The sequence below is a fragment of the Brachyhypopomus gauderio genome, chromosome 4 (assembly GCF_052324685.1).
Source record: "Brachyhypopomus gauderio isolate BG-103 chromosome 4, BGAUD_0.2, whole genome shotgun sequence".
Classification (NCBI taxonomy): domain Eukaryota; kingdom Metazoa; phylum Chordata; class Actinopteri; order Gymnotiformes; family Hypopomidae; genus Brachyhypopomus; species Brachyhypopomus gauderio.
In genome coordinates, this window is record NC_135214.1 from 8,588,071 (window position 1) to 8,645,930 (window position 57,860).

The 57,860-nt window shown below is 41.3% G+C and overlaps 1 protein-coding gene and 1 long non-coding RNA gene across 2 annotated transcripts; one reads left to right on the top strand and one right to left on the bottom strand.

Annotated features, from left to right (window-relative positions):
- The first annotated feature begins 11,494 nt into the window (after nt 1-11,494).
- nlgn4xb (neuroligin 4 X-linked b) lies at nt 11,495-33,133 on the top strand. Its single transcript, XM_077001997.1, has 6 exons — nt 11,495-11,793; nt 14,662-15,379; nt 24,155-24,307; nt 27,926-28,111; nt 28,295-29,084; nt 29,291-33,133. Exons 2-6 carry the CDS (start codon nt 14,917-14,919, stop codon nt 30,147-30,149), a joined length of 2,451 nt encoding a protein of 816 aa, XP_076858112.1. The 5' UTR covers nt 11,495-11,793; nt 14,662-14,916; the 3' UTR covers nt 30,150-33,133.
- Nucleotides 33,134-49,181: 16,048 nt separating this feature from the next.
- LOC143511589 (uncharacterized) lies at nt 49,182-52,554 on the bottom strand. Its single transcript, XR_013130178.1, has 3 exons — nt 52,477-52,554; nt 50,732-50,813; nt 49,182-49,369 (listed from the first exon to the last, which is right to left on the bottom strand). It is a non-coding gene; the product is annotated as an uncharacterized LOC143511589 (long non-coding RNA).
- Nucleotides 52,555-57,860: the final 5,306 nt, after the last annotated feature.

Here is a 57,860-nt window from a genome sequence, read left to right on the forward strand (position 1 = left end):
TCTGTGGGCGACTAAACTTTTGTCTTGCCAAAATCTGACCTTTCTGTGTTCATTAAATGATCAATATTTCTAGAGTAAAGCTAATTAATTTTCGTAAATTAAATCTCATTTGGGAGGGTTTCAGCTTTCATATGTGTCATTTCTAAAACCAATCGATGAATTTAAAGTCAGGTTATAAGCTTTTGTTTCCACAACATGGATAAGCGACAGAACTTATGTCAGGGACTGTACATCGTTGCTCACTTCAATTAACAGCTGGGTCACTGTGAGTGCTTGGTATAACCTCAGAAAGTATGCATGGGTTTATTTTAGACCTCAAAATACCACGTATTCCTACCGGCACCAGTCGACAGCCAGCCTTCATTCATCATGCCACTTTGATGCCAGTCTTGTTCGCTGCTATTATCATTTATACTCACTATAGGATTAGCTTCTTCGACCAAAGTAGCATGATACATACATTTTGGCCAGTTCTTTGCTTACATTTCAGACCTAGCTTTCATCTAATTTTAGTAGATGTAAGACACGCCAGTATATTCCATAAGGCATCATTGTAGCTTTTGGGTTGGTTAACACTGGATAAATGGCCTGGGGGTATTTTCTGTTTGTCACAATATAGCCCCGGACCCCTCCCTTCGGGTATGTGTATATACGTAGTCTGTGTCCATATATGTTCTTCCTGTGTGCATGGCTGTCTTGTGTATGTGTTCACTCATCTCGTCAGTCTAATGTGTTACTCGCAGTGTATGTTAGGTGTTTAGTATAAATTGTGTGATTTAGTCCCAGGCTCGTCTTTGTGAGTCCTTACATGTTGTCGGACATATGACTGAGAGCTACATAATCTGTCTTAATAAACCGTGTTTATGTGTACACTCTGCATCCTGCATTAAGTTCAGTTGGATTGTCTTTCTTCTGATTCAGTTAATAGCTTGATTAACTCTCTGAATCTAAATCAAGTGTTCGACCTTATGCATTCTAATGTTAAATTGTTGATATCTATTAATCAATCAAATCTGCATTTGTTCATTAAAGCAATTATTGTTGCAAATATAGAATAGAATAGCATTTATTTGTCATTGCACAACAAGGTATAATGAGATTAGTACCATCGGGGCCACGGTGTAAAGCACCATGATCTCAGGGGTGGCCACAGAGTCATAAACGCGCTGCCGTTCTCAGAGATTGGGGGCAGAAACATTTGGAGGAGACAAAAAAATATGATCACAGATTATTCTCCCAACAGGACAACTCTGTGAACACGCAAAAAAAACCTCATAGCACACAAGCATTGACAACACAGACAATCAAGCAGTGAGAGGCATGTTCATCTAGATTGGGGGGGGGGGGGGGTATATTTCAACCAATGGTATTGGGTCACTTTGAAGACTCTGAGCTTCACCTTCGGTAATGAGACTGACATATAATTTCAGTTATAAAAATACACATTTCCCTGAAATTTCAGTGTGGTGCCTCTTTATAATAATTCATAATTAATAAATATATTGCTAAAGCTGCTTTGTGGCAACATATGTTGTAAATTCACTTTTACCACTTATCGTGTATGCAGATATGTCCTGTATACAGGTCATATTGTACACATTGTATAGAGGTTAGAGGCAGGAGTGTGAGTAATGTTGTGTGGCTTTGTGAGGGAATGGCAAGAGAAGAGTGTGCTGGTTTGGAACTGATATACCTCTTCAAAGCTCTTACTAAACCACTTGCACTTCACTATAAGATCAGGCCTTTACAGCATGAAGCCTGAAACATTTCACATTGATTTCACAAACTGAACAGGCTATGATGTACAGATAAGTGCACTGAAGGCAAAGTGCTTTGTGATTGGATTTTTAAAGATCCATCACATGATCCATCACATCTGCAGAAGCCAATGGAATATCAGAAAAATCAAGCCAAATTAACATACTGCTGTGTTACTGCTAAACTACACCAAGCTTAATCCTCACTTGCTTCTGAAGTTTTGGAAAAACTGGTTCATTCAAACTGTTATGAGGTGCTGTATGATTTAACTGGAGATGAGATATTAGATCCTACCTGCACGTCCTCCATAAATTCTGCTCATGTGCTCTCTTAGTTCATCTTAAAACAGAATGACGGTTTTTCTCTATACATGAAAATCTGCACAAGGGGAGCTTTCGAACTATGTGCCATCCCTCCAATCAGGAAAAATGCCCCAGGGAACCATTGTTTGGGAAATGCTGATACAGTGATTCATGAGACCTGACTCTGAATGACACCTGTGCTGTGTACTGGACCATCTCTTTACTCTTCATGCTTTGGGCAGTTAGGGAACACTTATTCAGATGCACCACAAGCTCAGGAATTTCCATATAATGGACTTTCAAAGGTTTCACATATAAACATATATGTATAACTATTACTTGGTTGTATTTAAGCATATGGTATTATAAATAATTTAATCATACAATGTGCATCATGATACTGGAATTTTGATATGATATAATACAATGTCTGTTATACAAACAAATCTTACTAAGGTAAATGTTGCCAAATTATTATCATTGTTGTTGTTAATTACGTCAATAATAATAATAATAATAATAATAGAAAATACATTAATATATAATAAATAACAAACCGATTATATACACACAAAGTACAGATATAAAATAATTAACTAAAGCTTTAAAAAAGTTGAATACATCTGTTACAAGTAAACAATATAAACATCCATAAATATAAATACATCCATTACTATATCAATTCATGTATTGGTTAGGTTTTCACTGTATGTTCTCAGGTCTATATTTTGTACATATCCCTAGCTGTTTCACTGCATGAAAAGATGTTCTAGTGTGTGATGTATTCCATAACAATGGTAATGTTACACATATTTCACAATCTCCCTGTTTCTCTGCAGCTCTAGTTTTCAATGATGGAGTGCTGTGTCGTGCACCTACTATTTCTCTTGTAATAAATATTGTGTGGTATTGGCCTCTCTATTTTTGTTGCACAAACACTAATAAGAGGTATTGTGTCATATATCATATTTTGTACTGTTACTAATTGTTGCAAAATAGAAATTGTCATTGAAATTATTGCCTGATTCATGTAAACCCAGTGTTTACCATTGTGTGATTACCCAATTGCAAGTAAAAGCATTGATTATTGACATTGGAATAATTGGAATGGATTGAAAATTACAGAATACTTTAAACATCTTGAAATTTGTTTCACTGCCAAAAGTTTCAGACTTTGTTGTACATTCCTGTCTTAAAAGTGTTTGAATATCAAAGATAAGATTTAAAAATGAGATTTAAAAAAGAAAACTTTCACAGCATAGGAGTTTTTGGTATTGTGATTTATGGACACATTTCTAAAAATGTGCAAGACTTAAATCATCAAACAGTATCTGAAAACCCCCAAATATCAGAACAATAACTACTGGTTGGCCAACTAATAGCACACAATAAAACAGCTTTTAACTTTTAACTTGGTACAAAACTAACAAATATTTGGCAGTGGTTATTCAGTGAGAAACAGCTCAGCACTGTAAATGACTAAATGTAGTTGTCACGTTGAGGACCCCGGCCCCTCCCTTTTGGGCGTGTGTTTACGTAGTCTACGTGCATCGTCTGCGTCTGTGGATATTTCGTGGTGATAGCTATGTCATGTGATAATCCGTCTCACCTGTGAATCGTCTCGTAATCACCTGGGGTTAATGTGGTTTGTCTATTTAATGTGCGCTCGCGCAGTGTCCTGTGCTCGTCGTTGTCTATAGTCTGCACGATTGTGTGCCTGTGTTTGTTTTCTGTGCGCCATTGCGCTATACTTTACAAATAAAACGTGTCGTTTGGACCGGAGACCTGGACTCGTGTCTCGTCCTTGCTCCAGCACCCCAGCGTCACAGAACGACGAGCCGACCAGAGACACCCATCATGCCGGGCTACAAAAGCAAGCCCAAGAAGGGCAAGAAGCCTAACAAGCGGCATCCCCGCTCTTCGTCTTCTTCCCCACGCCGCGGGGTTTCGCCGACACTGGCGCAGCTCAGGGAAGACCCGGAGTGCGCGTACCTGCTGTGCGCAGCTCGGGAGACCTCCATACCCGAGCTGGCAGCAGAGTATCGCCAGACGGCTGCACGGGTGTGGCGGGAGAGACATCCCTCGCCTGCCCGTGAGCTTTCGCCGATACGGGTCAGCGTCCCCGAGCTCTATGGCGAAACAGGGACGTCATCAGAGGGCGAGCTCGGGGAGGACCCTCCCTGCAGTGAGGAGGAGGGAACACCCCCGCACCGCGACGCCGCGCCAACGCCAGGACAGCTGGAACGAGACCCGCAGTGCGCCGCCCTGCTAAAGATGGCTCGGGAGACCTCCAGCCCCGAATGGGCGGTGGTGTTCCGCCAGGAAGCAGTGAGGGGCTGGCTGGACAGACACGTGTCTCCTCCCCACGCCCTCTCGTCTCAGAGGGTAGACACCTGCACCGTCAGCGCTACCGCGTCAACCCCGGAGGAGGAGTTCGGTGAGGGGGATTCCCCTGGCGAGGGGGAGGAGCAGGAAGAGGTGGAAGCCGCCTACCCTCCGTCGGTCGACGACGCGTCCACCGTGGACTACGGTGGAGAGGGAGCGGACTACCCCCCCTCGCTCGACGACGTGTCCACCGTGGACTACGGTGGAGAGGGAGTGGACTACCCCCCCTTGCTCGACGACGCGTCCACCGTGGACTACGGTGGAGAGGGAGTGGACTACCCCCCCTCGCTCGACGACGCGTCCACCGTGGACTACGGTGGAGAGGGAGCGGACTACCCCCCGTCGCTCGACGACGCTTCCACCGTAGACTACGGGGAGGAGGAGGAGTCCGAGGAAGAGGACTATCTCCCTCCGCCCGTAGGTCCCTCTTCCGTCATAGAGGGCGGGGAGGAGGACGACCGTCCTCTGTCCGTGTACTCAGGCGCCTCTGAGTACACGGACAGCGAACTGTGCTCGGAGGAGGAGGACGGTCCACCCTCCTCTGAGTGTTCTGCGGGGACTGTAAAGGGGAGATGGACCCCGTCCGCGGATCGCTCAGGAGGAGAGAGCATGGACTGCTCCCGGGATGGCAGCCCGGAGCAGCCCATGGAATGGAGCCGTGGCAGCGAGACGGAGGATATGGAGGTGGACATCCCAGAGGGCCAGCCGAGGGGAGAGTCCGTCCGCCGCGCTGCAAGGGGCGCGTACGACCGCCGCGCGGCTCCGGGCGCGTCAGCCCGCCGCGCCGCACCGGGCGCGTCAGCCCGCCGCGCCGCACCGGGCGCGTCAACCCGCCGCGCCGCACCGGGCGCGTCAGCCCGCCGCGCCGCACCTGGCGCGTCAACCCGCCGCGCCGCACCGGGCGCGTCAGCACGCCGCGCCGCACCGGGCGCGTCAGCCCGCCGCGCCGCACCTGGCGCGTCAGCCCGCCGCGCCGCACCTGGCGCGTCAGCCCGCCGCGCCGCACCGGGATCGTCAGCCCGCCGCGCTGCACCCGGTGGAGGGAACGCAGCGAAAGCAGGAGGAGGACTGCCCACTGCAGCACCAGCAGCGCCGGATCTCTCTCCTCTGCTCGCGCTCCTCCTGGCGCGAAGCCTGGTGCCTGTTTCCTGTTTGTCAGTCCCAATGTTTGTGAGTGTTCCCGTCTGTGTATCAAATCCCCTTTTCCCGTTTGTTCCTCTGTGTGTGAGCGTGCCTGTTTGTGTGTTTGTGAACGTGCCGTTGAATGTGTTTAACGTCTTTTCCCCCGTCTTCCCAGGGAGGGTGTGCTAGGCGATTCGTGATGGACGCTTCACCAAGGGCGGTCACCTCCCAGACGCAGGACTGAGCGCGTCGGATCCGCCCATCGTCGTGGGTTCGGGGCACTCGGTCCTGTTGGCACCCCGGGACGGGTAGTGCCCTTGGAGGGGGCGTCTGTCACGTTGAGGACCCCGGCCCCTCCCTTTTGGGCGTGTGTTTACGTAGTCTACGTGCATCGTCTGCGTCTGTGGATATTTCGTGGTGATAGCTATGTCATGTGATAATCCGTCTCACCTGTGAATCGTCTCGTAATCACCTGGGGTTAATGTGGTTTGTCTATTTAATGTGCGCTCGCGCAGTGTCCTGTGCTCGTCGTTGTCTATAGTCTGCACGATTGTGTGCCTGTGTTTGTTTTCTGTGCGCCATTGCGCTATACTTTACAAATAAAACGTGTCGTTTGGACCGGAGACCTGGACTCGTGTCTCGTCCTTGCTCCAGCACCCCAGCGTCACAGTAGTTTAACAGGAGAGACAGTTTTGGTGGTGTTGAGGTTTTCAGGAAAGCCTCCATGGCATTCAGGAACAGTTATTGATCCCTGGATTAATGAGTAAAGCTGGAGATAAAGCTGGTCAGGCTCATCCAAATAGCAGACATGCAGGAACTCTCTTTCAGGGTTGAGAATCAGAAATGACAAGAGAGGTCGTTGTACAGTTTGGCAGAGAAAGGAAACAGTAATTAACCTTTGTGTGGAATGTATTTGACAATTTTATACAATATATTTTATTGAGTACAACAGAGGCTGTGGAATCAACTAGCTATAAAAGCTCAGCTGTAAGGGAAGAGCGAGAACAAACACGACTTTCCCCGAGACATCAGTGCCCCTTTGTTCCACCGTCAACAAACCTGTGAATGCATGACAGCAGCGGGACAAAAGCACCAACATCTCTGTTTATGTTAGTTCTCAATGTCCATGAACCCCATGATCTGCACAATTTACTTAATCTGAAAATTAACTTTGAAAAGCTTGACCAAACAAATACATTTTCAAGATAGACTTAAAAAACATAGATTTTGTCACAGTCCAGTCAGACCAACAGTTATTCCACAACTGGGGTCTTCTTCTTCTTCTTTGAGCAATTCCCTTTTAGGGGTCGCCACAGCGGATCAAACTCCTCCATCTGGCCTATTTTTGATTTGCAAAATTTGATTTGGTGCAGTTTTTACACCGGATGCCTTTCCTCTGTATCTCCACACATATCTCCACCTCGCAACCCTCCCTATTTATCCGGGCTTGGGACCGGCACTAAAATACACTGGTGTATGCACCCTAGTGGCTAGGTTCATTCCACAACTGGGGTATTTGTATAAAAATGATCATCCCCCTGTTTTCATCATTCTAAGTACTAATAGATAACCTAAACATTAAGATCTAAGATCCAGGCCATGTAGAGTTTTGTATCAGAATTTATCAGAATCAGAATTTTATCAATATAGAATTTGACAAATAGTCAGTACAGATAGTTTGTTGATAATATCGGGCTAATGTCCTCAAACTTTTTATTGAGTTAAAAAGTTTAACCTTGAGTTAATAAAAGCATGAACTTGTTTTTCAGCTATGTAAATAGTGACATGACACATGAGAGTTATTCAAGTTTGAAGGTGTGAACACTGAAGGGGTAACAATGTTAAGAAGTAGATAGTAAGATAAGTATTGTCACATGCTACCACCAGTCCACTATTCAGGGGTAACTGTTGTAGCATGACAGAGATAGCCTCCTTCCCTGCTCTTTTAAACTTGTTATCTTCTCTATCAAAGATGTATAAATTGCTGTTAGTAAGGAGCATACTTATATACAAGGTAGGTTCACTATGTTGCAATTAGTTGAATTAGAATATATCACTTACTTATTTACCTGTGTTTGGATGTGGGTGAAAAGAGAAATATAAATATGGTCTTTTAATGAACTGACTGAATCAAGTGTCAGACCCATATCTGCAATCCCCACCTATTAATGAGATGAGAACTGGAGTCATCAAAGAGATGGAAAGAATTCCTTCTGTGGAAAGTTGGACCAGAAAAGGGAAATTCAAAGACTGCTCTCCATTTCCCTAATGGTTAAAAAAGCATTAATGGATAAAGATATCCATGGACTTGAAATTAAAACATGCTAGTGTGGAATATGATAACAGTATGACCCCACCCCCTGCACCCAGATCCTTTTCATGTTCCAGCGCCTCCTCTGTGGTTTAGCTCCTGTAGCTTTTACTCAGGGAAGCTTTGCAGCTGTCAGTCCCTGTTACAGAACCATAATGCCACAAAGATAACTGTAATAGACCCACTATTATCTGTGTGTACAGTCTAAACAACACAGTCTTAACACAGTCTTTTGTTTCGACCTGCTGGAGTGACCTCTGTGCAGGCCGTTAAATTGATTTATTTAGTTGCATGTGCAGTTGGAATTCAACTATTCAATAAAATGAATGAATATTACAAACACAACAGTCACATGGAGTGGAAAATAAAATCTTATAAATGGAGAGACATTAAAGTCTGTACTCTATACATATATGTCAAATACTTTACTTCCAACCTAATTTAAGAAGCTAAAGAAAACCAAAATCATAACAACTTTTAATGTGAAATAGGGAAATTTATTTTTAAAATACAATATAGAGCATTTGAATAATTTTTCTTCTTACATTAATCCACCCTAATAAAACTTGCAGACTGAACTGTATAAATACTTTACAACACTTTTAATATTTAGTTTAGCTTACCTGTACTTACTTTTCCATCACCCACCTTAACTTTGAATACAAGCTCCCAGTAATCACTCTAGCTACAAAGGCCAAAGTACCTCTGTGTAACAGTGTTATGATGTGGAAGCTAGTAACGTTAGCTCCTGTGGTAGGGGACGGCCTGCATTTCCCTCTGGGAGTGCTTTTGCTTCTGGTACCTGCTGGTTGGTCAGCTGTAATGCAGCCCTACGTTTCCTATTTGTATGCAATCTGCTATACCTAATGTGTTTGACAGAAGCCTGCTAGCAGAACAGATTTGAGTCTTGCATCTCATCTGCCCGGATACTGCAGAAACCTCAGAAGTCACGTTGTGGCACTCCAGCATAATAAAAAACAATTGCTGCTCAGAGACCCTTGAAAATTATGTCTAGTATGGCTACCTTTGGTACAATACAGATCCTTTCGACTGCACACTCCAAGAAATGGCACAAAATATTTGATTCTGAAAGATCAAACAATACGTCACAACTGAAAGTGGCTTGTGGAATGATCATGCAAAAAGAGTAAGTAGTGTGTGTCTCTGTGCATGTGTGTGTGTGTGTGTGTGTGTGTGTGTGTGTGTGTGTGTGTGTGTGTGTGTGTGTGTGTGTGTCTCTCTCTCTCTGAGTGTATCTGTGAGAGAGATCTCCATGGCAGTGTCATAAAAAAGCACCTTGGGCACACAGATGCCCTGAGATTACAAATGAATAAGAGAGAGAGAGAACAGGACAGTTAGTGCCATGGGCAGAGCCTCTCTCTGAAAGTACTTGAATCTGCTGGCCTCAAGTGAGTTTCCCAAAAGCACTGTGGTGCTAAGTGCATCATAAACTCCTTCTTAAAATGATTAATTATCAGCATTCCCTGAAACCCTTTGCATCTAACATTGTACGATATGTATGTTATTTAACAAGCCAGACAACTTTGTCATTAATCATAAGGTGCTTTGTAAATTTGTTAGAGCCTGATTTACTTCTGAAAGAGAAGTTCTGTGTTTACTACGTAACCTTGAAATGTTCACTATTTACTTGAAATTACGCGTTTGTTGCTTTTAGTATTTGTAACATTTTTAGCAGTTTTACTGCAATATGGTGTATATTATAATGGTATGTTTTATACTATATTATATGATATGTCTAGTCTAGATGTGTTTATCATACTTGTCTTTTTGAGAACAGCATACAGTGCAAGGTTATTCTATCACACCGGACCCTGTGTGATATTACACAAGACTGTTGTATAATACATAATATAGCTTTGCCTATACACTTGGACCTTAGTTTATTTTCCGTTGCTCCATCAGGAGGTGGGGCTCAGAAAAAAAGATTTTCTATCAAGGCCAGACCTCAATTAATCTGAGTGTGGGTGTCCTGTGCTACAATAACGTGGTGTATATGTTTAAGTGATTTTGTATGTGTAATTCAATGGGCTGTTAATTACTGTGATGTGTTCTTACAGACTGTCTTCACTATTGGAACCCACATAGGAAATGATGGATTTATACATTTTGAGCAGAATGTTTTTTTTTTTTAGATTTAATAGTCTAGAGGTTGTTTTTGACCTTGCAACTGACCTGCAAGCAGGCAATGGAAAATCCGCTCTTGCACGCATGTGTTCAGGAAAGGCAAAAAAATAAACCTCTGCAGACAGAGGGACATGACTGTGCTTGATGATTCACATCATAATAAGGGAAGTGAGTCAATATTCTTTATTCTGCAACATTCACGATAGAGCATTCAAACGCTAGTGTGTTTGAAAACAGCCATGTCCTTACCCTGTGCTGAGAGGCGGAGAGGCCGCATCCCTGAGTTAAGGGTTGGTGAGGGGAGACACTCCATGTTGGACTCTAAAGTAGCATCACATTCATCACTGATCCATGCACGTATGACAGGTTTAAAGTAAACATACACTAACCAACAGAATGGCCAGCAGAGGGAGTAAGAGAGAGGGATGAGATGGACAGAGAGAGAGAGAGAGAGAGAGAGAGTTATAATGAATATGGTTATGATGTATGTGCCATGATTGATGCTCATTTTCCTTACTGTACACTTGCTGTATAGTGAATCTCACTATCAAAAGGCTGTGCACTACTGGCTTCTTCTTCTGTGCTTAGATCCCATGGATGCATGAACAGAAAGGTCACCCAGCAAGGCAGTCGTAATCCAACAGCCTTCGGTGAAATACTGAAGGCATGAATTAGTGTGAGTGAGCCCTGCCTAGCTTTAGCAACAGAACATATTCCTTGGGAATTATGACTAATCCAATCTGATACAAAACAAACACTGACTGCTATCTTGGCATCACATAATGTGATGGTTATCTCTGATTGACTAACACAGACGTCATTCATAATATTTCCCCAGACAGGGTATACATAAAATAAACACTAAATAAAATTATTTCAGATAATTATACACTATAATTTACTTTTTAAATTACATTTTGTGTAAATTGAAATAATTTATTAAAGTGTAGGTTTTAGTCAGTGATAATGGGCAGTCAAGAAGACCCATGGCCTTGCTTAATTAAGTTTTGATGCCCCAACACTAGTCCCATAGCTACTACAGCATGTTTCACTGAACTTTAGAATACCCCAAGGACATTCAGAGAAATTCAGTTTTTCAAAGTTTGCAGTCAGTTTAATAGGGGTTTCAGAAATGTCAGCATGCCACTGTAGACCTGGTCTTCCGGATGCTGTCAGTGGCAACTCATCCACTACAAATAAAAATATTTCCCACTGACACCCTACTGAAGGACTAAAGCTTTACAAAAATATGTATGTCACATGTGTATTGATGTAGTGATGTGAAGCATTCTCGCATTAATGTAAATCTTTCAGAGGGAGTTCAAAGACGCAGCTGGGTGACAGTCAAATTGCAGGAGACCATTGGCTACGGGCTGTGTAATTTTCGTTGAACACAACCCAATAGCAGAGAGAGAGAGAGAGAGAGAGAGAGAGAGAGAGAGAGAGAGAGAGAGAGAGAGAGAGAGACTTTCAATTCAAATGTATTCAGCTCAATTTCAAATCTACCGGTCTGGAGCTCCGACAATGTTTCATGCGGGATAGCCTATGCTCTAAGGTTTTATAATTAGTCTTTTCCCCCTGGTGAATTTCTGACGTTGCTCGCACGCATGTGGTGTTAATTAGGCTGTTCAATTTGCGGATACTGCATTCATTCTGTATCAAAGACAATGGTCGAATAATATCACTTATGGGCTTATGCGTTTTGACGTTTGAGGTCCTCTACGGGATTTTAGATCCTTTACATCGTCTCGTGTTTTCTCTTTTGCGGAGGTAAGCTGCTAGAACCTGCTCATACATTTTTGTTTTGCTGTTACCTGCAATGGCTACGAAAACTGCATTTCTTCTTTACAGATTTCTCACGGGTTCGTACATCGATGTTTGTCGCCAGTTTCTGGCTTGTGAAAATCGAACAGCATTTATGAATGCAACGAATGTGGAAATTCACTTGTTAAGCTTTCACTGTTCAGACGAAGTGCTATGACATTCGAACGTTGTTCCTAGTAGTCGCAGGACAGTGCAGCACCGTAGAGGTGAGCAGGTAGGCTATAGGCTATGTGCAGGGTTACAAATCACAGGAGAGCTTGCTGCTTTAATTTTGCCTTTTAAATGTAAGGTTAAAAAGGGTCTAGGCGAGGTTTCGAGAATTTTTGCAACTTTCATGTTCATCTATGTGACCAAGCACTTTTAGCCAAGGGTAGAGGAGCTAATCGGGACAGAACGATTTATAAATAACTGTTTACCCATATATATAAATGTTTACATTTGTGTTAAACGTGAAGATGACTTCGTGTCAAACTACCCCAGTATTTAGCCAGCAAATCACACGGTGGTATTCAGCATACTACTTGCAATCCAGAGACAATTCTAGGAGGTTTGGAGGTTTAACCACTCATAAAATTGTTTGTACAGCATTGGGTATCTGTCCTCACCTGTCCATTCGATTTATGGATTTAGGATTAAATTGAAATGTTATTAATGGATAGCAAGTCATATTAATACAAAATCTTAAAGTAAAGTAAAAAGTGTAGGAATGAAGGTTTGTGCATGTGTTTCAAAATGATAATTATAGCATTCTCAGATAAAATTAATAGTGAGTGATATCAGTAAAGCCAATGGTGAAATCTTGCATGCACACTTGCTGAGTATTCTTTGGATATATTTAATCCCCCACATTATTTTCTGTTATAATTTTGTTAGAATTTCTGTTAGAATTGAGTCCCATAGTGGGAAGTCATGGGTTATCTTAACTCACTAAATAAAAACTTCATTCCTCAAAACATGTTCTAGACCATCTCACATTGTGAGCAGCCCGTGGAAGCTTTCACACTATGCTCTCCTTTAAAGAATCACAAGCCAATACTGTGACATGCTCTAAAAGTCAAAACAACATGAGTAAGCTTTAATGTCAACATTATTTTACCAAGATTCTATCTATAAGTGAATTGTGTGTTTGTGTAATATTGCCCATGCTTTTCTCATAAATTCCAAATATTTCAATTTACAAAGCTTTTACCAAAGACATCATATGTAATTGCAGAATAATTTTTAAAAAGGAAAATGCCTTCAGGACAAAATATCATGTGCATTTTTGACAACACTATGGTTTACCTTGACACCCTTTTGCTTTTTGGAAATCATGTTTCAAGATTCCATGTTTCATAGGAGCGTAATGATTGTTTACTGACAATAATTTGATCCTTTTGCTCATCTTCTTTCTAAACCATCATGCCCTCTTCACAACAGAAAAGTCAATGGTCATTGAAAAAAAGTAAAACCTGTTATTCATGCAACTATGGCAATTTACAGGCTTTACATCTTGCCCTGTAGGCTTGTTTTTTTATCCAAATTGAGTTTTATGGATAATTGACACTGTGGTCAGAGTTGACCATTGGCTGTCAGTATAAATGGGAGGGGTTACAACAGAGAGCAGCACAGGGATACATGGAGACCTTAGTAAGATGGCTGGTGCTGAAGCTGGGGTGACATGTGAAAACTAATTAAAACGCTTTTTAGATTTAGGTTCTGGGGCATGCAATCCTGCTGACCACCCGATACTTCTCCAAAGCCAGTGAGCGGGAAAATGGATTATCCCAGAAAATGAAATTACCTGAAAAGGTTGATACAGTTTGACATTATCCAACTGAAATGGGCTTTGGAATGACACCTTTAAATATTAACTCAGCTCACTCGATTCAGGTTGGAATAGCCTTCAATGAAATGTTAATCTTTCTCTTCTGATTTAGACATTTTACCAATGGGTGTTAGAATCATCATTTTACTTGCTGTACTCAACAATTTAAAGAACAGCTGTGCATTCTAAAAGCAATTCACAAAGACTTTATCTGTGACTAGTTTAATGGTTTTAGCAGGTGTTGTTTGCTGTATTTGGAACCATTTTGATCAGCTCTAATTCACCTTGACGCACCTCTGAGGTGTAACTCTGAAGGGACACAGTTGCAGAAATCAATAGGAGCAGAAGTTGCTAGCAGAGCCATGTGTAGCTGGGGCCCACTGACAGCCGTGTTAATGGGTGGGAGCATTAACAGACGAGGGCAGAAGGATCCTGCCTGATTTATACAGGAGACCTTTTTCATTAGAGACAGCACACTTCACTCGGCAAGAAAAAGTACCCCCTCCACCTCCCCTCCCCCACCCCGTTTAAAATTGAATTCATTTTTATTGGTGGAAAAACAGAACTCTCTAGCTGATCATAATTCCAGATCCATGCCTCTATGATCCTGCCTCATATATGATATGATGTCATTGTGTATGAGTAACGATGTAGGGGAAGTTATGCGTCAATAGGTCAATATTTTGTGTAATTTCTTCTTTTTTCATCTCTTTATTTTTTTAACAAATGGAAGATTCTATCATGTCAAATATGGGACATAAATGTACCTATAAGTTCCAGCCAATGACCACCTAGAGTCCTCCCACAGTTAAAGCTTCACAAAGAGGACTGATGGTGTAGACATCTTCAGGGGCAGATGGAGATATGAAAGGGCAGAAAACAGGATTTACAGAACAAACTCCTTTTTCAAAAAAGGCCTGAGTATGTTTCTGCCAAGTGGAGCATAGTGGAAATAATTCTTTCAACCTGCTTCCTCTCTGTTCTCTTCCCCTCTATGTCTTCCACAGAATGATCATTCTGACTGGAATTAACTCAGGGCAGTGACTGTGGCAGCGAGGGCAAGAGGACGCCATCACTTTACTGTCCACACAAGGGCAAAAAACTTCAAGACCACATCCTGACATGGGGAGGAACAAAGGCACCAATCCAATTGGTGAACCAGCTGTCTGTCAACCTGACGTGTGCTGCCTGGAGTAAGACAACTGGTCCTTTTTTTTTTTTTTTGGATTACTGGGCTTTTAGCAACACTCCAGGACAGGACCATGTCCAGGTCAAAGGATCACGCATGGCTACCAGCTGCTTTCTTTGGGCTGCACCTGAAGGTGTTGCTTTGGATCGGCTTTCTGCTTTTGGAATTTACATTGGTAAACTCTCAGCCAGTCCAATACACTACAGTCACAACAAACTACGGGAAACTGCTTGGGTTCAGAGCAGCGCTGCCTAGTGAGATTCTGGGCCCAGTGGACCAGTACTTGGGTGTACCTTACGCCATGCCCCCTACAGGAGAGAGGAGGTTCCAGGCACCCGAGCCACCCATCTCCTGGCCTGGCATTAAAAACGCCACCCAGTTTGCACCCGTGTGTCCACAGTACCTAGAGGACAGGTTTCTGCTCAGTGACATGCTGCCTGCTTGGTTCACAGCCAACTTGGACACGGTGGCTACTTACGTACAGGACCAGAATGAGGACTGCCTCTACCTGAACATCTATGTGCCAACGGAAGAAGGTAAACCACTTCTGTCAGTATCAACACCTACTGTTTGTTGATTATTGTGATTGGTTTGCTAGCTCACATTTACTGTGAATTCCATAAAAGACATAACATCAGTAACACTATTTCATAGTATAAACTACACTAAACCAGATAAAAAGGGGTAAGAAGTCAGGGGCAAGAAGTCAAATTACAAATTATTGAGCAGAAATGTTTTATTTTAGGGAATCAAGACATACAAATTACAAGAACTGACATAAACGGAAGCAATAAAGCATGACTGTAATTATGCATCAAAATTAAGTGTTAAATTAAGCGATAAAATTAAAAGTGATTACATTCCGTGGCTGCTTCAGTTTAGGACTTGTGACATCATCTTCTAGGATGGATCAGTCACTACATCAAATATGTAGAATGTATTTATATGATCCTTAAACAATGATGTCTGATGAAATGAACACAATGATATGGAGAAATAAAAAAATAATTTATTTGACCCAGAGTTCACAGAGTTGGCACATTTTCACTCCCAGAACATTCCAATGCCAGAGGCCAGCGGGCTGCCCACTACGCTATAACCTAGCCTGCTGTTCATTCTGGTTCTAAATATCATGATTAATAACATATTGTTCCTTTCTGTCCTTTTCTCTCATTTTATTTTTGCCATTTGTTACATGGATACATGCTATTTTTAACACGTTTTAAACCAAGCGCTCAGACATTTTCAGCAATGTCACAGAGTACTTTCCAGTAGCCACTTGCCAGTTTAAGATTAAGTCACAAATACATTACAAAATTGCCCTTTCTTCGTGTCGTACACTCACTGTAGGTCATACACATTGCTACTTTAGAAATAACAAACACTTTCCAAACATCTGACTTGCTTAGTGTCCATTGTGTAGCATTTCATATTTACTGTCATAAATAACATTTTCTTTGCTAGATATTGAATGACAATTAAAGTTTTTTTAAGGAAAGTTAATTTACTTGTTCTTTTAAGGGTGGTGGACTAGTTTGTCAAGCATTGAAAAGCACATAGTACAGTTAAAATGTTTCTGGGGTAAACTGAACTGAGGTTAGCTATGGTGCTGGTACAGAAAGGGTTTTTTTCTGACCCTGTATGTAATTAGTTATCAAGAGAAGGACAAAACTTGCAGAGGACTGATAAACATTGTCCTGTGACAAGCTGATGAGTCAAATGAGGGATAATTAATTAGGCACTTTATTGAAGGGCATTTCAAGATGTGCATGGTTTAGACTTACCATTTTAGTGACAACATTGTAGTTTGTGTTTGGAAAAATATACCTAAAGTAAATTAAGGTAGTGTAAAAGAAATGGCAATATGGAAACTTCTCACTAGCATCATAAAATATAGACCAGGTTATATTACATATGAAAGGTGTACAGTGCACTTTTCCAAATTGATTTGTGCCAAGGATGTGATAATGAGTAAATGAGTAAAAATATATAATATAAAAAAATATATAATGTGTATACAACTTCAATTACGTTGAACATGTTGCTATACATGGGTTTATCTGGTATCAGGTGTAAAGTTCAATAATTCCTAAGTAATATTTCTCATTTTATGTTTAAAGCTGTTAGCCTCAGTGCATATGGAAACTAACAAATCTTCAAAGGATGTTGCACTGATACACATTAAACTCTAACTGATTCACAATGAACTCTGAAGTGACCTGCAAATATAAATATTAAAGGTTTTGTTGGTGAGATTATTATGAATGCAGCACTGGTCATTGGGCTATTTTCATATCTCTAATATGACAACAAATAGGGTTTTCATAGCTGAGGGACATGTTAACTCAGACAGACAGATGTACAGATTAATTATGTGCATGAAAGGCATTTAAAAGAATGTAATAGTTGGTATTAGTATAATAGAGGTAGGGAAAATAGCCACTATTTTAGTTTATAATGAAGTAGAATTAATGTATTTATTGAATAAGTGAATAAGACTTAGTGAATAAGACTTCAGAGGTATCATCTTTGGCAAATTATGAGAATATATAATGTACTTGTTATAAGACAAAAAGCACTAAAGACCTCTGATTTTTACGAGTATTTTCCCAGATGACTCCTAGTTGAGATTGTCAAATTCTCATCCTGGTTGTCATTTCTTCTCATATTAGTCCTGTAGATTACAAGGGATTTTTTTTTTCTTTTCCTTTCTTCTCTCAGATGAAGTTTAGATTAAATTTTCCCCTCAGCATTTCTTGCTTCAGTCTGTGTAATTTTGCCAGGTGAATGTGCAGATATCTTTAATGGGTAAATGTGGAGAGTGAATCTCCTATGCCACTAACGGAACTGTAGAGACAAAGGGCTCATTCATGCTGGATATTATGCCATTATTCCTATGAAATACAGGGATGTTGTCATGATCCCATTAGTGCTTTCCATTTAATGAGTATTTATATTTTACTGCAGACAAAGGATGTGCAATTAGTTCCCAGAGGGAAGGGATTTATCTGTGTCTGTGCAGACTACAGCAGAATTGGAATTCTCTCGCAGTGAATTCATCAGAAAGCATTGCATGTCCCAGAGGGATATTACCAGATCACATACTAAACATAGTCTATAGCAAACTCAAGAGCAAACAATTGGTTATGAATTTAAGCAGTGGCCCTGCAAAGAAGCAGCCATGCCAAGCATTTTTGGCTGATCCCTACTCACAAAAATTAAGGCACTGTAATATTTGCTAATGGTTCATTTTCATAAAGGTGGAAAGAAATAACCTTGTGTCTGTCTGTTTCTGTATTTATGGGCAATTTACGGCCAGGGAGCTGTCATGCTGTATTCTGTGTCATTTCATTCCATGTGTTACTGTATGTTGTCACTGCCCTGAGGATATGTCATTAACGTTATTGTGGAGGTGTTGTCTTTTACTAGTCTATACTCAGGGCTCTCAAGTTTTGGATTCATGTCAGAGTGTGAGAGTTGTTGACGGGGGGTGGCGAACGTTAATTGTTGAGCGGGGGGGGGTGGGGGTGGCGAACGTAAGTTGTTGGTGGGGTGTGGCGAACGTGAGTTGTTGAGCGGGGGGGGTTTTTTTTAGATTTTTTTCTCGCCGTGTGAAATCGGAAGTGTGGCGTGTGAGCGTGTGAAGACTGTCAAATGCGTGTATCACACGCTCAATGCATGAGACTTGAGAGCCCTGCTATACTTAATTTGCCACTTGATGTCCACAACGGCATAGAAGGAACATGTAAATGAAGCTAGTGTGCTTACTGTGACTATACTCTGTTTTCCCTTACTGCACTTCAGTGACTTGGTTAGGACTTTGTCAGGAAGACTGAAACCCTGTGATTCACCAGGCCCACAAACAGTATACTCATCTGGAACATGAATATGGGCAGGGTGAACATAACCAACATGGCGTCACACTCGTCAGAAACCTCAGTTCCCCACTACAATACACATTTGCATAGTTGTTCCATTTATCTCTTCGAATGCTTGATTTGGCTTTAGCAGGTATGCCACTACACAGAATGCAATCACACCAAGCTTTCATGATCAGGCAAGGGTTAACACGGGGTTGATTGGACTCCTGAAGTGGTTTAAAAAATGCTGGTGATTCCACAGACCCCAAACCCAGCTGTGTCATCCAGCGCCAGAAGCCCACAGGAAAGCCAGCTGCTTGGATTCCCAGTGGGGTGGATTGGACAGTAGGGTCACCGCTACACTACGTGTTTGAACATGCACACAGTTCACTCCAGTCTGGTCCATGTCCTGGTCCTCAAGTATGTGCACTGTTCATTTCTGTGTTTTTTTTTTTTTTCCCTTTTACACAACTAACTCAACGGTTAATTAAGAGGCACCTCAATGAGTTTAAAATGGGTGTAACACCAGGGAACATGCCACAATGTGCACTGCTTTAAGAATAGAATAGAATAGAATAGAATAGTCTTTTATTATCGCTGAAGAAACAATGTTAGGAACAGTGTTACAGCAGTGAAATTGGATTGGCATCCTCTTTCTAAGGCAGCAGTTAATACTTAATACAAGATACAAAAAATAAGTTAGCAAGTAGGTAAACACTAAAATAATAAAAATAAAATTATGTCCATTTGCATTTTAAATGATTTATAAAGTGATATGTGCATTTGAGGTGGGACCTGTGATAGGTTGTATGTGCACTTGTTAAATTGATGTGTGCTCTTTGGGGGGGGGGGGGGGGGGGGGGGTGTTTTGATCAACAGTGAATGAATCCTTAAGCCCAGGATGAAGGGACAAACCCTACAATAGAAGCTAGGGCTGCACAATATTTCATTAAATAATCATTACTGCTATGTTGGATATTGCAGACAGTTGCAGTATGAAAATCACACCTTAAATTTTTTTACTGTGTGCTGGAAGAATGGAATCCAAAGTCAGATGGTCCTAATGAAGTTTCAGACAAAAAAACAAACAACTGTTAACATAACAATTATATTATCACATGTATTTAACAAATAATATACATGTGTTCATTCATTTAAACCTTTTAAATAATTTATTAAATAATAATTTAAACAATGTGAGTCAGTCTTTTACCATGTGACATCAAGGGTTTGCTGGCCAGGTGCATTTTAACATATTGAAACTCATATCAATTGCAATATATAGTAATATAATGGTAATGTAGAATTTTGTTTACAATACGCAGCCCTTTTCCTGAGGGGCTACAGTGTGGAGTCTTGTGTGTGGAGTGCCTGACTGCTGGCACACTCGTGCAGTCTGGACCAGGATTTCTGGCTCAAAAATAGATTGCACTAACCCAAATTTAGCATTTTACAAGTATCCATCTCTTTGAAGTTCAAATACCTTTCAAACTTATTAACTCTGGTCTTCCTCTGGTCTATGTAGTTATTAGTTTAAATGATTAAACAGCTTACCCTATGTCACACAATTTTTGTTCTCAGCTCCCATGTGTTATTGATTTTGCTTTTGTGTAAAGTATAAACAGTAACATGTAAAAACATCTATATGCTTCTGTGAGTAAGCACCCATGATCTTCTTAAGTTTATCAACATGAGCACCAAGAATGTGGACTTTTATTTTTTATTTTTTTGAGGATTTTTCAAATCCTGATTTATGATTTGCACACTTTCAAGTAAGAAGGTCCTCTGTCTGAGCCTAGACCAAGGTCTCTGAACAGATCATTGAGGTATTTTTGATTGAGGTAGTCTAGCTTTCTCTTCTCAGCTGTATCTATGAAGTCATAATCTGGATCTGTCGTCCTTACTGTCACCATCTGACTTGCTGCTCTTTGCTGAAGATGGTGAATCTCTCTCAGGAGGAGAGGGTACTGGGAGCTCAGGGCAGTGTGGGACCAGGATAGGTGATGGGGGTATATTCTTGTCAGGTCATCATTTGGAAGGGTTCACCATGCAGAAGTAGCAACTGCTTGATCGGTCATTGGGTTTGTACCAAATTTCATGGCTCTTTTCTCCTCTGAACTAGCCATCAAGAGTTTTCTTACAGTGCTCACACATGAAATGAGGTACCCACAGTTTGTCTTGATCCCCGACAGGCATACCAAAGTATGTTTGTAAGCGTCGCACATATGCTTTCATGGAGTACTTTTTTTCTCTTGTCTTGATAAATTGGCCACAGACGTAGCAAAATGCATCTACAGGATGCATGCAGCTTCTTGATGCCATCTAAATTAAATGTAGCTATGGATCCACTATCCACTTACTCATCTGTAACAAACTGAAATGGTTGTTTTAATGGTATTTATACTGCTATGTATGCTAATGCACAGTTCCAGGCAGTTCTAAAAATAGGTCCAAAGAATTAAGAATACACACAGAGCAAGAAAAAAATCTAGATTGTTATAATAATAATTATTTATTGTTGTTGTTAAGCAATATATTATGTTAATGATTAATAGTTATAATGTTAGTAATAAAAAAATGGGAAACTGTGTGGGTTCATATATATATATATATATATATATATATATATATATATATATATATATATATATATATACACTGCTCAAACACTTAAACAACATAATGTAACTCCAAGTCAACCACACTTCTGTGAAACCAACATGTTCAGTTAGGAAGCAACACTGATGGAACAAATGGAACAGACAACAAGTAAACAAGTAGAAATGAGAGGCAATTAGCAAGACACCCCCTATAAAGGATCAATTCTCTGTTCTCATCCTTTCTGGCTGATGTTTTGGTCACTTTTGCATTTTGTCAGTTCTCCCACCTTAGAGGTAGCATGAGGTTATGTCTACAACCCACAGAAGTTGCTCAGGTAGTGCAGCTCATCCAGTATGGCACATCAATGCGAGCTGTGGAGATGTGTTCAGAGAATGGAGCAGATACCAGGAGACAGGCCAATACACCAGGAGACATGGAGGGGGTCGTAGGAGCGCAACAACCCAGTAGCAGGACCGCTACCTCCTCCTTTGTGCAAGGAGGAACAGGAGGAACAGTGCCATAGCCCTGCAAAATGACTTCCAGCAGGCCACTAATATCCATTTTTCTGTTCAAATTGTCAGAAACAGACTTCATGAGGGTGGTATGAGGGCCTGATGTCCACAAGTGGGGCTTGTGCTTACAGCTCAACAACATGCAGGGCTATTGGCATTTGCCAGAGAACACCAAGATTGGCAGATTCACCATCTGTGATCTTCACAGATGAGAGCAGGCTCACACTGAGCATGTGACAGACACAGCAGACTTTCTGCTGCCTGCAACATCCTCCAGCATGACCGGTTTGGCAGTGGGTCAGTAATGGTGTGGGGAGGCATTTCTTTGGAGGGCCACACAGACCTCAGTGTGCTAGCCACTGGGATACTGGGATGAGATCCTCAGACCCATTATGAGACCATATGCTTGAGCAGAGGGCCCTGGGTTCCTTCTGATGCATGGCAATGCTAGACCTCATGTGGCTGAAGTGTGCCAGCAGTTCCTGCATGATGAAGGCATTGATGCTATGGACTGGTCTGCCCATTCCGCAGACCTGAATCCAGTCGAGCACATCTGGGACATCATATCTTGTCTCATCCACCAACACCACATTGCACCACAGACTGTCCAGGAGTTGACTGACGCTTTAATCCATGTCTGGGAGGAGATTCCTCAGGAGAACATCCGCCGTCTCATCAAGAGCATGCCTAGGTGTTGTAAGGAGTACATACAGGCACGTGGAGGCCACATACACAACTGAGCCTCATTTTAACTTGTCTTGAGGAATTTACACTGAAGTTGGATCAGCCTGTCATTTGAGTTTCCACTTTGATTTTAAGTATGATTCCAAGTTCAGACCTCCATGGGATAATAATTTTGATAAGTTTACACTCAGAAATTGCCATTGTGGTGGTTAGCATGAAGCATTGCAGTTATGGGATATTCAGCAAGTCAGTTTCAAGAGTGCTTTTGACTAATTTTCTCTTTTGATTACTTGTAAACAGACCTCCATGAATACCAAACATACTATTTTGAATCTTTCAATCTACATTTATTTTTTAAGAATACTGAGAAACATGCCTTGCCCTTCTTCAATTGTGAAGAGACGCTCTGTGGTTTTAGAGCAGCACAGCACTGTGGATGCCAGTAGAATATGCCAGTTGCCTGAAGAAATGTGTTCCCGTGCTCCAACTGCTTTATTCTCATTATCATTCTCCATTCATAAGGGAATGAGGAGATAGTCCTCATCTCAGGATGGGATTGCCCCAAGCCCTAAAAGTACCAAACAGGAAACATTTTTTCCTATGGAATAAATCTTAATATACAGTAAGGTTGATGTTAATTAATAAAAAAAAGATTTTTTATGTGTTTAAAGAGTGCTAAGCATGTTGGATTTTAGAGGTTATTAGCCAACACACACTGTGAATGATAACCCTAGATACTCCCCTAGATAACTGGAAGTGAAAACTTTTTCAATGTTCTTTCCTACAGGATTATTCTTTATATCTGTATTGCTGAACATGAGTGACTATTGATATTATAGTAATTGTCTTCTGCTCACCACAGAGTGTAATATTAGTGATAGTTAATGGTTAATGATGTTATGGACTGGCGACCTGTCCATGGTGTACCTCGCCTTCACCCAGTGATGCTGGGATTGAAGTTACCTTGTCTTTCTAGAGTTGTGGTTAGCGCATGTGTAACATGGAGCAAGAATCACTATCGCTAAGTACAGCGAGATTTATTAGGCGCCAACACGTAATACAAGGCAAGACATATCAACACAATAAATACATGGAAATACTAAATTACCAAAGATGAAGTAATACACTAACAATGGGGCTGTAAAGAAACAATGTCCAACAAACGAACTGAAAACCAGGGGTATAAATACATATAGGCTAACAAGAGCAATAAACCAGACACCCATGAATTGAAGGCAGTTACAAATGATAAGACATGGAAACCAAAACACAGTTGCACATGGAGGACTATAACAATGACATTACTGACAGCCCGGCTTGACAGCATGTTTTTTGAATTGTTTCATTAGTTTCATTAAACTCTTCAGTTGGAGCCTTGTGTTTGCTTCCTTTTTTTCCTACACATTCTATGCCCATGACACCATTATTTTAATATTTGCACACAAAAATCATTATACTGTAAATTTTACCTTGTGCCTACACGCAACTTGTATATCTATCATGATATTTCAATTGATATACTGTAAACTATATTGTTGTGTTCTTGCCTTGTGCTTTATTTCATGTTGGTGCACCTGTGTCCAGTGTGTGCTATAATTGTTGAGCACTTTCTATCATACTGAAGAAATTACCTTTACATTTCTTTCTCCAACAGACATCCATGAAGGTGAGGGACTCAAACCAGTCATGGTATACATTCATGGTGGCTCTTACGTGGAAGGCACGGGCAACCTGATTGACGGCAGCATTCTTGCTAGCTACGGCAATGTCATCGTGGTCACTGTCAACTATCGCCTGGGAGTTTTAGGTAAGATCTTTTAACCTTCACCTCACTTCAGATACTGACAGATATGGACAGCCCTTCTGCAATAACAGAATGAGAAACAGAAATGTACCACATAATAGATATATCAACCTGTACCTACTCCTCTCTTATATGTGCATTTTACCTTATAGATTCAAGCTTTTAATTACTGACAATTAATCAGATGCCTTCCAGCCTGTTCATCACTGGTCAGTTTCTTACCACAGGACCACTGCTGACTACATATTACTTAGGTGGCAGACAATTATCAAGTCAGCAGTAACATGACAGTTGTGCGGTCGTTGGCACTGAGATAGCATACATTTGTTAGGCATAGTGGTTTTCTACAAACATCAGTGTCACTGCTGGCTTGAGAATGGTCTGACACCCAAAAAGCAACTACAGCAACTACAGGTCTGTGGTCAGACCATTCATGAAAGGATTGAGGATGACAAACTGAGACTGTGCATGGCAACAGCCAGGACAGAGGTTCTAACAATGCACCTAATAAGTAGGTGTTTCTAATAATGTGACAGGTGAGTGCATCTCTGGGGTCGTTTTCTAATTAAATCACAGAATTAAGGAGGATACTGACTCAAAATCAGATCTCTTTAGAATGTAAATTTTGTTTTTAATCTTTTTTGAATGAATGCAACGTGGTTCTGTCCTTCACCACGCTGACATGCATCACTGGTATATATCTGCGGTTGTGGAAAACTTGAATTTGAACGATTTACTCAGGGAAAATCCATAACTGTGTTTGAGAAAATCTTCAACAAACCATATTAAAAAGCAAATGAGGTTCAAAACAGGTATGCACATTTGAATGGTCTTACCACCTTATGACAAAGAAATTGTGTTTGAAAGAATCTTAAATGTGACTGAGTGAAAGAGCAAAAGCAGCATTACAATGTGGTGTAATGTACTGAGGCACACAATAAGATAGCAACACTAATTTACTTAGGCACACAATGAAATAACAACACTAACTTACTGAGGCACACAATAAGATAGCAACACGAATTTACTGAGGCACACCGTAAGATAGTAACACTAATTTACTGAGGCACACTGTAAGATAGCAAAACTAATTTACTTATTCAAGACCTCAGCTTTATAGTGCTTGGAATCATCTCTTATAAGCATTCCATGGTCTCCAACATGTAATAATCAAATATGTAATGAAACAGTAACCAACTAGATTGACTGCATATGCAACACTTCATAGTATTCAAAAGCATTAAAAAATTTTGCTCAGATCACATTAAAATGTTTTTGCTTGCCTTATAGTGTATTTATCCTGCACTATCATATGAGACGATACAATTGAGCTATCATACATAATCCAAAATCTTTAAATTAGGTTTTTGGGGTGGAGTCTGCTGAGTTCTGTGGTTGCATGGGTCAGTGGCTCATGAGAAGATTGACGAAAAAAAAAAAACACAAGCATACGGTGACCCTGGAATAAATTGTCTGGGTGAATGTGCTACATCACAAAAGGGGGTTTCAATTAACCTTTATCAAGGGCAGTCATGGGAGGGGTGATTTATGTAGGGTGGGTGAAGGTTATAAAGTCCTCATTTTTATTTGGGTGCTTGGCACAACAACTTCCTTGGTATTACCAACATGATCAGCCAAGGAGCCTCTCTCAGCATAAGATGTACAAGTAAGGAGTGGATCATTTGGACAGCCCTTCAGCCTACTACATGAAGTCACATCATTCATGATCACATGGATTAGTAAGAAGGTCATTAAACATGATGGAAAACATTCCTTTATGTAACATTTGCATGAGTACTAAACTGGGTTATTAGGATCAAAAAGCAAAGCTTGCTTTGCTACCTTTGACAAACATTTATTTTATAAATATATTTTATAAAATATATTGTATATATTGATTATATCAGTATCTTTTATCTATGTATCTTTGTCTTTATCAAAATATTAGCAGGGAACAAGGGGAAGGAAGCTATTCAGCACAGTTATAGAGAGAGTTGCCATCTGGTGAAACGCCATCATCCGGCATAATTGATCATACAGTCACATCTTTAAGAGGCAGATTTATCAAACGAGGCACAAGTCACCACTGCAGCAGTGTAAATTACTACCACTGCACCTCCCTGATTTAGCCTCAAATTTATTAAGGGTCGTTATGCAAATAAAGAGTGCTGCAGCCAATTTGCGACACTGCTGTTAAGAAGTGTCACACCTAATTTTAAAGCCAAAAAACACAGAAATACATTAAGGGGAAATATATACATAATTTAACTACAAGCCAGAACCATGTAGGCAACCATCTGTAGAAAATAGTGTGAAGAATATTTGTAATTTTTGCATATGAATGTTAATGCACAGTGATTCTTGACAAGCAAGTAGCATATGACTAGTGTAGTGTCTATTGCCAATAATGGGTATGGTTACAGCCAATAATAAGGACTGGCTTTAAACACAAATTCAAAACTGTGACGGGCGGGGTGAGCAACTAAAAAGGAAGCGATCACGCCAAGTCTCAGGGAAAAAGGATGGTTTAATAGAAAGTGTGCAAACCAAAAACCCGTGCATTATCTCCAAATTAAGGATATAATGACCAGCGGTCAACTGGTACAAAGACAAGACATATATAGGCAAACAAACAACCCTCAGGTGAGACGGATCACGGGCTCCGCCCACCTGAGGGACGCACACGACGTCACAAAAACAACAACAACAACAGCCGCTGTGGACGGAGGCGACCGGTAGGGGGCCGCCTCACCGTGACAAAAACTACATTTGTGTAAGGCAGGGTACATGATACGGAGGCAGACATATGCAGATTGGTGCTGAAAGAGTTTATTGTGACAATGTAGATAAATATAGAAAAGTCCTCCTGAGAGTAAGGGACCAGAGATCCGGAACATAAACGAAGGCTGCACGCAAATCAGGAATGTCCATACAAAGTTGAAGATCCTTGAGGAGAAATACAAAAGAGTTAGTTCAGAATAATCAATAAATGATAAGCTTCAACAGGTAAGTGGCAGAAAGCCTTGCAAAACCAATATTTCACAACTACAGGCAAAAAGCAACAGTCTTAAGTATCCTGTTCCTAATGAGGAACAGGTAACCTAATATTCTAGTGCGTGGGAGCGGCGTCTAGGTAGCTGTGCCTGCTGGGGATTGTAGTCCCCCTGGTCACAGGGCATGACAATTTGCAGTTGTGATTTTCTATAGATAAAGGAAATATAATCTCTTGATACTATAAATCAACATGTCCCTCTTCTTTCACTGAAACTACTATATCTGTATTCGATATGCAAAAATGTTTTGCAAGATATAGTGACCAAGTTCAACTGGGCAGAGGTTTCACATGCTCATTGTTCACTGCTTAAATGCCCTTTTTTTAAGTGCATTTACTAAAGCTGCAGAAGAATGGCATAAGATCATATTGTTAATGTCATTTGTATGTATGAAATCAGTGTCATTCTAGTACCACTGATCTAAACCTCGATTATGATTATTGAAGATATACATTATTTGTAGGAAATGGGATACTTTATCTATTTCAATGTCAACCTTCATTTTGCTTTGTGGACATTTTGTAGCATCTCAACTATTTAAAGAGCAAACAATTGTTGTGTTTTGCAGGATTTCTAAGCACAGGAGACCAAGCCGCTAAGGGAAACTATGGGCTGTTGGACCAGATCCAGGCTCTCAGATGGGTAAAGGAGAACATTCAGGCTTTCAGTGGAGACCCTCGGAGAGTGACTATATTTGGCTCTGGAGCCGGAGCTTCATGTGTCAGTCTGCTCACCCTGTCACATTACTCAGAAGGTACGCTACTGTTAACTCATGCTAGGAAGCTTTAGAGTTGAGACTATACTACAGAACTTCACACCACATTTTCAGAGATAGTGTTGTTTAGAACATTTTAATAGAGGTTATGATTTTGACAAAAGAGATTCACCCTGCCTGAGTTTAACAAAATGTTTACAGGTTTGTTTATCTGTGCTGCAGATCTTTTCCAGAAAGCCATTATTCAGAGTGGCACAGCTCTATCCAGTTGGGCAGTGAACTACCAGCCAGCCAAATACACACATATGCTGGCTGAGAAGGTGGGCTGCAATGAGGACGACTCAGCTGAACTGGTCCAGTGCCTCCAGAACAAGAATTACAAGGAGCTCATTGAGCAGAGCGTCACACCTGCCAAGTATCATATTGCCTTTGGGCCTGTGATTGATGGAGATGTCATCCCTGATGACCCACAGATCCTGATGGAGCAAGGGGAATTTCTCAACTATGACATCATGCTGGGGGTTAACCAGGGAGAAGGGTACAAGTTTGTGGATGGCATTGTGGACAGTGAGGATGGGGTTGCTGGAAGCGACTTTGAGTTTGCTGTGTCAGATTTTGTCGATAACTTGTATGGCTACCCGGAAGGGAAGGACACGCTGAGGGAAACTATAAAGTTCATGTACACAGACTGGGCTGACAAGGAAAATCCAGAAACGCGGCGTAAAACTCTGGTTGCACTTTTCACAGACCACCAGTGGGTGGCGCCTGCTGTGGCCACAGCAGATCTACACGCTCAGTACGGCTCACCTACATACTTCTATGCATTTTACCACCACTGTCAGAGTGAAATGAAGCCTGCCTGGGCAGATTCTGCCCATGGAGATGAACTGCCATATGTTTTTGGCATACCCATGATTGGCCCTACTGATCTCTTTAGTTGCAACTTCTCTAAGAATGATGTCATGTTAAGTGCAGTGGTTATGACCTATTGGACTAACTTTGCCAAAACTGGGTGAGTGAGCTATTTTTTCAGACTGTAAAGGCACCATTGAACTAATGGCCTATAGACCTGATTGACATTACTGCAGTGATTTGTCATTCATGCATAAATTAAAGATTTTGACCTAAAGCATTTTTCTTTTGGTAAAACCTTTGTGCATGCATATCACTTAATATTTCAGGCTTACCCCATTAAAGTTTCTTTGTTGTACATTTCAGAGACCCAAATCAGCCAGTTCCCCAGGATACAAAATTCATCCACACAAAACCAAATCGCTTTGAAGAGGTTGCCTGGTCCAAATACAATCCTAAAGACCAGCTTTACCTGCACATTGGTCTAAAGCCACGTGTGAGAGACCACTACAGAGCCACTAAGGTCGCCTTCTGGTTGGAGCTGGTGCCGCACCTACACAACATCAATGAACTCTTTCAGTATGTATCCTCGACCACCAAGATCCCACCTCAGGACACTACTCCTTTCTCATACACCAAGCGCTTGTCCAACAAACACTGGCCATCCACCACCCGTCATCCACCTGTCCCTCCAGCCAACACGAAGCAGGTGCCAGACCAGCAGAAGACGATAGGGCTGGAGGACGGCACTGTCATCATTGAGGCCAGGGACTACTCCACTGAGCTGAGTGTCACCATTGCTGTGGGTGCATCACTGCTCTTCCTGAACATCCTGGCCTTTGCTGCCCTCTATTACAAGAAGGACAAGCACCGATTGGAGTCGAGCCGCCGGCCGAGTCCTCCGAGGAACTTGGCGACTGCGGTGACACGGGTGCCAAGTGAGGAGATGATGTCTCTGCAGATGAAGCAGCTGGATCATGAGCATGATTACGAATGCGAGTCTCTGCAGGGTCATGACATGCTGCGACTCACCTGCCCTCCAGACTACGCCCTCACTCTCCGACGCTCCCCTGATGACGTCCCGCTCATGACACCCAATACCGTCACCATGATTCCCAACTCTCTGACGGGGATGCAGCCCTCGTACCATCCCTATAGCACATACGCCAACAGCACCCCCAGCAATACAGCCCTCCCTCACGGACACTCCACTACCAGAGTATAATTCAGCAATGAGGACTGGGCTCTACAAGTGACAAATTATTTAAGTCAAAGAGAGCGCACCCAGGTATTTGGATACAAATGCTCTAGGTGTTATTTTGCTACTGACTCTATGTATAATGCGATGTCATGATAGATTAACCTATATAATGTGAACAGTGAATGTAATGATTTTCAAATTTATGGTGCAGCAAGTGGAGCTCGACAAAACTAAACATTGTTTAAGTAAAGAACTCTTCTGGAGTCTCTAGTATACTATTTTGTGTTTGAAGACCCACAGTTTGCATCCTGATCTCTTTGGTTAGATTGCAGGGAAGCTAAGTGGTGAGGACTCCGCTATAATGCTTTCAGTGCTAATAGAAACTTCAGCGCTATTCAGTAATGTCTACAGTTCTTATTATCTGCTTCTTACTAAAACTCTAAGGATATAACACAATCAATAGCAGTGTCATTCATAGTTTTCCTGGATATAATGATTGAGATTATTCTCCTCTTTTACTGAAAAATGTACATACAACATAAAATTTCTGGTTTGTTCTTTATATTAGTGAATGATTACTGTTTGTTGTTTCTCATATCTAAACATGATGCCTCTCTCATGCTGGCACATTCTGTGATTTGCACATTTAACTCAAGATCAAACAAGAGACACTAAAATCATAGTTCTGTTCCAGAGCTATGACCCTACACAGCTTAAATCCGGGCAAAGAGATCAGAGTGCAGTGTAAATATCTGTGCCATGTATTGAGCGCTTGTACTGTAAATCTTAAGAGCTTAGCTCCTAAGGGTAATTGCCTTCAACTGGCAGCAATCCCATTTCTCAGTGCAAATAGTGTTATTTTAGAGTGATGTATATAGCATATGAGAAAACGCAAAAAAGAAAAAGATACAGCTTAGTGATGTTCTGCTTGTTTTTTTTTTCAGTTTGCTTCATGTGCAGAGTTCTGACTGTACTGTGGCAAGGCTGTTCTCTCCCATTCTATACATACAGCTGGTGTTTTCAATTTTACTTTCACACCTTATGTGCAAATGTTAAGTGTTAATGGACCTCAAAATAGATTTCATAATTAAAAAAAAAAAATTTAAAACTGAGAAATTATTTGTAAGAATGTCAAACTTTGCCAGTCCTCAGGAAGTCTCAACAGATAGCAATCATTTATTTACCTACTATAATTTATAGTGGAAACAAGATAGCAGCATTTCCTAATCCAGAAGTGTTTCCATGTCCAGCAGTGTTTTCATGTCCAGCAGTGTTTCCATGTCCAGCAGTGTTTTCTAGTCCAGCAGTGTTTTCTAGTCCAGCTAATTTTTATTGCCATCCCTATTTGTAATTCACGATATTGCCATATGTTCTATTTAGGCTTGGTCATTATTATAGCTCCAAACTATAGTACAATGATATGTTTATATAAACTCCTAGAATTCCAACATTCCTAAGCAAATTAATTTACAGAGGAGTTGACACATGATGGTTGTTCACCATTCAACTTTAATTGGGCAAAGCATCACCGAGATGTTTTCAAAATCGGATTTTTTTTTTCAGGCAGTGTGTTGGTGTCACACAACACCTGCCCTTTAAATCTTGTGTATCTACACTGAAATTCTTGAATTCTACCAGAGCAGGCTCAGATTCACAAAACCATCAGTGTAAAACTCATCATAACTGTTAGTGGATCTGAAGTTACACACTTCATTTTAAGAATATTGTTGATTTGTGATGATTTGGAAAAATTAACATTTTTTTCCTGAAATGGTATTTGTATATATTTATTCCTCTAATATTTTAGGCTTAGATTTGCTCTTCATACAACCATTTTTTATTTATTTACAAAACAAAACAAAAATATATAGGCCTATTACTTTTTTCTGCAATGAGGTGTCAGAGAGCTGTTACTGTAAAAACATTGCTGATTAGATATGAACTCCTTGTTGAAGTTATTTGTTAAGAAATAACTTGGTAGCTGGTGTCTGAAGCTTTCTGTCAACCACAGGGCCAGCAGGGTAAACTCGTTATTTTTGAAAGGTTTGCTTTTGGCTCAACATGTATGAGACTTTTTTGCTGTTGTTTCTAAAATAAAGGATCATAGATTTTAGTTATTGGCATTTTGTTTACTGCTATCTAATTTCCATAATAGCTGCAAAAACATTGGTTTCAGATGAAGAACTGGCAGCCTCAGTACAGGAACTGCATGGTAGCCCATTTGCAGCCATCTTTGCTCAGACACATTTTTCTCTCACCTTATAAACACTCAATGGTGTTGGAAAGCCACTGCCAGTTATGCCTATTTAGGATGAATGTTTCACTGAGCCACCTTTGAACATGTATTCTGGCACTGAATCCTTGCTGTAGAAATGAGCCATGACAAACATTCTGTGCTTAGTTGGTACTATCAAACCACGGACAATGATATTAACTCCTTGTTGCAAAACTCAACACCAAAATACAGCAGGATGCTTTAGAAAAGAATTGATAACTAACTATACATTTACATTGTTGTCTGTAATATTCATAAATCAGACGTATTAATCAGACTTATTTATAAATGTTTATACTTGTAGTTTAATTCCCTTTGTAAAACATTTTAATCCTGGCTGCTTAACATTCACACTCACAAATTTACAACCAAACCAAAACAAGAAATAAAAGTTATCTATGACTTTAGTATATGAGCTTAATGCACTTACTATGTATAAGTTAATGCAATTATTATATATAAGTTATGTATACCTGGTGGAATTGTTATGATGAGAGGTGGTAAAATATTAAAGGAATCAAAACAGCACCAGAAATTTGCAGCAAAGAGAAGACTGTACCGAACTGTAATGGAAAACATTTTTTTTACTCTGTTCTGTCACAATATATTTAGTGTTGTATACTGTGACATCAGGTCCTTTGTTTGGTTTGCTTAGATGCTTTTGGTTCATATTGTGTTCTTGCTTCAAGCAAACTACACCAGAATTAATTTAGAAATGGTGTTGGTCCACTTATTTGGTGTGACCAGAATTTGAAAAGAAGCATTCACGTTTACTCAAATAAACTGCAAAAACAGAGTAGATGCACTAGGGTTTGTTTTAATCGAATCAAAGCTCCCAAGTCAGAATGCATACTTAATAATGAGTGGAGTTGAAATGCCACATCATCATTGTAAATTTTTTACGACACTACTGATGGTTCAGTATTGAATTCTCTACCTTTTTGGAAGCACAGAAACTCACTGTAACAGAATTAAATGCAGCAACAACTTCTAATGGCTTTGAGCCCTGTGAGCAGACCACCTTGCAGGGGGCTCAATATCAGTGTTGCATCATAAATATATCAAATGGCCACATTGCTGAAAATGTCACAAGACTTAGAGGGCCTGAAATAGGAGGCTGAACATCTAATTTTCTGTATCTTATATTGATTTCAGACTCTGTTCTCAAAGCAAGTTGCAAATTCTAATTAAAGTGGTTTTAATTTGTCTGGGTCTGGTATCCATAAAGAAGAGATCACTACATGATTGGAGAGAACACACACTCACAACACAAACACAGCACACACATACAGACATGCACTGAACTCTGAGCTTTCTTCTTCTTCCTGCCACATCTACTTTATGCTACAAAACTGACATAAATGACAGCTGCAGACAGGCTTTCTTTGTAATGCAAGTGGTGCTTGTTTACATCTGAGCAAGCTGAGATGGTTTTGTATAGAAGTGTGAAGGACATTCTCTGATGCCTATAGCATTGACTTCTGGAGCAAGTGCTGTTGGGAGGATACACGCAGAAATCAATTACTCGTTCTACTGATTGTGTATGTATGCTTAAAGTGCCTTTTTAAGTTTATTTCATCTTTAACTTAATGCAGAACTCACTGATGGGGAACATGCAGGGATCATCATGTAGGTAATTTAAACACTTTAGATGTGTTAGAAAAATGATTTTCATGGCTCAGATCAGACTTCTCCTTTCCTCAGTGTAGTAATGATCAGCACTTTCATATGGATCATCTGTCAAGCAGTGGGTGGAGTCACACATGTACAGGTTCAGCTCATTAGCACTGGCCAAGGGAAAAGATGCATTAACCAAAAATTTTTTCTTCAGTTTAACATGTATATTAAGTGTATCATGTATCTGCTAGATGTTTGATTTTTTTTTTTACTTGTTTTACATCGTTTTGTATAGCATTAAGCATAGAGCCACTCTGAGTGGAAGAGGCATTTTTGCTCAGATATACATGCACAAGAAGTCTAGCTAGCTGGATTTCAGTTTGGCAAAATGGACAAGCAAGCAGTAAGTAATACCAGTGACATTTGGAGATACCCATTCATCTACTGTGTTATGGCAAACATGGGATTTAGAGATGAGAGTTTAGCAAAACCCATATCATTTCATGTGTGTTCTTTCTTGAAATACTGTAAGTTGCATGAATGTGATTGTAGCTATATAATAATCATTTACACTGTGCAATCAGCTGTGGCTGACACCTATCACAAATCAGCAAAGAATTCTTCAGTCATGACATAAAATGAATGGTCTATAAAATTTATCTGGCAGTGTAAAAAATTTTGCTTCAAAATCTTACAGTGTGATCACTGCTATGGTGTGTGTGTATCAGCAATTGTGAGCAGCCTGGAGTTATGTAGAACTACAACTAAATGGCAGCACAGCAAAGGACAACAAAGTAGACTTATGTTGGGCTCAAAAGAAAAAGAGTTTTTATGGAATTGTCAGAGAGGGGAAAACACATTTTTTACTGTTTCTCTTTGGCAGAATGAAGGACACGTTAAGGATAAAAACAGAATTTTTTTTTCCAAGCACCATGAGTTTATTGTTAGAAATGCATCTCCCAAACAAAAAATCTCCCACTTTTAATGAACTTCCAAAGTCAACTTGAGAGCCAGAATTCAGCAGACTTTGCTTGTGGAACACAGATGTGAGGACATTAATGAAAGATGAATCTTGATCCACTGAATTATAATATACAACTAGTCTGCTAATGAAGTATTACTCTTGAAGCCCCATGGCCTCCATATTGGCATAAAAGATGCCCAACACATAATGTCAGTGATAGTTACCTTATTTAAAGTCTAATTACTTTCATTGATGTCACTCGTCCAATACCCCCTTATTTAAAAAAATGTCTTAACCATCTAAAAACTACAAGGTCACGTAATTAGTTTAGTGGTGGAATTTATTATATTAATATATTTTGTATTTAGTTGAAAATATGAGAAAATAGACAAGATAGAAAAGCTGAAAAGATGCTTTCATGGCTGTCCCTGAATTACCATCAGTGATTCGCCACTACCAATTCACTTATCTTTGGTGGAAATGTGCATTCATGAGGGTCTCAAGGCATCTTTGCAGTAGCCAACATTACAGCTAGATAACCACCTAACTAGCTACTTTAGAAGAGTCTGACTCACAAACCTTAAGGATTTTTCCACATCCTGTCCTCTCTGACCGGCCCCTGTGAAATCATTGATAAATGAGAAGTCAAAAGTAAATGTGTAACTTTGACAGCTATTACAATGTGATAGGTGCACGAAATACAACTACACTACATGTATTTTTATATATAACTGTCTTATGTCAGCTAACATTAAAAAAGAATGACTGATGTTGTATGCAGAGTTTATAACAAGGCATTTACCTCTAAATATGTATATACTGTCAAAGGTAAAGCTATGTGCTTAGTTTGTGGAGAACATAGCTGTGTATATAGGTTACAATTGGTATTGCCATTACAAGAATAAATGCAGAGAAATTCAAGAACTAGACTAATGCAGAGTGGGCAGGATTTTTTACAGAGCTCCACTCATCCAGAGATGCAGCAGTCAGGACCGACTTTGTAATATCCCACAAAACTGCACAAAACAGTAAGCTATTCTCTGATAGAGAGTTTGTGAAAGAATGTTTGGTGGACTTCGCAGTGCTAATTTGTCCTGAGAAAAATAGAAGCGCTTGCAAATGTGTCCCTCTCCAGGCGAACCATAACGAGACGGGTCGAGGGGCATTTGGAGCTTCAGCTGCAACACAAAGGGGATACTTGTAACATTTTTCCCTTGACTCTGGACGAGAGCTGTTGTCCACAATACAGCCCAGTTACTGATCTTTATATGTGGGGTAACGGAAAACTTAGAGCTGGTGGAGGAGCTCGCAGCTATGTGGTCAATGTGATCAGAGTTTTTGAAAAAACATTGCAAACTTTCTAAAATCTTTGTAAACTGAACACACATTTAAGTTCATTAAATAATGATATAATTCTGTCCTGCACACTTTCATTGTATCATTGCAATATTTCATTTACTGATTTTTTTTTAAAGAAAATTATATATATATACTATATTATATACACTGTATAGATACACACTCATCAGCCACTTTATTAGTTACACCTTGCTAGTAATGGATTGGACCCCCTTTTGCCTTCAGAACTCCCTTAATCCTTCGTGGTATAGATTTAACAAGGTACTGGAAACATTTCTCAGAGAGTCTGGTCCATATTGACATGATAGCATCACACAGATGCTGCAGATTTGTTGGCTGCACATCCATGATGTGAATTTCCCGTTCCACCACATCCCAAAGGTGCTCTATTGGATTGAGATCTGGTGATTGTGGAGGCCATTCGAGTACAGTGAACTCATTGTCGTGTTAAAGAATCCAGTCTGAGATGATTTGCAATTTCTGACATGGTGCTGCTGGAAGTAGCCATCAGAAGATGGGTACACAGTGGTCATAAAGGAATGGACATGGTCAGCAACAATACTCAGGTAGGCTGTGGCATTGACACAATGCTCAGTTGGGCCCAAAGGAACTAATGGAGGAACTACACCATGACTCCACCACCACCAGCCTGAACCGTTCATACAAGGCTGGATGGATCCATGCTTTCATTTTGTTGATGCCAAATTCTGACCCTACCATCCAAATGTGCAGAAAATCTAGACTCATCAGACCACGAAACATTTTTCCAATCTTCTTTTGTCCAATTTTGGTGAGCCTGTGCGTATTGTAGCCTCAGATTCCTGTTATTAGCTGACAGGATTAGCACCTGGTGTGGTCTTTTGCTGCTATAGCCCATCTGGCTCAGGGTTCAACGTGCTGTGAGTTCAGAGATGCTCTTCTGCATGCCTTGGTTGTAACGACTAGTTATTTGAGTTACTGGTGCTGTTCAATCAGCTCAAACCAGTCTGGCCATTCTCTTCTGACCTCTGTCATCAACAAGGAATTTGCACCCACAGAACTCCCGCTCATCCCGCCAGAGATAGTACTCTGCGTTTACGTATTTGCAAGTAGCTTATAATCAAAGTACTTTTTTACTTTTACTCATGTAAATTTTTGGATGCATACATTTACTTTTACTTGAGTAAAATTTGGTTCAAGTAACAGTACTTTTACTTACTTAGTAAAATTGTTGAATACTCTGCCCACCTCTGAAATTAGGCACTGGGTAACCATGGTTGTGCCAGTGGTGTTAGGTGCAGATGGGCTGTGATCCCTAAGATGGAGGAGTGGCTCCAACTTATACCAGCAATGACATCAATCTTTTTTTTGAAGAGTGCAAGTCTCAGACCAGTGAAAACACTGAGCTATACACTCAACGTCACAGGATACTGGTAGAAGAATAGCAAGTACAATGTGAGGAAAATATGACCGTCCACTGGAAAGGTGAGACAGGATTGGGTTTTTTTACTGAATGGCCTGATAAAGCCTTTCCAGCCTTTTCCGACTTTACCACTTTTTCATTTAGTTTCCACTGTTAAAATCATACAGTCCCATCATTTGATTCTGAAATGGCTTAGGTTAGAATTCTAGTAAATCTCCACTTCTCAGGACAACACAATCTGCTGTGAGCATGCCAACAGGCACATTCATATTCACATGTAAATTCACTGTCACATTACAGACCCCTTCCTTCGGGTGTGTATACATAGTCTGCGTCTATATATGTACTTCCTGTGGGTGTGGTTGTGTGTGGTAGTGTTCACCCGTCTCATTAGCCTAATGTGTTACACACGGTGCTCATTATGTGTTGTGTATATATTGTGTGTGCTAGTCTTGTCCCATGCTCATCTTTGTGAGTCTGCTACGTGTTGACCAAAGTGTTACATGTTTGCTAAGCGCTAATCGTATTGGTCATTAAAAGTTACATGTTGAAGACTACGCTTCTCTGCATCCTGCTTCATCCTCGCAACATTACATTCACATGCATGGGGATGCAAGGGACTTCATAATTACCAGTGCATGTGCATTGCTATAGCTGGGGCTATAACTAGCATTTGAAAAGCCCAAAGTGGATTTATATTTTGATACTTTATGCAGCAGATTAACTTGGAAAAATCGGTTTTCAAAAACTATTTTTCTCATGAGGTTTTTTTTCTGAGCAGTAAGATACAGAAATATGTGGAAATGTTTAAGCATCTTAGATGTCATACTGTTGACACTTCAAAAATTATCTGTAATGGATAAGAAGTCTGGCTTCCCTATTTGTCTTGTTTTAAAGGTTGATATGTGATCAACAAACAATCGTCACTCACAATCAACCATGTCAAAAAATACATAGATGAATTTAATTATTTACAATTAAACATTTCTGTTTGAATGAGAATTCACATTAGCTCTGCTGTACTAATCTGTTGATATGATTGTGGCTATGTGATGGGGCAATGTTCTTTTAGAATCAGTAAATTATTTAAAGTGATGTCGATATGTAGACTTAATATATAACCCTCTATAATGGTAGAAATGGAGTGTTTCTCCATCAAGCTCTCTATCACTTTTTACACACATACACACACACACACACACACTACCTATTCAATAAGGTTTCTAAAAAGAAAAAATATTTTCCAATTGAAACAAAAAAAAAGTATTACAGCCAGGTGATTCAGTCAAGGCTAGATGGTTCGTGACTGCCTTTCATTCACTACATTTTCATCTTTTCCCTATTATTTATTTATTTATTCTTTACATTCTTTCTCTGAAACACTGAACCCTGGTTAGTTTTTCAGATACAGAATGACAAGGACATTTAAGATCATAAGTGCATATTACTGACAGGCTTTTTTTTTTTGGGGGGGGGGGGGGGGTGGTGTATGTACCATTCATTCAAAATAATACTTGAACCAAGGTAAAATATACCTATTTTACAGTTTTCTTAGTACTGGAGTCTTATCAATCATACATTATTGGTAAAAGTAGATCTGACCAGTATATTTTTGCATGTATATTTTTGGCTAGTTAAAATGATTAAACTGTGTATACCCACAATAGTATCATAGTATCATGGAGGCATTTCATAAGGTTATTGTGTGTGTGTGTGTGTGTGTGTGGGGGGGGGGGGGGGGGGGGGGTGTAACACAATACCTGAAATAGTCTTTGGATGAATATTCACCTTTGCAATAGTAAATAAGAAAAATAACAGATCCAGATCAATACTTTTACAGCTGAAACTGACATGACAGTTTATCTATGGACCTTCACTCCACCACTATTTCCATTTCTAAACTATCAGAGTAAAAATTAGCTTGGCTACAAAGGTCAGTCCAATCACCTCTAATGACAGTATGCCAGTCAAACACACTTTACTATTCCTCCCACAACTGAAACCCATCAGCACAATTCATAAAAGGTTTTGGAGGTTAAAGGATCAACCAGTGCTCCTTCAAAGTGATACAGACAACTTTAGTTAAAGTAACCAACACCCATTGAGAGGAAAGATTGAGCTCTGAAACAGCTTTTTGTGAGTGACTGTGTTCCCAATTGCTTCTTATCACAATGAGGTTTACTTTATTCTAAGAAGCAGATTGGTTTAATTTTCTTTACTAACAGGTTTTTGAGTTTCAGTGTTCCTAATCAGTAATGAACATGTGAGATCTAATGTATGAGTCATTAAAGCAGCTGTAGTTGCATTCTTAGATTTAGTTACAATGAACACTAATTAATGCAAAATTTATACTAGAGAAAAAAAAAAACATCCGATGTGGTCTTACCAGGAATTCTGCCAAAGTAATTTAAAATCTGGACTTATTCCCCTTAAAGGTAAAACATGATAACAATTAACATTTAAATGCTGTCAAACATGAATGCATGTTGACCTCCACTGGAATAGGTTACAAGTCTGTAGCATGTACAATTCATGTGGGTTTCTGGTGAAGTTTAAAACCTGCCAAAGTCATTTAGTCTGAGAAATTGCTCTCTGTCTTTCTCTGGAATATGCTTGACCTTTCTGCATATGGAACAGAACCTCATCCCAGGGTGCCCACATGTGTCTCTCTCAAAACAAACTTGTACAAAGGAATGACCTCTACACAGCACTTTGGTATCTAAAACATCAGTAGCAGTACGTAAAATCTGGCACCAGTCATTTTTCTATCTCTGCAGATTCAGGTCTCTGGGGAGGTGTATTTTGCTTTATTTGTATGTTCAATACATGTTCAGAACAGGGATACAAATGATATCATGGTCCATGTTCAGTGCGGTTTGTCAATTATGCAATTAAAAATTTGAATGATGGAATAGCTCACAGGATCTGGTTGATCCCTTTCCATCTCTGGAAGAGGTATTTAAACTGTTGATCCCTTTCCATTGTCGGATTCCTTGAAGAAATTTCCTATTAAATTGATGAGAGTGGAGTGTTTTGCCACAGGCTTTACCTCTGAGCTCTTCTTTGATGTCTTTGAGCTTCTCCCTCTGTATTCCATGTATACTCTAGCTATATATTAAATAAAAAATGACAAAGCAGAAACAAAGCCTTCCTTTAGTACACTGATTTTGCCTCTAACTCTGATATGTTTTGAAAAGAAAAAAAAAGTTATATATTATGTTAGCTATTTGCTTGAATCCTGAGTGGAACTCATCAGTGTCAGTGTCATGAATGTTTGATGACAGGAGAATTTGTAACGCGGCGGGTATGGTGACGTAACCACCGCGTGAATATACTTGAGAGGCGGACCCAAGTGCCGGCTCGGTCTGGCACAATAATATGCGAGAGTAGTAAATGTGGAGTTAATGCATACACACACAGTGTGGCAAAAACACCAACACAAAACAACGCGGAAAAACAACGCGCAAAATGAAACTAAACCGTAGATACTCGGTAGAAAAAGGAAACAAAAACAACGCGGAAGACTGACGCATGAAAAGCAAAACTCACTCGTAGCGAGAGGGTGGAAAAAATAATAAAGGCAACTAAAAGGACGCGGAAAAAACTCGTCGCGTAAAACCGAAATAAGAACACCAGGAGAAGAATCTGGCTACTGGCAAAAATGCCGCAACAAAACGAAACCTTCCCAAAATAAATGAATAACGGATAGGAAGAGAAACAGATGGAGGAAAACTTGAGATTGGCTAGAAAGCAGCGCAGGAGACAGAGACTCGAATAAGTGAAAGAACAAGAGAGAGGGAGAGAGAAAGAATAAGGTGGCGAGACACCTTTAACTTGAGAATGAGACAAGAGAAAGGGCTGAGAACGTACCGGCATAACCAAAACGAATCAGCAATGATCCGTCTCCAAAAGCTTCCTTAAAAAGCCATGGCAACAGGTGAGACGGATCATTGCTGATTGTGTGGATGTAGTCTAGGGCTGACTCGGGTGCCCCTAGTGGAGGTAGATGGTGTGGAATCCGAGCCAGCCCTGACAGAGCCCCCCCCTCTAGGCCCGAGACCCCGCGGGCCCAGAGCGACTGCCCTGTCACGACGGAAGTCGCGTATAAGAGAACGGTCGACAATGCGAGAGGCGGGGACCCAGGAACGTTCCTCGGGACCGTAACCCGCCCAGTCAACGAGGTATTGGTCCCGACCACGAACACGGCGGTGGTCCAATAACCGGGTAACCGTGTACACCGGACCACCGTCAACCATGCGGGGAGGCGGCGGGGCCGGAGCAAGGGGCATTTGACACAAAACCGGGCGGAGACGCGAGACGTGGAACACCGGATGGACACGCATGGAAGGAGGAAGCAGCAGCCGGTAGGAAACGGGGTTGATCCGCCTATCCACCTTGAAGGGACCCAAGTACCGAGGGGCCAACTTCTTGGTCCCGCCACGGACCGGCAGATCCTTGGCGGAAAGCCAGACTCGTTGCCCGGGGCGGAAAGACAAGGCCGGAAGACGGTGCTTGTCAGCACTGCAACGGTAACCGGCCGAGGCAGACAAAAGGGCCTTACGGGCCTTACGCCATGCCAACCGGCACCGCCGCACCAAGGCACGAGCTCCTGGAACTGCCACCTCCTCTTCCTGGTCTGCAAACATAGGAGGGGCATAGCCATAAAGGCACTCAAAGGGTGACATCCCTAGAGCGGAGTGCCACAAGGTATTGTGGGCGTACTCAGCCCAGAGGAGTTGGTCAGCCCAGGAGGAGGGATTGGTGGAGGCCAGACACCGAAGCGTCTGCTCCAAGTCCTGGTTAGTTCGCTCGGTTTGACCGTTGGTCTGGGGATGAAAGCCTGAGGATAGACTGGCCTTGGCTCCCAGGAGACCAAGGAAGGCCCCCCAAAAGCGGCTGGTAAATTGCGGTCCCCTGTCAGACACCACGTCGGAGGGGAAGCCGTGGTACCGGACAATGTGACGGAGAAACAGGGAGGCAGTATCACGGGCCGAGGGGAGCTTAGGCAAGGCCAAAAACCTGGCGGTCTTAGAGAACCGGTCAACAATAACCAATATAGTGGTGTTGCCACGAGAGGGAGGTAAGCCCGTCACAAAGTCCAGGGCAACGTGCGTCCATGGTCTGGACGGGATAGGAAGTGGACGCAACAACCCAGCGGGTTTAGAATGGGAGGCTTTGTTTTTTGCACATGTCTCACAAGCAGCAACAAACCTGCCCACCTCCTGGTCCATCCCAGGCCACCAAAATCTCCTTTTCAGGAGCTCAAGAGTACGACGGACTCCGGGATGGGCTGCGAAAGGTGAGTCATGCCCCCAACTCATAACTTTTTTCCTTAAATTAGGATGAACATATAAGCGACCAGGGGGAGTCCCGCTAGGCCCAGGATTGCCCGTAAGAGCTTGCTTAACCTCGGTTTCGATACCCCATTGTATGGGTGCTACAATCTTGGAAGCCGGTATTACCGTACCGGGTTCTGAGATGTCGGCAGGTGGTTCCCACTGACGGGAGAGGGCATCTGGCTTTACATTCTTGGTGCCAGGTCTGTACGAAAGTGTAAAATCAAACCGCCCAAAGAATAAGGACCATCTAGCCTGCCTGGGGTTAAGTCGTTTAGCCTGCTGGAGGTAGGCTAAGTTCTTGTGGTCCGTCCACACGAGGAACGGATGTTTAGCCCCCTCCAGCCAGTGCCTCCATTCCTCTAGTGCCAGCTTGACAGCCAGCAGCTCTTTGTCCCCCACGTCGTAATTACGCTCGGCGGGTGTCATGCGGTGAGAGAAGTAGGCACAAGGATGGAGTTTCTGAGGAGTGCCTGTTCTCTGAGAGAGCACGGCGCCCACTCCGTAATCGGAGGCATCGACCTCGACGATGAATGGGAGGTCAGGGTCAGGCATGCACAAAACGGGTTCAGATGTGAATTGTTTTTTGAGTTTGTCAAAGGCTTGCTGGGCCTCAGGAGACCAGACAAAAGGACCGGGAATTTTCCTAGTGAGAGCAATAAGGGGGGCTGCCAGGGTGCTGAACCCCTTAATGAAGCGCCGGTAAAAATTAGCAAACCCCAGGAAGCGTTGAACTAAACGAAGTGAGGTAGGAGTCGGCCATTGAGCCACGGCCCGGATCTTAGAGGGATCCATGGCCAAGGTATTCTGAGCTATACGATACCCCAAAAATCCTACTTCCTGGACGTGGAAGAGGGACTTCTCCAGCTTTATGTAGAGGTGGTTTTCCAATAGGAGCTGGAGTACCCGTCTTACATGTGTAACGTGTTCTGCTACGGTACGGCTATAAATGAGGATGTCGTCCAAGTAAACAAAAGCATACCTGTCTAACGTTTCTCTCAAAACCTCATTAATAAAACGTTGGAACACTGCCGGGGCATTCATGAGGCCGAATGGCATAACCAGGTACTCATAGTGACCCGAAGGTGTGATGAAGGCGGTCTTCCACTCATCACCCTCACGGACTCTAACCAGGTTGTAGGCACTCCGGAGGTCAAGCTTGGTGAAGATAGTGGCCTGTTGGAGTGCCTCAAAAGCAGAGGCCATGAGGGGTAGAGGATGACGATCCTTAACAGTTACTTTATTGAGCCCTCGGTAATCAATACAGGGCCTTAACCCTCCATCTTTCTTGCCCACAAAAAAGAAGCCGGCTCCGGCAGGAGACGTGGAGGGTCTGATGAACCCTGCGGCCAGGGCCTCACGGATATACTCCTCCATGGCCTTACGTTCTGGGGCGGCTAAAGAAAAGAGACGGCCCCTGGGAGGGCTGGAACCGGGAAGCAGGTCGATGGCTATGTCGTATGATCTGTGAGGAGGAAGGAAGCTAGCCTTTTCTTTATTAAACACCTCTCCGAGGTCGTGGTACTCAGAGGGAACCTTGGTCAGATCCACCGGGTCAAGGGAGCGTTTGGTAGGGGACTCAAAGCGTCTCTGGAGACAGGTCTCCCTGCACACAGGGCCCCAACCCCGCACAGTACGGGAAAGCCAGTCTACCTCAGGATTGTGGCGTTGTAGCCAAGGGAACCCCAGTATGAGTCGCATGTGAGGGGCACAGATGACATAAAGCGTGATCTGTTCTTTGTGACCCCCTATGTCCATGTTGATGGGTATGGTTTGCCTAGCTACTTCTCCTGAGGCTATAATGCGTCCGTCCACTGCAGCCACAGTGAGGGGTTTTTCCAGATTGACCAGGGGTATGTCTAGCTCCTTCACTAGTGAGGCATCGATAAAATTGGCGGTGGCACCAGAATCAATAAAAGCCAACAGGCGTTTTTCATCAGAACCGCGCCAGGTTAATGACACGTGGACGTAGAGTCCATTATTGGGAGGACTTGAAACTGGGCCCGCCAGAGCCTCCTTACTTACTGGCGGGCTGGTCCTTTTTCCCTGTAATTCAGGGCATCGGGTACGCTGATGCCCTTCACCCCCACAGTAGAGGCATCTGCCTCCTCGGAGACGAGACTGTCTCTCCTGACGTGACAGGCGGGTGTGACCTAGGTGCATGGGTTGTGGGTCATCGGTGGCTTCTCGTGGTTCGGCAGTGAGTTTACTCCCTATGGTAGGTGTACTGTTGCATCGATGCAGCCCTCTGGCCTGCTTTCGCTCACGACGGCGGTTATCAAGACGCACTGTGAACGCAATTAGAGCATCTAGGTCGGATGGTGGATCACGGAGCGCTAACTCATCCTTGAGCCCTTCTGAAAGGCCTTCTTGGTATATGGCCATGAGCGCATCAGACCCCCACCCACTCTCTGAAGCGAGCGTTCTGAAGTCTAGTGAGTACTCTGCTACGGACATTCTACCCTGGCGAAGGCGCAACAGGCGCGGACCCACCACCCCACCTGACGACGGGTGGTAAAACGCATGCTTCATGGCAGCAGAAAACAGTGAATATGTGGAGCACACGTCAGCCCGTGATTCCCACAGAGGAGTAGCCCATGCTAAAGCTTTGTCATGCAACAAGGCCACTACGTAGGCTACTTTAGATCATTCGGTTGGGAAACGTGATGGTTGCTGTTCAAACACCAGTGCGCACTGTAACAAGAAACCCCTACACCCTTCAGGGTCTCCTGAATAACGAGCAGGAGGAGGGAGAGCAGGTTCAAGACGAGCCACGGCAGCGGGTGTTCCAACAGAGACATGGGTATCACTGATCATAGCCTGTATGGCGGTTGTGAGGTTGCAGAGCTGCTCTGTTATCTGTTGGAGCGCCTGGTCGTGACCACTAAGTAGCTGCCCCTGAGCAGTGAGAGCAGCCCTGAGCTCAGCTGCCTCGCGAGTCGCGGCTGGGTCCATGTTTAAGGCTGATTCGTTCTGTAACGCGGCGGGTATGGTGACGTAACCACCGCGTGAATATACTTGAGAGGCGGACCCAAGTGCCGGCTCGGTCTGGCACAATAATATGCGAGAGTAGTAAATGTGGAGTTAATGCATACACACACAGTGTGGCAAAAACACCAACACAAAACGACGCGGAAAAACAACGCGCAAAATGAAACTAAACCGTAGATACTCGGTAGAAAAAGGAAACAAAAACAACGCGGAAGACTGACGCATGAAAAGCAAAACTCACTCGTAGCGAGAGGGTGGAAAAAATAATAAAGGCAACTAAAAGGACGCGGAAAAAACTCGTCGCGTAAAACCGAAATAAGAACACCAGGAGAAGAATCTGGCTACTGGCAAAAATGCCGCAACAAAACAAAACCTTCCCAAAATAAATGAATAACGGTTAGGAAGAGAAACAGATGGAGGAAAACTTGAGATTGGCTAGAAAGCAGCGCAGGAGACAGAGACTCGAATAAGTGAAAGAACAAGAGAGAGGGAGAGAGAAAGAATAAGGTGGCGAGACACCTTTAACTTGAGAATGAGACAAGAGAAAGGGCTGAGAACGTACCGGCATAACCAAAACGAATCAGCAATGATCCGTCTCCAAAAGCTTCCTTAAAAAGCCATGGCAACAGGTGAGACGGATCATTGCTGATTGTGTGGATGTAGTCTAGGGCTGACTCGGGTGCCCCTAGTGGAGGTAGATGGTGTGGAATCCGAGCCAGCCCTGACAGAATTGTTTTGGACTATGACATGTATGTATGTTATCACATATCTTCCACCATTTAATGTGAAGACTGCAGTGAAATCAATTGTGAGGCACTATACCTCAGACAATACCTCAGAATAGTGACAACTTTGATGCACTGTTGCCTAAAAGACGAAGCACAAAGTGAAAACACAGTCCCCTATGAAAATGTTTTAGAGAAGTGTTGAAAGGAACTAGATGTCTACCTTAATTATATACCTCATTAAAAGGTGGCTTGATCTGGAGTTAATTCACACTAACAAACAGTTAATTGCATGCTTAAATGAATAAAACAAGCAATTGTCCTGCATATTGCCAATACTACAACATTCACACTCCAAGCTTGAAAAAGTATGTGAACCTCTCAGCAAATGACTTCATGAAAAGCTAATTGGAGTCAGATGTTCCAATCAATGAAATGAAGCTTGAAGGTTTTGGTTAGAGGTGCTCTGTCCTACAATTAGGCACCCAACATGTAGTTACTTAGTCTGCTTATCTCAAGAAAAGTGCGTTTTGTGAAACATGCCCAGTTCTCTCAAACTGCAGAGATGCACGAACCTGATAAGGGATAGGGTGGCTGCTCAAGGAGGTGAAAAAGAGCCCTAGTGCAGAAGAAAAGTATTTGCAGGAATCTCTTGAATTCACCAAAGTGTCTGTTCATGTGTCCACTGTAAGAAATACATTGAAGAAGAAAGATATTCTTTGAAGGACGGATGGAATGCAGTTTTCTAAAAATAAGGGGGAACAATACATTGCCAGGGATGATGAGACAAAATTTTAACCTTTTTGACAGGTCAACAATGTGAATGGAAAAAGTGTTGAATATCTAAACCCCATCGTAAAGCATAACGGAAGAAGCCTGGTGAGCTCCCTCACTGCCTGGGTGTGCACTGCGTGTTATCACAGAGGTGACATTTTAGTCAAAATTCAATCAGAATATTTTATTGGAGTATATCAATGTATCAGTTTGGGATATGCATTTTGGTTAAATGTGTATTTGAATTTTGAAGCCATTATTTGAGATATTTTTCTAGCATCCCCACCCCCAACACACGACAACATTTAAGCAAGTGCCACTGAAAATTACTACATATTACAATTGATTTACACTGGCTATTGTCGTGGGGTACTGGCCTCCCAGCCACACCCACACTGCCTCATTCACACCACCCACCCCTCTCATAACCACCTCACCTTATTAAATTACTTCATATTCCTGTTATCTTTTGTTTCGTTCAAAATGCTCCCACTCAAGATTTTGCTGGACTGTTATATTCACTCATTCATTACATAAATAAAGCATTTACATACTTGGAGAGCACAGCAATAATGGCAAGGAAATTTAGGGAATTACAACAGTTTGGTCATTTTAGTAGCATGTAGTAGCATATTCTTTTACAGTATTATATTTTGTTTAATAGTGTAGTATTAAATTAAACTGTTCTAAAATAGGACTCAATAGTGTGGAATATGCACACAATTGAGCTTTTGTTTGAGTAGTTTGACTCTTGTAACTGCCCTTTAAGGCACATATTTTTAGATTCAATTTAAATGTACCATTTTGGCTTTCACCATCAAGAATCTTAAAACTCTCTATAATAAGGCCTTTAGGAGTGTGGAAGAAAACAGGACTGACTAAAAAGATTTGTCTGCTGAGCTGTCTCAAGTCGCATCAAAGGTATTACACATAGAAATCAATAATACAAGTTTTTAAACCAGAAATGAAAAAAATATATTTTGATCTACTTGAATCCAATGAAGAAGAACTGAAGGGCAGTGGTGTTTCATGTGCTTTCATTTCACCAAATGAATATTCAGCAATGGGTAGTGGATATGCTGGACAGAGTATTGTTATTAGAACACAAAATACCAATTCAGGACCTTGGCTCTTGGAAACATTTAATGGTGTTTTTAATGGTGACCAACTTTTGTGTTTTTTACTGGCTGACATGTTGAACAGTGCTGTCAATAAATGTATGATAGCACTAGAGAAGCCTTAAAATAAATACTTGTGTCAGACTCACCATTTATTTTTAATGCATAAATAAACAGGAAAATGCATGTGTCATAATTTTTTCCCTTTGTATCACCAAGCTCTGATTAATATGCCTGAGGAGCAGTTATTCTGTTGGACCACAAAACAATTCATCTGCATATTTGAATATTCATATTACTGAGTAACTGAACAACATAGTTATCAGTATGGATTATGAAAAGTCATTTTTTGGCACATTTTTTTATTATGGGTTTATGAATATTATATGTTTATAAAGAAAATCTGTGCATTCATTCCTCAAGATCTACAGCAATAACAACAAATGAAACTATAAGGTAGAACATTTCAAATTGTGTATAATTGTTAGTTAGAAGGTCTATTCTAGCTTTGTCTAACATGTAGCTTGTTATGCAGCAGAGTTGTAAAACCTTTGGATGAAAGGTTGCTGTTTTCATCAAGAGCCAGCAGATGGTGCTCTGAGTCACTGTAGGTTTGTTAGAGCAGGTGTGTCTTTCCATCATTCATTCGTTCATTCATTCTATCTTTCTTCCTCTCTCTCTTTCTAGACAGACAGACAGACAGACAGACATAACCTTGTCATATTTCTGCTTGTGTTTTATAGTGATCTGGAACCCCTCTGTGATTAACAGAGGTGTCAATTCCAGGTTCAGAAAGTAAAAATCCTCACCAGGATTTTGCTCAAGCTTGCTAGATTTTCTAATTAGTGCAATCCAGGTAAAATTAGTGGAATCAACGCAATCCTGGAAGCCTGAGCAAAATCCTGGTGAGGACATTTACTTTCTGAACCTGGAATTGACACCGCTGAATAATTTTTTTAGTTTATGTAAACTAGTGAGCCATATAGTTTTCTGCCCCCCTTGCATAGCCCTGTCCAGAGCCCAGAGATATATCAGTCAAAACGTTTAAGGGTGTACTTGGGCAACTTGGACAACCCTGTATACTCCTCACATGCCACTATGGTGGTTCAAATTGGGTCTCCTACTAAATCTGTAAATTTCATCATTTGCTTTTAATAGACTAGATTACAAAGGCAACTCTGTGATGCTCAGTTCAATCATTGTACTAGGCAATTGACACAATTAAGAGTCCATTATGACCATCGCCCCATGAAGCAACCTTCTTGTATCCGTTTCACTGAAAACAATCCAAATGACATCGTAGCAAAAGAGGAGCGAGGCTCAAGTGCAGATTTATTGACAAAATGCATTTTAAATAGATATTCTCGTAGACTCGAACGAGGTATTGGTGTCAGCGGAAGTGCCCGCTACGTGTGGGTTTTAATAATTGAGGTAACACAGGGAATGGCTGAGAATGAATAGTGATCCTTCTGTAGAGTTACTGACATTATCACAGCATTGTTCTATTACCATACTTTAATCTGCCCCAGCGTAGGTAGGCCTGCTATTTGTGTCATTTATCCTTTTCTTTGAAACGCTTGTCTTTGAAACTTTCAAATTACTCTTAGTCTTTAATGATGCATGGCAATGTACTTGAACTCTGAGTTGGTTTCCTAGTTGAACTGTTTGCTTTTCGTGACCAGAGATTAAAACGACTAAAGGTAAAATATACTGGTAACTTTCATTAACCGTGAACTGCTCTTTCCCCATTAACTGTTAAGTAAATTTGAGAAATGCACCGGTGGCATCGTTTAACTGTCAGTTTTGTCACAAGTATCAAGGTAATTTCTTTATACTGTCAAATTTATTAGTGAGTCGCAAGATCTTGGCAAGACTGCAACAGGCCTACTTCATCCGCATTTCACATTGTAATAAGGGGACGGCGACAGCGCAATGATTTACATTATTATTCATCCACGGGAGAGAAAAAAATGCAAATCGGGATAATGGGTGTCAGTGGCTGAGCTGGTGCGAAGACGACTTTAACGGTGTGATTTATTTTTTACCGTCCGCTCTTTCGGCTCGCTGCATTGATCAGTACACCTGGCAGGCGCGCGAGCAAGCCGTCACTGCCGCTCTCAACCAAACCTGAAAAGAAACAGCGTCCGTCATCGAACGAGCGAGGCATGCTATCTATTATTGACAAACGGGAACGCGTCCAATTTGCACATAACTATTATTCCCAATGAGGCGTTAATGTCACAGAGGCATGGACGTAATTTTGATTTCAAAAGTGGGGGGGGACATGGATTCGTCGCTATTTAAATATTTGGTTTTAACCGTAAAAACTGGGGGGGACCAAAGCCGGCTTTTGAAAAAGTGTCCCCCCCGTCCCCCCCAAAATTACGTCCGTGCACAGAGGACTACACGGAAAGGTAGATCAGGAGACGAGAGACCCTGTTTCATAACGGTACGGAGCCCGGGAGGGGACATGGGTAAAAAATAAAAATTAAACGAGGGAACGTTTTACCATTCGAGCGCACGTTTTCTGTAATTCGTGCTCACGATTTATTAATTCGTGCGCACGTTTTGTTTTAATCGTGCGCACGTTTTCATTCATTCATTTGCAAACCCTACTGGCCTAAGCGCATACATTGCAGATACAAGGAGAGAGGCAGTAACAGCTGAAACTGTATATACTTTGATTGTTTAGATTTATGCCACAATGAACAGAGATACGTTTAGTAGGTCTTATTTGCTTATGCGTCATGAGGACATTGTAGCTTCCCTTGCACAGATTCAGTGCTCACAGAATCACAATCAGTAAACGGCATTTGAAGCGAATTCTAAGCCTTTTAATGAACATTTATGACGAATTTTAATGTTGCTTTGTGTTTCAGGTTTGAATAGGCTACTTTAAATGCTTGAAATTGTAACTACTTCGTTTCACAACAAATATTTGTCTAACTGAACAGTTCTCTTGTATTAGGTTAACAAATACGAGCCTCTTGTAATTCCAAGACGAAACATGAGAGACGTTCAGATTGGGCGTTTTGAAAATAAACAACCATTAAACAATGTGATTAAAAGCGAATTATTTCGAATAATTTCGAGTATATGTATAAATCTTTAACTTATTTAAGTTTATCGTGCTGGGAAATATTGAACTGGACCTTTAAAGTGACGTACAAGTGCTTTAATTCCACCTTGTAAAGGTGTATGAACCCTGCAAACATGACTTTGTTCATTGCGCTGAGGCGCGGCGCGCGAAGTTACAAAATTCGAGAGGTGCCGACCTCGTGAATCGACAGCGCGCTAGACCCTCGCGCACGGGCAAAGCCACAGCATAAGCAAATAAGACCTAATAAACGTATCTCTGTTCATTGTGGCATACATATAAACAATCAAAGTATATACAGTTTCAGGGAACTGTTACTGGCTCTCTCCTTGTACCTGCAATGTATGCGCTTAGGCCAGTAGGGTTTGCAAATGAATGAATGAAAACGTGCGCACAATTAAAACAAAACGTGCGCACGAATTGTTAATCGTGCGCACGAATTAATAAATCCTGAGCACGAATTACAGAAAACGTGCGCTCGAATGGTAAAACGTTCCCTCGTTTAATTTTTTTTTACCCATGTCCCCTCCCGGGCTCGGTAATACGGCTACCGTTTAAGCATAACATTAGGTTTACCTGATTTTCCCGTCAAGTAGTTCACGTCTGCCCCATGGCCATTTACAAGAGATTTTCACGATAGGCAACATTGCCTGTGCGTGAAAGAGATAGATTTACCTCGTGTGAAAGTCTTACCTATTTCCCGCAAAAACGTTTGAGTTTCACAACAAATTAAAAATCATAACAATGCAAGAAAAAAAGCTGTTTATCAAACTGATGATTATGAAAACCCAGCAAACAAACCTATGGGCCACCAATGCCATCATTTATAGTCCTCTGTACAGTACGAATTAATTTAATCTGATTCATCATTCTGGTTTGTGCTTTAGAGTGTCAGGAATGCCACCTGATCTTTCTTAATCAACCTCACCTGCCCCTCATTACCACGCCCCCTTCAGCCTTACTTAAGCACTTCACCAGCACATCTCAGTTGCAAAGTATTGCCGACTCATGCCGCGTACCAAGCCTTTCTATATCCTGTCTGCTCTCCTGTGTCCTGACCCTCGCTTACGTCCCCGACCTTGTCTCCTGCCTAATCCCTCTGTACCTCCTGACTTCTGCTCCCCCGGTATGACCCTGGACCGTCCTGACCACGCCAAGAAAACGCTGTTACTACTGATCCTAGTACTCGTGATTCACCTGCCTGTGTTTGTACCAGCGTCTCATTTCAATAAAAGCGGTGTTCTTCCGCATTTGGATCCCTCTCTGCCTGTTCAATACGTTACATAGAGATACTCAGATGTTCATTTCCTGGCCATTTTTATACGGTATCCGATGTGGAAACAAAAAAGAAAAAGAGACAGAGGAAAAAAATGAAAAAGGTGCATCATTAAAGATGGAAGAACAGACACACTGGCTGCTCAGCTTGAAAAGAGCTCTGGCAGGAGGTGGGGAACCGATCATAATCAGCTGCACTGGACTGCCTGCAAAGTGTTTAGCACACAGATGAGTAAGAGATTTAAATAGTATTGTATGTATGTATCTCTTGCCATATGTCTCATATATATATATATATATATATATATACACACTACCGTTCAAAAGTTTGGGGTCACTTAGAAATGTTCTTATTTTTGAAAGAAAAGCAGTTTTTTTTTCAATTTAGCTAATATTAAATGCATCACAAATACACTCTATACATTATTAATGTGGTAAATGACTATTCTAGCTGTAAACATCTGGTTTTTAATGCAATATCTACATAGATGTATGGAGACCCATTTCCAACAACCATCACTCCAGTGTTCTAATGGTACATTGTGTTTGCTAACTGTGTAAGGAGGCTATTGGATATTTAGAAAACCTTTGAAAACCCTTGTGCAAGTAGGTTAGCACAGCTGAAAACAGTTTTGCTGATTAGAGAAGCTATAAAACTGACCTTCCTTTGAGCTAGTTGAGAATTTGGAGCATTACAATTGTTTGTAATGGTATGATTAAACTCACAAAATGGCCAGAAAAAAACAACTTTCAATTGAAACTCGGCAGTCTATTCTTGTTCTGAGAAATGAAGTCTATTCCATGCGAGACATTGCCAAGAAACTGAAGATTTCCTACAATGGTGTGTACTACTCCCTTCAGAGGAGAGCACAGACAGGCTCTAACCAGAGTAGAAGGAGAAGTGGAAGGCCCCGCTGCACAACTGAGCAAGAAGACAAGTACATTAGAGTCTCCAGTTTGAGAAATCGACGCCTCACAGGTCCTCAACTGGCAGCTTCATTAAATAGTACCCGCAAAACGCCAGTGTCAACGTCTACAGTGAAGAGGCGACTCCGGGATGCTGGCCTTCAGGGCAGAGTGGCAAAGAAAAAGCCATATCTGGCTAATAAAAGAAAAAGATTAATATGGGCAAAAGAACACAGACATTGGACAGAGGAAGATTGGAAAAAAGTGTTATGGACAGATGAATCAAAGTTTGAGGTGTTTGGATCACACAGACAAACATTTGTGAGACGCAGAACAACTGAAAAGATGCTGGAAGAGTGCCTGACACCATCTGTCAAACATGGTGGAGGTAATGTGATGGTCTGGGGTTGCTTTGGTGCTGGTAAAGTGGGAGATTTGAACAAGGTAAAAGGGATTTTGAATAAGGAAGGCTATCACTCCATTTTGCAACACCATGCCATACCCTGTGGACAGCGCTTGATTGGAGCCAATTTCATCTTGCAACAGGACAATGACCCAAAGCACACCTCCAAATTATCCACAAACTATTTAGAGAAAAAGCAGGCAGCTGGTGTTTTATCAGTAATGGAGTGGCCAGCGCAGTCACCAGATCTCAACCCCATTGAGCTGTTGTGGGAGCAGCTTGACCGTATGGTACGAAAAAAGTGCCCATTAACCCAATCAAACTTGTGGGAGCGGCTTCTGGAAGCATGGGGTGAAATTTCTCCAGATTACCTCAGCAAATTAACAGCTAGAATGCCAAAGGTCTGCAATGCTGTAATTGCTGCTAAGGGAGCATTCTTTGACGAAAGCAAAGTTTAAAGTAGAAAATTATTTCTTGTCAATGTCTGGACTATATTTTTATTCATTTTGCAACTCATTTGATAAATAAAAGTATGAGATTTCAGGGAAAACACAAAATTGTCTAGGTGACCCCAAACTTTTGAACGGTAGTGTATATATCATGACATCATTAATTTAACCAAAGGTCCCCATGTGTATTTCAGAACAGTATGTAAACAGTATTGTATTTGTGGTAAATGTCCTCATCAGAGGACTGCCCAACTGACCTTGTAATTCTCAGAAAATGCAATTTACTCTAGCCCTGTGCTGTTCAAGCATGTTTAGACAGGACCTCTTCTACTGCTTATACCCCATGGTTTTGTGCTGTTGCACGACTGCAATCAATCACTTTAAATGTCCATGGAAACTGCACTATAAAAAGCTCAATGTTTGGGATCAGGATGGAGCTGTTCCAGGCTGGAGATGACATTTTTTTCACTGAAGTATTTCAGAACAATACATGGAGGCACATTTCACATGACATTATTCTAGTATTTCTCTAATCCTCTAATCCTCTTATCTAAGACCCACATCATTTTTCATGTAATATAATAAACACTTACTTTTGTATATATGGTAAGGTCAAGGAAGACACAGGCTTTTCTTTTCTGTAACAGCATCTTTATAACTGTGTGAAATACTAACCATTAAGACATTACTTAATTCTGTGTGAGAGTAAATGCCAACCTAAATATGTTACTTTGACTGCCATTAAAGCAACATCCACTATGATGGTTTTAATTGTTTACAAGTAAAATCTTCTGACTAGTCCAGGACACGCAGTAACAAATGCTTGGGTATTAGAGTATGGAGGTGATGGTACACATACTGTATGCTCAGAACATATACTTAACATTTGCTGAAGATAAATACCAAATATAGTATACCATAACATCTCTAAGGAAGGTTTGTTTAGTAATTCAAGGGGTCCTGACTGCTGTCCAGAGTGCTGAAACTGCATTGTATAGAACTTCAGCACCTGTGTTTTGAAGAGCACCACGACACTTAGCAGCTGGGGGAAGGTTAGGAGCAAGAAGCAACTGCAGTCACATTCTACTCAATAGTAGACTATAAGAGGACCATGCTGATGACACCAAGTTGAACGGAAAGCATGACAAACATTCATATTTCCCTTCTCTCAGATTTGGCCTCCCTCAGAGATGGATTGGAGGATTGGAGCCAGCTGACCATAGCAGGGGGAGACTTCCAGCCTGGCTTGGTGTGAAACAGCAGTCTTGCTGCCAGAGAGTTTGATGAAAAACCCAATAGTGTATGTGGAAGGATTAATTTCTGGTACGTTTGGTAGTTACTCACAGGAGGCACGAGAAGACATCAGCGATAATTTAGGCATTATTGGATTTATGTTACACTGTTACAATGTTACATTTCATGCCTGCAGGAGGAGACACCATATAACAGTAGATGGAGGAAAGAAACTGATTTCCAAGATTGTTAAAAAACGACCTCTGTGTGTTCGACTAGAAAAGAAGCAGTTGTTTTGCTTTATGGCTGAATTTAATAAGGGCTCTTCTGTGCAGACTTATCATCTTTACAACTGCCTTGACTTATAGTCAAGCTCAAAAGTAAAGGATGACATCATGTTGCAGAGGAAACTTTGTTGCATGGTATCTACTCCTCCAAGATAAATGATTTTAGAGAAGACATTAAGGTCCTTAAGCTTGAAGTTAAGGTTTGGTAATCGTCTTTTGTTTGCTCCAGATAGACTTTCAGCCTGCTAGAAATGATAACATTCACACACACGCACACACAAATGCATGGTAGGACAGACCCATAGGAGAAGCAGCAGACAGATGTTATTTGGCATTCCGGGCAAGGCCAAAGAATCATGCTTAACATTTAATGCTGTTAAGTGTTAAGATACTGAGCTCTACATCACTTTGGGTTGGATTCTGCCAAAACGCAACTGCCCTACAAGCTGCCCCCCCCACAGAGACATTGTAAGATTTTTATGCAAAGATTTCTATTCATCTGTTCAAATATCATACTTAAAGTGGGGACGTTGTGTTGAAACATCAAAAGTAGGCTGATGTGATAAAAACATGGTAACAACAAGTCCTATGGTTTTTGCTGTTTGAAATAATGATAAAAGCATTACTATGAACTGTTTGCAATCAGCAATGTAAAAATATCGGGACAGATAGGACTTTATAAAAACATTTTAGTTTTCCATATTACATTACTATCAACTCTTCATTTTTAGGTGTAACAATATACTCTAGTAGATTGTGGATCAGATTGTGTGTAGGCTATTAGATTGTATTGCATTAGATTGTAAATTTGAGTTCACTTCAGACCTCAGTTGCTATCTGAAATGATGTTTCAATCCAGTTCATTTAAAAAGGCACACTTGAACTGCACTGGGGTTCTGCTCACAAAATCCATTGAGAGGGAGAGAGGGAGGAAAAGCAAGAGTGGGTGTGGGTGAAAACAATTCCTTTACACTGACTGTTGTTCAGGTCTTAACCTGAGGGTAGATTTGATCCAGGGTAGTAGCAAACATACATAAAATACCAATGATTGATTTTACTTGTGTTTTACCTGCCTGTTACAGATGTTCTCTATCAGAAGAGATATCTGGTAGTAAGAAAACAACACCATATAGTGAATTGGTGATTGAAAATGAGAAATAAGAACTCAATCCTAGTAATGTGCTGTATATAAGAAAATGGTTATAAGAAAAGCGGCTATCTAATCAGCAAAATTGAATTACGTATTTAAAATGACTAAAGATGTGTGTGTATATGTGTAAATATTAGTTTAAACTTCCACAGCTCCATGTTCTGATTCTATGCTCGAGAGTCTGAGTAATAGATTATTGTGCTCTTTCATCCTCTCTGCTGGAAGAGAATGTTTCATTTCAGCATGTTTTCAACAGCAAGGCAAGATTGCTGTGCGTTTTTAATACTGTTGGCTCTCAAATCCTCCCCCTCAATATAGAAGTAGTGATTATATGACAATATATATCACTGATTTCAAGCCTAACAGGAAAACTG

Bases quoted from the DNA above. Each gene is read 5' to 3' on its own strand.
- nlgn4xb (XM_077001997.1), top strand. From the start codon at position 14,917: ATGTCCAGGTCAAAGGATCACGCATGGCTACCAGCTGCTTTCTTTGGG. The intron at 15,380-24,154 runs GTAAACCACTTC...TTTCTCCAACAG, and splicing joins CTATGTGCCAACGGAAGAAG to ACATCCATGAAGGTGAGGGA. The intron at 24,308-27,925 runs GTAAGATCTTTT...TGTGTTTTGCAG, and splicing joins CTATCGCCTGGGAGTTTTAG to GATTTCTAAGCACAGGAGAC.